This window comes from Carya illinoinensis, chromosome 8 (genome assembly GCF_018687715.1).
Source record: "Carya illinoinensis cultivar Pawnee chromosome 8, C.illinoinensisPawnee_v1, whole genome shotgun sequence".
Lineage (NCBI taxonomy): Eukaryota > Viridiplantae > Streptophyta > Magnoliopsida > Fagales > Juglandaceae > Carya > Carya illinoinensis.
The window spans coordinates 33633995-33704296 of record NC_056759.1 but is presented as its reverse complement, the minus strand read 5'-3'; the positions used below and the strand labels follow the sequence as shown (position 1 = coordinate 33704296).

The 70302-nt window shown below is 35.8% G+C and overlaps 5 protein-coding genes, 1 non-coding gene and 1 pseudogene across 11 annotated transcripts; 2 read left to right on the top strand and 5 right to left on the bottom strand.

The window, feature by feature from the left end:
- Positions 1–17848: 17848 nt before the first annotated feature.
- On the bottom strand, positions 17849–20934 carry LOC122317758 (GTP-binding protein SAR1A-like). Its single transcript, XM_043134753.1, has 3 exons — positions 20621–20934; positions 19711–19842; positions 17849–18369 (listed from the first exon to the last, which is right to left on the bottom strand). Exons 1-3 carry the CDS (start codon positions 20747–20749, stop codon positions 18049–18051), a joined length of 582 nt encoding a protein of 193 aa, XP_042990687.1. The 5' UTR covers positions 20750–20934; the 3' UTR covers positions 17849–18048.
- Positions 19191–19312, bottom strand: LOC122274887. Its single transcript, XR_006228425.1, has one exon. It is a non-coding gene; the product is annotated as a small nucleolar RNA snoR83 (small nucleolar RNA).
- Positions 20935–22513: 1579 nt separating the features above from the next.
- On the bottom strand, positions 22514–26839 carry LOC122319009 (calreticulin). Its single transcript, XM_043136861.1, has 14 exons — positions 26679–26839; positions 25349–25456; positions 25035–25227; positions 24671–24929; positions 24516–24572; positions 24369–24416; positions 24164–24250; positions 24024–24081; positions 23816–23883; positions 23634–23729; positions 23475–23522; positions 23058–23087; positions 22861–22977; positions 22514–22771 (listed from the first exon to the last, which is right to left on the bottom strand). The coding sequence occupies exons 1-14, from the start codon at positions 26776–26778 to the stop codon at positions 22760–22762; spliced, it is 1281 nt and encodes a 426-aa protein (XP_042992795.1). The 5' UTR covers positions 26779–26839; the 3' UTR covers positions 22514–22759.
- Positions 26840–29871: 3032 nt separating this feature from the next.
- On the bottom strand, positions 29872–36317 carry LOC122318441 (pyrophosphate-energized vacuolar membrane proton pump 1-like). Its single transcript, XM_043135788.1, has 8 exons — positions 35814–36317; positions 33435–34009; positions 32841–33220; positions 32655–32741; positions 31774–32104; positions 30851–31261; positions 30475–30534; positions 29872–30316 (listed from the first exon to the last, which is right to left on the bottom strand). Exons 1-8 carry the CDS (start codon positions 36043–36045, stop codon positions 30110–30112), a joined length of 2283 nt encoding a protein of 760 aa, XP_042991722.1. The 5' UTR covers positions 36046–36317; the 3' UTR covers positions 29872–30109.
- Positions 36318–48374: 12057 nt separating this feature from the next.
- On the bottom strand, positions 48375–51915 carry LOC122319143 (uncharacterized N-acetyltransferase ycf52-like). Of its 6 annotated transcripts, none has more exons than XM_043137076.1 (5): positions 51103–51913; positions 50289–50933; positions 50022–50080; positions 49682–49738; positions 48375–48859 (listed from the first exon to the last, which is right to left on the bottom strand). In XM_043137076.1, exons 2-5 carry the CDS (start codon positions 50856–50858, stop codon positions 48703–48705), a joined length of 843 nt encoding a protein of 280 aa, XP_042993010.1. In that variant the 5' UTR covers positions 50859–50933; positions 51103–51913; the 3' UTR covers positions 48375–48702. The 6 variants fall into 6 exon arrangements, with proteins under 6 accessions (XP_042993010.1, XP_042993009.1, XP_042993011.1 ...); XM_043137075.1 differs by having other exon boundaries at positions 50289–51237; positions 51676–51913; XM_043137077.1 differs by having other exon boundaries at positions 50289–51232; positions 51676–51913.
- A 2637-nt stretch (positions 51916–54552) lies between these two features.
- On the top strand, positions 54553–65310 carry LOC122274644 (annotated as a pseudogene).
- Positions 65311–66611: 1301 nt separating this feature from the next.
- LOC122319141 (pentatricopeptide repeat-containing protein At4g21065-like) lies at positions 66612–68536 on the top strand. The gene has a single exon (XM_043137068.1). The coding sequence runs from the start codon at positions 66702–66704 to the stop codon at positions 68376–68378; it is 1677 nt and encodes a 558-aa protein (XP_042993002.1). The 5' UTR covers positions 66612–66701; the 3' UTR covers positions 68379–68536.
- The last annotated feature ends 1766 nt before the right edge of the window (positions 68537–70302 follow it).

Below are 70302 nucleotides of genomic sequence, written 5' to 3'. Positions count from 1 at the left end.
CGCCATTTGCCGCCGAGAGCCACTCTAAGCTGCACGATTTTTGTGCATTTCCGCCGTCGTCGTTCCACCTCCGACCACCATCTCTTCACCACTTTATCACCTACCTCTTGCCATCTTAAACCACCCATTTCCAGTCTCGATCCGTTGCCGGAGCAGCTCCCAAGAGCTCAACTCCGATTTGTCGTTTTTTCGCTTCCACCGCTATTTCCACCGCCACCCACGGCCAAAACTCACTTCCATTAGCTTCATAAACATCTCTAGGTCATTTCCTATTAATTTCGAGTCTTGGTTTGTCCCCGTTTGAAAGTGGGTATTTTACAACCCACGGCCACAGTGTATTTTACACTATTACGTTGTTTTTTCTTCGTCGTTTGCAACGTCGTGATCCTTTGAAAATTATCATATAGCGCTGTAAGTATTTTTCAAACTCTATTTTAGATTTAAATATATTATTACTTTTACAATAAATTCATTGACTGGTTGGTTGATTCCGGACTGAGTCCGAGTAGTCGAGGGTCGGATGGATTGAGGACGGAGTTGTTTGTAATTGTTGATTTTGTTATTTATTGGATGGATTGTGTCTTGAGGTGTGCATTGCATGGTGCATTCATGTGCATTTATTAAATTGAGAAAAACTGATTTTATTTGTGTAAATGGGTTTTCGGGTGCGTGTGTGTCGAGATGGGGTATTATCTCGATGGAGCTCCTCTGGTTACTCGGGAGTGGATAATACTGAGTGACATCCCCTAGGTTGTCGCTGGGCGACGACCGGATCGTACGATACGGTAACGCTGTCGTGTCGACTCTGTAGTTCCTAGGCTAGTAGGGACTAGAGGATGGCCTGGTCCAGGTACGTGCTGGGCGAGAGATTGTGCATTACTCGTTTAGATGTCACATGCGTAGTCGTTACCTGCGGTGTGGCACAGGAGCCAGAGTGTGCGGATGATCTCCAGGGGAGATCATGGTGCATGCGATAATTGGAATGGGTTTTGGATTTTTGATACGAGTCATTTTCTGAAAAAATGGCGAGGTTATGTTTGAGACTTTGTGATCCATTTTCTGGGAAAATGGTAGTTTCTTGATTTGGGTCATTATCTGGGATAATGACAATGACTGATTTTAAAGGATATCTTTTGGGCCAAAATGGGATTTTGGCGTGCGTGGAAAACATGTGGATTTATGGGATATGTGCATTTGGTATTCTTTCATGCATATTGTTGAGTTTAATATGTTTTTATCTTGTAGCGTTTGGATCTTTACTTACCTGCGGCACTATTTTGGTACCGTAGATTTTGATGCAGAGGTCGAGGAGGAGGAGGAGACTGAGCCCGAGAAGGCGGCTCCGCCGGAGTATTGATTTGGAGTTTTACGCCTTGTAGTTTCATTTGAAACGATACTTGAGACTTGTAATATTTTATTATGTATGTTTTAAACGGGTTTGTATTAAATAAAAATTATGGTACTTAGTTATAAGACTTTCATTATCCGCTGCGTGTTTTTATTTGCACACTTGTTGCATGTACACACACTTGACACTTGGTGATAGGGTGGTGACCTGTGTTGTCATCATCCAGACGACTCGATTTCCACGTGTCCGTACGTGAGATTTGGGTGCGTCACATCATCCCACTATGATGAGGCGGCATTGCCCATCAACCTTGATATTTATTCTTTAAAAAAATAAAAAATTATCTAAATGTGATAAAAGTGTCACATTTTATATAGTGGATGAAAGTATGATAAAAGTGTGATGTATAGTATTTTTTTTTTTTGTGGTAATTGTAATCTAGGATAATTAATTTTGACATGACCCATGTACTTGATATGAACCCAGTACATAATAATAAGATTAGTGTTAGATATAAATTGAATTCGAGTAAATTTGGGTCCACTCGAATTTGACCTGATTAATAATGAGATCAATCTGCAGGTTTAAGGGTTAACTCAAGTGACCCGATTAGCCAAAAGGAAAAAATATGAAAAATATTATTTGTGTTAGTTCGGGTCAACACGTGAGTCACCACAAGTTTTAGATAGAAATACTCTTATTTTAAAAACTCTATGTATAGTTATTTTTATGTATTCTTTGTGTAATTTACTAATGTGATTGGTTACGTCATTTTTTTAAAATTAAAATAACTACTTTGATCAATTACATCAGTAGAGTGCGTAATGAGTACACAAAATGGATTGTATGTAACATAATTCTTTTAACAGTCTCTCTTCGGACAAGATAGTCCGATACAAAGAGTTAAACAGACACCTACACACGCCATAACATATATCGGATTCAGAAAATGCAGTTCACCCTCCCTTCAGAAGCAACCCATTCGACAAGCCCTCTCTCCCTTCAACTTAAAATAAGCCCCAATAGCCGCACGTCGCATGCCACCAATGGAGAAGATCCATCCTAGACTGGCGTGAAATCTCTTCAAAAAATCAGTACTCCCTCCCTTCAACGGAATGCAAAATCCTAGAGAAAAAAATCACCTAAGATGAGACCCAACATGAAGGTAAATGTTAATCCACTACTTCATTTGCGGTGCTTATTTTGGTGCTTGCGTATTTTTTATTTGGAGTAAATTTGATACTATTTTTGGATCACTTCAAAATTTTTGGAAGGTGTGGCCCTGCAACGTTAGTGAATTTTTGCAACCTTAGTGGGCGTCTAGTTCTTTTAGGAAAACTCTCATACTAATTACCATATTGCTTTACATTTAGTTTTACAAATTAGGAATTGATATTTGATAAACTCAAGGAATGTGTGAATTTGTACTGCAAAATTGTGACCAAAAGTCTAAAACATTTATCTTATTTGATTGAGTATGAGATAATGTGAAATATTGTAAACATTTGAGAGATTTCATATTTTCCATCTGATGGGAAAAGATTGAACTTCTAAGACATTTTACATGGAGATTTGTTGAACATGGAGATCTATTGAACTTGCTTTGCATGGAGCTCTTTTGAACTTGAACTTCTAAGACGTTTCACACATTTTACATGGAGACATATAGCTATGTTATTTTTTATTTTTTTCATTATTTTATGTTGGGATGAAGGATCTTATGTAGAGTTTGGATAGTGATGAAGTTGAGATACTAACGAGTAAAAATTATTCACAAGTTGAAAATGAAAGTATTGAGGTTGAACTCGTGGAAAAGCAATGTGATATGAATGTGGGAGATGGATTGAATGTAGAAGATAGAGATGGAGTCAATGTGATTCCCACTTCCAGTAGTGGAGTTTATGAACCATTCATCAGAAAGGAATTTGATGAGATTGAAGATGTCCAAGTATTTTACAAGGTGTATGCAAGAAAGATCTTACAATGAGGACCAACCATACGAAATTATCAAAAGATGACAGAAAATTAATTGGAGTAGTCTATGTTTATACAAGAGAAGAATTTAGGCGTGAAAGTCTCAAACAAAAAGAAAGAAAAACTCCTGAAACTGCTGAAACGAAGGTTGGGTGTAAAGCAACGATGTGTATAAAAAAAATGGTAAAAGGTGGATAGTATGCAAGTTCATGCCTAAACACAACCATGTGCTACTCACACCAAGAAGTACCAACTTGCTCTTGGACATAGAGGAGTGACACATGTAAAAAAAAAAAAAACACATTCTCACTTTGAATGAGTACGTTGTACTGACAAGGAAGATAATGTCGGTGTTTAGCAAAGAATCAGGTGGTGATTTTAACATTAGCTGTATTAGTAAAGACGTTGAAATTATTTAGGAAATAAAATAGAAAAAATGTTTGAAGAGGGAGATACACAAAAGTTGTATGCATACTTTCTTAATCGACAATGTAAAGAACCTGGGTTTGTATACTCAATGCAGGTTGATGAGAATGAGTATATGAGAAATTGTTTTTAGACAGGTGCAAAATCAAGGTCAGCATATCAATATTTTAGGAACGTTGTCACATTTGATGCAATGTACCTCACAAATATTTATAAGATGTTATTTGTGCCATTTTCGGGAGTTAATCATCATTACCAAACTATAATGTTTGGTTGTGCATTGTTAGTTAATGAAACAGTTAAATCCTATTTTGACCCTAATTTTCTGCCATACGTACGCAAGATCGATGATCTATTAATTCATTTAGACCTGAAGACGATCGAGCTATATATATGTCCTTCTCTATTTTTGTCATGAAAGTGTTGTTATTATTCTTTTTTCCCCTAAGATGAAAGTGTTGTTTCTTGTCTTTTCAATCATTCTCATTTTGAATAATATTGTTTGTTCGTCTTTTTTTTCTTCTTTTAATATTACTTAGTGTGAAGAACAGAAAATGTATGATATGGTCCGTCAATCCAATTCTGACCTTTCATGATGCAATAATATCATTATTCTAAAATGGCGATAGGAGGACATGCGGCTTCTCTATTGAAAGTCAAGAAAGTAAGAAAAGAAAAGTAATAAGAATGTACTGTTGTTCATGTTAAGAATATTTGTGGCTCAATGTATGTGTTCTTATAAGAAAAGAAAAGGAATTTATTTTTAGGAAAGTCAATCTTGCCACTACCATAGTAGGAGTCTCCTGATCAAATTCTTGTATCAAATCTTATATAAGAAATAATTTTCCTATCAGCATTCATGAACACATATTTAATTATAAACTGTAACAATCGTGAAACACATGACTTTCACCAAGACCATTTGCTTTTGCTCAAGCAGTTAAAGTGAAAGCACACAAAGATGAAAGTAGAAGCATGATAAGGCAAATGATAAGACTACAATAGCATAAATCAAAGAACATTATTTTTTCTTCATGCCCTAAACTGTAATACCCATCTAACAATACCCAAAAATCACATCTCTTACTACACAAGAAGAACATATTAGTATGGAATGAAAAATGGTACAACATTTACCTACGAAGTTGAGCAAGGGTGGCGGCAAAATAGAGCTCCACTGGGGCAGTGTCGAGGGTTTAGTCCGTTAAATGAGCTCACGAGAAGAGGCGGCACTAGGCAGATGGATGAGCTTCACTGGGTGGTGCTGAACAGATGGATGACGTCACTGGGTGGCGCTAGGCAGAGGGAGGACATTGCGGGTTGCTTGGCGAGGGAGGAGGGTCGTTGGAGAGGATATAATAACCGGTTATTCCCAACTAGGCTTGGGCCATTAGCCAAGCCTGTAGCCCACCTCATCTACTTAAAGCCTAGCGTGGTTTGGACAGAGTTCAACCCATCTCCAACATCGATCGGGTAACTTTTCGAAGGTGGCATGGGATCAAAACAATTATCCTTTGAATTAAACATGAGATAAACCCCATATCTCTAACTTTGAGTTTCAAATAACATATATGTTAGTCATCTCCTAATAACAGAACGTCTCAAAGGCTCTATATAAAGGAAGAACCCAAGTACGTAAAGAGGATCTAATTTATTAGCATTCAAGAGATTTACTTGATCACTAACTTAGGTATCAGAAGCATTCCCTCGAACCTCTCTAGCCGTCTTACTCTTTAATTGCAGGTGATCATGAGTCACTAGCTGTGAAACACATCCATAACAGGCGTCTCAAGAGATGCAACCTAGTTTGCTCCGTTCAACTAGCTTGCGGGGAGTGGTAGATGGAGGAGAGTCACGAGGTGCCTCTGAACAAAAAGACGTTGTCCCGGGATGGCGCTAGGAAGAGGAAGCTGACATGAGTCCTGGCAAGGGAAGAATGTGGGTTTCATGGGATATGAATCAAAATTCGAATGGCTTCATAAATGTAAAACCCATGATGCAAAAAGTGCATTTTGCTTGAAAAAAAAAATTAAATCCACGTAAGGTGTGCAACGGATGATAAGCTACAGTTGCTGATCTAGTTTTACTTTAGGTAGAGTCCTTTTAGTTACTCTCGCCATTTCGCATTTGCATGTGTTGTTAGATGCCTCCCATGTAACTATTCGTACATCCATCACTTCACAACCGTCACATCTTTCATCATTACGCCTTGACGCTTGGTCTTCTTCCTTTTTGATAAATCTCCTCGCATAAATTCAATTTTCTCTTCTTTACTTGAACGAACCTTTACTAAGAAAAGCTCATCTCCGTTTGTGTACAGAGTTCTCACCCTCTGTTCATTTTGCTCTCTTTTTATTTACTCCGCATTGTGTTTTCTGTGTTAATGGCTTCCAGAGGTTCAAATCCTGCCCGTGGCTCTTCGCGTCCTTGCAGCTCCCCCACTGGTTGAGGTAGTAATACGACCAATGCTACTATTGAGGAAAGGCCTCACTGGTCTATTTTTAGGGTCACCACTGGGTTTCTAATGTGACTTGCCATGAGTGGACACAGCAAGAGACAACTTCAACACTCCCGACTCCGTGGGAATGTCGTTACCTGGGCAACGCTGTAGGGCTGTCGATGTAAGAGGTATGGCGGTCTTTGTTGCCATTTATTTATCTATGTTTACAATGGGCATTTGCTTGCCCTTCGTGCCCCCAGTTCATGATGTATTGGGCCCCACGCTGGCCCAACTGGTGCCAAATTCTTGGCGCCTTTTGATGGCTTGCTACATCTTGTGGTGGTGCATTCTGGAGCTCATTAGTGATGACTACCTCAACCCCACCACTTGGGAATTTTTATGGCTTCATAGATTTTGATGCGTGGAAGGGAATGTCTATAGTTTTAGGGCCCATAGCAAGTTGGTCCAATTGGAGCGAAAGTACTCCCATGCTAAGGATTATGAGAGGAAAATTTTCTTTCTATCTGGTAGAGGTTGGGAATTTCTTGCTGACGAGGTCTCGTCGAAGGAATTCCCAATCTGAGTTTGTTGATCTCCCGTTCTTGATGAGCAGGAGTTTGAGATTGTGTTGTCTCCACTAGAGGATGCCCAAATTCGTATAGTGCAGAATTGGGTTAACAACAATGGAAGTTCTACTTGGTTTGACACCCTGCTAACCCCAACCAACATAGAGATATATGTGATGGTGCCCAGCCGGGCTCATGTTCTCATTCGGAAACTATTAGGTGTCCCTGCCTTGGCTGGTAATTTGAAAAGGGTTGCCTTCCCGACTAGGTGGGAGAAGAAAGAAGGCTCGTTGGGAAGTTAGAGCCACTGATGCTTCTAGTTCCTCGAGAGGCCCTTCTTTGCCTCCTAAAGACTATGTCGGGTAGAGTTTAGGTGACCTTGAAGTAGATAGGTCTGATTCTTTTGAAAAAATTATGGCTGAGGTTGATAGGAAGCTGGATTTTATTCTCAAGGTTGAGGCTGCTGGAGCTACTATTAGGTTGCGAAACTGTCTACTGGTGGAACAATGCAGACTCCCAATCTTGACAACTATCCTGAGAGTGATCCGCATGTAGAGGCAGCTGATCTCAACGTTATCTTCAACACCGAGGCATTTGACACACCCCCTTCAAGCGATCAATTACCTTCGCTAGAAGGCTTTGGCGACTCTTTTAATGTCGAAGATGCCAAGGAAGAGTCTCCCATTGGGTCGACAGCTACTTCAGGTCAAGAAACCCCTAAGTTACCTTGGGTCTTTCCCCACCTTACTATTGCTAGTGACGGTCAGGTTTCAATTCCTTCCTCCCCTTTCAATATTTCTCTTAAAAGGGAAGGGGAGCCTTCACCCACTTTCCTTGGTGGTAATTTGCTTTTTATTTTGTCTCAACCAGGTGACTAAGGGGCTGGTGTTGTTAGGGGCTCCCTTATGTGGGAAAAAGTCGTGGCTCCCAAAGGCGAACAGGTTGTCGAGACCACGCTCCTAATCATTAAGGTGACTCCGCTTGTCGGCTCTTGGGAGACTTTCAAGGGGGGGCATGTTGGAGGATTGTTTTTCCAAACTCCTCGTGATAGCCACAGTGCCTCCTTATCACGTCAGAATGATGTTGTCCAGTCTACAGTCCTTTATCTAATTCTATTGACATGGTCGCATCTATTGAGTTTAACATCATCTTTGGATAGGGTGTCGACAAATTTTCTGCTTCGCTAGTGGACGACCGCTTGAAACTTAAGGAAGAGAATGCCTCCATGCGGGCAATTATAGGCAAAGCTCATGGGGAAGTTGTTTCCTCTCTGGAAGAGAAAGATCAGTTGGTCAGGAAACTTTTTCAAGGGAAAAGGGATATTGGTAGTCAAGTTGTTACCTTGAGGACCGAACTGGAACAAGACTGTGAGAAAGTCGCCAAGTGCCGAGCTGATTTGGCAAGCAAAGGAGCTAAGTGCAAGGACATGTTTGATAGCTTTAAGCACATTATGACGGAGATCAAGGAGTTGCATGAAGCGAAAGCTGGCTACCTTACGCGTATAGATGCTTCTGAGCAGGACTGGTTGGCAAAGATTGTCCAGCTCAGCGAAGTGGAGGGGGCCCAGGTACAAGTCGAGTAGGAGTTGGCTGAAGCAAAGGCTGCAGTGCAAGACTTCGATCGCCATATTTTGAAATTCAATCAAACCATCAAGCTAAACACAAAACATCTCAATAATGTTGAGGCTCAAGTCTAGGAGTTAAATCGAGAGCTGGGCATTTCACAGGAGCATCTTAGTTGCCTTCTCCCTCAAATAAAGGTTACTCAAGCAATCAGGGACTATACTTTTCGGATTGGTTTCAAATTGGGAGTCAAGTCTTTGTGTGAACTTTTAATCACTAAACCCAATACGAACCTCCAAAGACTTCGATGGCAAGATATAAAGGCCAACCCTATTGCTTATCATTATTTTGATTATATCGAGCGTGCTGAGATGCCTGATTCTTGTCCCCCTCCTGCCTCCTCTTCATGCCTTCCACCCTGCACTTGAAGCTTTTTACGTTTTTAATTTTGATGACTTTTGGGCCTTTGAGCCTATGAATATTGAGTATGAATGCACTTTGTTTCCTTTACAATTTTTGCTTGCCAGTTAGATGTCAATAGGTGTCATTCACTTGTTTCTCTTACATTTGTGGTTGCCGAAGCAACCTTGACTACTAACATACTAATTTTAAGTTGATGTTGTGGTTCTGCCATTAAGGCTTCTTTAATTTGGAATTTGGCGCCCTTGCAGTTATCTCATAGTTTTCTTAACTTAGAGTATAAGTGTTCAAACTTTAAATATTGCATGATTAGGAGAGTTTCACTTGATTGCTAGACTTGGTGATTTTCTCAATCATTCACTTTGGTGATTAGTCCACCGTTGAATGCTTCCCATGTGACCTTTATTGGAGATACGACTACTGGAGAATGTATCCCGAGTAGCAATTTAGGTGGCTATTGGGGGATGTATCTCATGTAGTTCAATTAGGCGACTACCGAGGGATGTATCCCCTGTCGTTCAATTAGGCGACTACATGATGTAGTTCAATTAGGTGACTATTAGTGGATATATCCCGTGCAGTTCAATTAGACAACTACTAGGGATGTATCTCGTGTGGTCTTGTAAGACTGATAATTTAAGCGATAACCTAGTAAGGAAATTGCCATCGGTTTATTGAATGTGAAAATTTTTCCCAACAATGAATTGTACAATGGAAGTACTAAAGCAAATCAAGTTGAAATGAAATAAACAAAGCATAAAATTTTCTCAAATGCTCAGTGTGCCATGGGTGAGGTAGCTCGTGTCCTTTAGCATTCTTCAGGCAATAAGTTCCCTAGCAACTGCTACCTATGACAATGTACAGTCCTACCCACTTTGGGCCCATCTTTCCTTCTTCTATATTAGTGACTCAGATTTCTTTTAGGACCAGGTCACCTGCCTTGAAGGATTTCGGCCTTATCCTTTTGTTGAAGTACTGCTTTGTCTTCTTCTTGTAGGCTGTCACCTTATCTCGGCGTCCACTCACCTTTCTTCTAGCAAATCCAAATTTTCTTCCTTTTCTTTTTTCTTTTTGCAATCTCATCAACTTCAAAATGTTTTCGTCTAAGGGTAGAAATCCTTACTTCCACTGGGATCATAGCTTCTGCTCCATAGGCAAAGGAGAACGGAGTTTCTCCTATTAATGTTTTTGCGGTTGTCCTGTATGCCCACAGGATTTCAAGCAAGTCGTTCGCCCACATCCCCTTCTTCTTACCCACCTTCTTTTTTAGGATCCCTACAATTGTCTTCTTAGTCACCTCGACTTGTCCGTTCGCCTATGGATGCTCAGGAAAAGAGTATTTAACTTTTATTCTAAGCTCTGGGCACTATTTATGGTAGTGATCTGAGTCGAATTGCTTGCCATTGTCAGAGATGATGCTTTGATGTATCCCAAACCGACACACGATGGTCTTCCAAATGAATCTTGTTATTTTTTTCATTGTTGTTGTTGCTAGTGCCTCCACATCTGCCCACTTGGTGAAATAGTTTACAGCAACTACAATGAACTTCGTTCCTCCTTTGCTCGGCATAAGCCCGACTAGGTCTATCCCCCATTGAGCAAACAACCATGGGAAGGTTATTGACTTCAGCTCCTCGGGTGGCATAGTGAGCACTGAGGCATGTAGTTGGTGTTGGACACATCATCGTGTCAACTCCTTTGCGTCCTATATCACATTGGGCCAATAGTATTCTACTAGCACAATTTTGGCTGCTAGGGACTTTCCTCCTGAATGGTTCCCACATAAACCTTTGTGTGTCTCCCTCATTACGTACTCAGCTTCCTCTTTCGTTATGCACCTAATCAATAGAGCTGCGTACCCTTTTCTACATAGGACCCTGTCAACTATAGTGTACCGGGCTACTCTGCTTCTGAGTTTTCTCACTTCTTCCCGATAAGCTGGTAGTTCACATGTTTTCAGGTAGTGTGAGAAAAGTACATTCATTATGTATAGGGGACGTCATACTTGTGTTCTGTTTTTCAGAATTAGAACAAGAACTAGAACATGGGGGGAAGCTGTATTTTAGAATTTATTTTTTGGAGGAGTCAAGGGAGGGAGGGAGGGTTAGGGATAGGGTTAGGATTTTATGGGTGTCGGTTTGGAGGAGGGAGGGAGGGTTAGGGTTAGGGTCTTATGAGTGTCGGTTTCATGGAGGAAGGAGAGAGAGAGAGAGAGAGAGAGAGAGAGAGAGGCATTGCACGACGTATGTAGAGAATCGGTGGGCAGCTAAGTTCGGTGGCCTGAACTAGTCTTGGTGGATAAACTTCAAAGCGGAGAGACAGGGAGATGGAGGAGGGCTCGAGGGAGAGAACTTTTCTTTTATTTGGAGGAGGGCTCAAGGGAGAAGGGTAGAACAACTTTTCTCATGTTTCTCTATATTACGGTGTATCTCTTTAAGTTTGTGGGCTCTACGTGGCAATGGGTTATTGGCGTTTATTAGGTGGGGTTTAATGGATAGACCTGTGTGAAGATAAACTCTTCTTTAAATATATTCTTAAAATTTTTTACATAGCCTCTGTCTTATTATCCAGTAGTAGGCCTGGGCTCCGACTCCGACGGAGTCGGAATCGCCAATTCCGACCTCCGACTCCGACTTGAGTCAGAACCGGAAGTTCACTCCGACCTCCGCCCGATTCTGATTCCGAGTTTTTATTTTTATTTTTTTAAATGATATATATATAATACATATTACATTTTTAAGAAACTCTTATACAATTGTCCAAAACATTGATAATAGTTTAAATGCTATTCCGAATATCTTCCAATACCAAAATAAAAACATCTTCCAATACATCTTCCAATACAGAGGTGCTCCAAAACATCTTTCAATACATCGTGGTTTGTCGTTGGTGATACCTGAAATTAAAATAAAAAGTCACAATAAATAAAAAGAAAAAAAAAATGATTCAGAAAAAAAAAATGATTTAGAAAAAAATGATTATCATTTCTCACCAATATTTTTTAATCGCGAGTTTATCAACTTAGCTACACTCCAAGAATCAGTCATCGGCAAGTATGCTAGGGTTCACAATTATATCTATGAAATCATAAAAAATATAAGGTTAATATATTTATGAAATCATAAAAAGAATTAAATAAATCAATTGAAATACTCAAACAAAGTTACCCGATTCAAGCTTATAGCTATCAGCATCAAAGCCAATGGTATCTAGTCCAATGGGCGTATCACTCAACCAATTCTATGTGCAAACGAGGGCCTCCACAGTTGATGGTGACAATAACTCCGGTAAGAATCCAATACTCGACCTCCAGTGCTAAATGCTGACTCAGAGGCAATCGTAGTGATTAGAATGACCATCACATCTAGGGCAATACGAGAAAGGATCTGATACTCGGTGGAATTAACCTTCCACCAAGTTAAAAGCTGAAATGACTCGCTAGGTGCCTCGACCTCTTCCATAAAATACCGTTCAATCTCAAAAGTACACTGCATAATATTCCTCGTTGCAACGAGCTGATGATACTAATTCACAATATTATAACCTCGACGAGGTGGATTTAATGAGTCATCTGAGCTACGGTCATTGAATAGAGGTGTCGGCCTCGAGTGTGAGGTGCCCGCTGCAGATGAAGGTTGACCACTATTGTTGTAGTGAGAATATAAGTCATCAAGATCCCTTTTAAGTACTGTAATAAAGGCCAACTTATATCGGGGGTCAAGGATCACAGCCACAAGAAGTAATCTATTTATTTTTCTCAACATCCCCCCAATATTTATCATATTTGGCATGCATCCTCATAGCCATACCAGATAATAATCCACATGAACCCGTACAACCTTCTTGCAAGTGGTAGTGAAGCTCTGAGAGCTCGTTGAAGAATAAGTTTGCAGTTGTATATGCGGATCCAGATATTCGCAAAGTCATATCATAAAAAACTTGTAAAAATCTCACAAAGTGCCCCACACTAGTCCAATCATGTGTGTCTGGCGCACCAAGCCCCTTTCTTGCAGGCTCCAGCAAAGCATACTTAAGTGCCCCATCCTCGACCTCCATCCGCTCGAATGCTCTTTGGTACTTTTGTGCCACATCCAACATAAGGTATGTTGAGTTCCATCGAGTCGGAACATCCAAACACAATGTCTTAGAACATGAAATTCCAAGCTGGCTTGCTATTGCCTTGAACTTTGACAGCCTTTGAGGGGAAGCCCTCACATACCGCACAATATTGTGGACTCTGGTAATGGAATCATCAACCTCTTTTAACCCCTCACTGACAATCAGGTTGAGGATATGAGCACAACATCGAACATGAATAAATTCGTGGTTGCGGATGACATCAGCTTTCATACTCGTATTCCTCTTGAACCATTCAATTGCGGTGTCGTTGGCACTGGCATTGTCAACTGCAATACATAAAATCTTTTGAATTATCCAATCCTTTAAACAATCATCCATCAGTGCCCCAATTGATGCTCCCTTATGATCAATAATTTCTTTGAACCCAATAATTCGTTGTCTCAAATTCCATCCACTATCAATGTAGTGCGCTATGATACACATGTAGGAAATGTGCTGTATAGAAGTCCATGTGCCAGTCGTAAATGACACTTTCTGGCTAGTGGTAGTGAACATCTTCTTCATCTCCGCCTTCTCTTTTGCATGCTTCTTCGTACAATCCCGCATCACCGTATACCGTGATGGCAATGGAAATCGTGGCTCAATAGTCTTGACAAACTTTCGAAAGCCTCTTTTATCGACTATGGTAAAAGGCATCTCATCTTCAATTATCATCTCTGCAAGCATATCCCTCACCAATTTCTCACTGTATTGAGGGATGACCATTTTCTTAATCTGTGTACCATCAGTGGCCGTAGAAGCTTCGTAACTGAGCTTGGTCTGATCAGTGGCTGCCTCTCCCTTCGACATTTTATATCGCTGGCAACCTCCAAAATGAGCTATTAAGACAGCGGTGCCTTACTTCTTTGAATGACATTTGCAGAGTTGCCCACAGTGGTGGCATCTCGCCTGTGGGTTCTCAGGATTACCAGGAATCCTGGTAAAATGCTCCCATGTCCAAGACCTTTTTCTAGTATTTCGTGGTTGAGATGGAGTTGTAGATGGAGGTGGTAGATCCCCAATACCTATCTCCTCATCCTCATTAAACTCATCCTCATTTTCTATGTCTACTGGCATTGGGAATCGGCTACTTGCACAAGAAGTAGCTGCTCTAGAAGTGGGTCTAGATCTCGGTGTCAGTGACGGGATTGTGGGGCTTGGATTCCCTTCTGACCTTCCACTAGGTGAAGCCTCCATATCTATCAAAAATAAAATAAAATAAATAGTTAATATAAATAGAAAAATAAAAAACTTGAAGGCACAAGCATACAATAGATCTAGAGCACTCAGTCGATTTTGTGAAGGTTGCAAGAGGTCTCAAATCTCAATCAACTATAACTTAGAAGTTCAAGTACTTTTCAAAGTTAAACTCAAAGATTATATCATATCCGTACTTATCAATAGTTTGTTTAAATTCCTATGTTAATTAGAAATTCAAATAAAACTATCATGATCTGAACTATTAGCGTTTCAAGCCAATATATGAGAACTTAATCTGGGCTCTTAGATGGTTACAACTTGAGTTATTGCATGGGGTTCAGAATGTATAAGGTTCACTTTTGATAGTAAGAGCCAAACTTTTTCCAATTTCAGAACATGTATGACAGTTCATTTAATGTATTTGCATGCCTTACTAACTTTTACTGATATTGATCTTTTGAAGCAATACATTCTTCTGTTAAAATGTATACAGCACGTGGTATGCTACTATAAAGCAACTTGAAATTGACAACTAAATTCCATTTATTTATCAGTGACATCTCAGGGGGATACTTAATGCTCAAATATCACTTTTTTTAAGCAAAGATACCAAATTTTATTATAGAACGGTAGTAGCACAACCCAAATCCATTGAGAGTATAAGAAGGATAACACCTATGAAGGAAATGAAAGAGAATGAATATTCAGAAGATCTACAAAAGAAGAAAAGGGAATGTTGTTGTGGGCATTTGTCCAATCATACAGAAATTTGAGCATATTTAGCCCCAACAAAGTTGCGAGCATTACATTTATATTGCTAACAACTACTCCACATTAAGCACAGAGGAGCTATCCTGCGTACCTCTATACTAAAGCTACTTGCCAGCTTAGCACACCAAGCTAACAATAACTCCACCACTCGTTGTAACATCACTCATTTAGCTAGTATATTGTCATCATTTTTGGTACCAATCACGTTCATTATACAAGATGCTTAGAGATTACGAACCATATCATCTATAAGTTGTTCGATTTTTTATAATACACTGAACCCGGGAACCAATTGATAAGAAATTTGATGTGATCTGTAAATGGGTAGAGTGATCTAATAATAGGATGAACAAAATATTGATCTAATGCAAAGGGGATGTAATTTTAAAAAAATTGGGCCCAGCGTGGCTTGGCCTCATGCGTATTTTTGTATGTGCATGCGTGCTTGTGCAGTTGTGTGAAGACCATCACAACAGTGCCTCCAATATCAAACTTACAGAAGTTACAAACTCATGCCTCACAAGTCACAACCAAGCAACCAGCTGCAGAAAAATGGGAGGGAAAAAAAAGAGAAAATCATTGTCGAAGCCTAATCCGCAGAGCCTATACAAATCATTGACAAGATTACAGCAATTTTAAAATGTAACGGCTATATCCCAAAATTAAGTAATCAAATGATAGATCGATAGATAGATAGATAGATGGATACGAAACTAGAGCTGATCATAAAGATTGTCCTTGTCAGTCGTGATGGCTGTATGATGATTAATTCCAAGTTTGCCAAACACTCTCTCCTACTACCAAGGTAAGTACAAGTCTAAGTGCTACCACTGGCCAAATACAACAGGCAAGATTTACAAGCAATCTATTGGCTAATTCATGGCAATGCAAATAAGATTAAAAGCCAAACCACCCGTAAGCACTCTTAACCAAGAACTTCCCATCTATAGTTCATCTTCAAGCCAATCTATCTTTACTATCAAATATGCTTATTGGTATTTTGTACTGAGGAGTGACTCGAGTGAGGCGTGGCGCCATGGGGTGTGGGCAGCGGCACAGTGATTCTGTGAAGACGGCGCCTTGGGCAGTGGCAGCAACACAGATTCGATTCTTTCGAAGGTAGCACGAAGAACAAATTAAGGGAAATTAGGAATTGGAAGACGAAATGAAGAAGAATGGAGAAGAAGAAAGGGGCGGCCGGCGGCTGAGTCGCTGAGCAAGGGATTGGGGATTGGGGATTCGGGATAGATGAAATGAAGAAGAAAGGGATGGCCGCAGCATAGGTTTAAAATTAGGAACCAAACGACGTCGTTCCTATTTCAAGGAACGTCGTCGTTTAAGTTGGGGGGGGGAACAAAGATTCAAAACGACGTCGTTTTGAATCTTTGTTTTTTTATTTTTTTAAAGTCAGAGTTCGGAGTCGGATTTCGGAGTAAACATGGGCTCCGACTCCGACTCCGACCCCATTTTCGGAGTGCCTCCGATTCCGACTCCGTTTTTCGAAAATTCTGACTCCATCGGAGTCGGCATCGGAACGGAATTCGGTCGGAGTCGAAATTTTCGAAAATTTGCACACCCCTATCCAGATAATCAAATATTTGTGATTTTTTGTATGTTTTAATTTCAAAGTGGATCAAATGGGTCATGTTGAGTCAATCTATAAAATATGCATGTTGAGTTCAAATAGAGGTATTTGATACATTTAATTATTCGTATTGAACTCAGGTTGACTAAAAAATGACCCAACACAATCTCAACAAGATTCATAGCCCTATCTAAATGCATGTTTGGAATTGCGGTTAAAAATATAACTTATAGTTTTAGAACTTATAACTTATAGTTTAAGCAATAAATTTTACTATTAAACATTATTTACTATTTGATAATCATATATTTAAAGCATTTTAAAAAATGTTAAATTGTTTGAAAATAAATTTTAAAAGTATTTTTTGAGGTAAAAATGACAATTATTTGATTTTTTTAAAATTATTACCAATATTTTTAGAAGTTTAAAAGTTGTAATTATCTGAAAGTAGTAAAAGTATTTTCGCTCATTGACAATCTTTTTAAAATTTAAACTACATTCTAAATTATCTGAAAAAACACATTTGCTTCTTAACTTATTGAGATTAAAAAAATATTTCAATGCCTAACATTCAAAGAATTTATTTATTTTCATTAAAAGACTTTTAAAACTATTTAAACATTTTTTAAGACTCATAGCCCTAAACAGTCCTAGGTGCAATCCGTTTCTCTCCCAATGACAATACCAAGATTGCATTGTCATAGCTAAAAATGATAAACATACGAAGCTAACCTGCTTAAGGGTTAAATATGCATGCGAAAACGTAAATATACAAAGCTACACTACCCATTGAAGAGTTAAATGTGAAACACTGTTGGTGAGTAACTCAGCTTTTATGTTATTCTTTGGACTATTATCCTCTCATCATCCCTCTCTCTTTCACTGTCTCTCTCCTTGAACCACATGTTGACTAGACCCCATCACAATGATGCTTTGTTCTGAATTTGATTATAGTTGCCGCAGTAACGATGCTTTGCTCGATCCGCATGACAAAACAAACAATCAAATACTACTAGCTGCATGCTATTGGTCGACGAGCTGCTAATTTAGGCCCCCGAAACCTCTAGCGAGGTATACAATTTTTCCACGCTTTTGGGCTCGTGAGCAATCCACAATCCACTCATTTAATAGGAACAAAACAGAACACAAGTTACCGCATTGAGTTGACTTGGCATTGTCATGCAGCAGCTAACGAGTGAGTATTGGCTCTTGAAAGAGCAGCAAAAATGGTGAAACTCATCCCAAGGAGCAAAACGACACAACCCAAAAAGGAAATCTGCAACTGCATATCCTTTCTGATGGCAACTTTATAGCAACCAAATGAATCGATTGGGATTCTCGCATAAACGAGATTGGGTAGAATCTTGAAGTCATCCTTCAATTACCAAAGCCCAAAAATGGGTTTCACTCGTCTTTAAAATGCCCCCCTCTTCTCTCTAGCACAAATCATGAATTTCTTCTTTGTTAAGAATATAGTATGGTGAGCTATCTCTGTGGATTCACCATAAACAACAAACAAAACACGGAACAAGTGAAATATATCCAACAGTAACTTTGGAACTGACAAGAAGTCCAGCTCCATTTTGTACGAAATAACATATAGAAATGAGATGGCTAATCCTCACTTTTAGGGCCTACTAGTTAATGTACTGAGAAAGCCATTTGAAACCATCTCCATAACCCATTTTCCGGACAATACTACACATGAAAACCTCAAGGGGGCGGACATTCGAGTCTGCCAGGTTCACCTTACCCTTGCCTGTGGTGAAGTTGGTTAGGCCAAGATGAAAACGCAACTCATCCTCTGAGGCAGCGTATGGAATATCAATCTTATTGCCCAGAATAAGGAATGGAACATTTGCCAAGGCCTCATCAGAGAGGAGAGCATCCAGCTCTTTCTTAGACTCAAAAAATCTTTCCTTGTCATAAGCATCCACCAAGTAGACAACTGCATCCACCTTCACAACAAAGATGAAATGTATTTAGCAAAAGAGCATTCAATTAACAAGGAAGATAGACAAAATCCTGCGGCACAGAGGAGCAACATACAAGAAGCACATAACTGAAACATATTCATATTCTCAACTACAACGACCCAAGGGAGGCCCAAACCACATTTGAACCCATACTCCAAAAGGACTAGTTAATGTTACAATTAAAGCCCCTTGGAATCATTATAAAGTTCTCCTAACAGATAATGTGGAATCTCATTCACCGCCTTCCTATACACAATCACACATTTGGGATATTACACCCACCAAGAATCTAAGAGATTTATTTATTTATGAATAGAAAAATTCTATTCATCATCCCCACACACCACACTTTTTTTTATTATTTTTATTATTTTTCTCTCACCAAATGTTTAGTATATGGATGAGTAGAATAATTCAATTAGTTTAAAAAGAATAAAACCAACAAAGAAAAATTAAAAAATTAAAAAAAGTGTGGTGTGCGGTATATGAGGATGAGTAGCAAAGCTCATTAAAAAAAAATTATTATTATTTTTTTCATGTAGGTCTCATATTTACTCATTTTTTTCAAAGAGATTGCACGACACTTACACACTTCACGACAGCAAATATCATTTCTCTTTATTTATATACTAAATAATTTTTCATAGGCACCTGGCATTTCATGCTCAGCACCTAAGATGTTCATGATTAACATGTAAGAAGACACTGAATACTCATAATTACAAACTTTCTTATTCTGATGCAAGAGATCTGCATGTACTGTTTGACCTCGATAAATTTGGTAAAATGGCAATGAAAATGCATCATTTATGGTGAGATACTATTAGCACACATTTTAAAGATAAAAGGTGCTATCAGCGACCTCCCACAATCAATTTCTGCCTCCCATGAATCAGATAAAACATAAAAAGGGTTTGTCTGGGATTATGAAGGCAGAAGTACCTTATGATTTAAGGCTTTTATAGGCAATAAGCCCAAAAACAATAGCACAGGCTGCTGGTGTTCAATTGAGACATCAAAGCACATGGATATGGGCCAGATTTTCAATAAGCTGGAGAGAGAGAGAGAGAGAGAGAGAGAGAGAGAGAGAGAGATTACATGCATGTGGATACAAGCACCAAAATTCTCATTTGCCTATTATTTCATAAAATAGTTAAAACTACTACAAAAGTCATAATTTTTCGATACTAAAAAAAGTTATTCAAATTTCCAACTTTATGAGCTATAAATAAAATCACAATCGTATCAACACTTCATACAATGCTCCCTAGTGTAAATGCAAAACAGCTAATATTCTCATAAGAGATAGACTGAGAAATCTACCTTGGCATAGTAATCTTTCCAAACTCTACGAGCTATCTGATGTCCCCCCAAATCAAAAGCCTTGAACTTGATTTTGCCAATACTCAGCTCCTCTGATGTTGGGTACTGCGTTGGCTGGTGTTGAACTAATCTCTGCAATATCCCATTACAAAGAACCAAAAAAAAAAATATCAAGTAAGTGGAAGCATTTTTCAATAGAACCCTGCCCGGCATTTGTTTGCCCAGAAACAATATGATTGAAAAAAAATTGCCCTCTCAGACTCTCAGTCCAAGTTTCATATTGATGCGACTTCCGAAATTTAAAATTTCATGTAAACACTAACAAGTATAACTTTTTTTTTTTTTTGATAAGTATTAACAAGTATAACTTTTTTGAGCGAGTAGGTTCAAAACTCTCTCTCTCTCTCTCTCTCTCTCTCTCTCTCTGCAGCCCAAGAGAATTTTCAACGAAAATGAAATAAAATTAGATTAAAAACCACAAAAAAATAAAAATAAAAAATAAAAAATTGAGGACTTAACTCAAAATCAGCTTCCAGTCAAATCGACCATGCTGCACTTAGCACGTAATTATGGTATACCCGTTAACGATCTCATGCCAAGTCACTTTCTAAGTGGTAGACATTCTCTCATCAACAAAATACACGATTTGATATACAAGACCCACCATTTAGAGCAAAGAACAAATAAAATAGAAATCCGATTCTTTTTCTTCTCTTTCATTCCATTAGACCATAATTCTTCTTTTTTTAAGAAGCCCAATTTTCAATCAAAATACCCATATTAATTTTTCGAAAAATGATCATAATACCAACAGATGAAAATGAACAAAAAACAATTTCGAAACATCCTAAACTTCTCTCGGCAACCAAACAGAAGAATTTAAGGCTACAAAAGATTCCAAAAAAAGTACCTCATCTTTAAGCATATGAAGCAACGTCGTTTTGCCGGCATTATCGAGACCTAAGAATAAGATCTTGGCCTCCTTTTGCCACAACCCAAGCGACGCAAGAACGCCGTAGAACCAGTCGATCAAAAACATGGTTTTTACGAGAACGACACTCCGAAACACCCAGCTATTACCACGACTGCCGCCCAACCGACACCAAAACGGTCAGAAAGAGAGAGAGGGGTTGGCTCTGTGGAAAATGGAAATGAATGTGTTCAATGGCCAAAAGCTACGTGGGGTTGATCGCTGTAGGTGGTCACCGGTGACAGGCTGGACCGGTTGGAGATTGGGGGTAGGTGCCTAGGATGTGAAGTGTGGGTGGACCGGGTTACCGGGTGAAAGTACTGGGACAGCCCTACGATTGTAGCTTCTGTGATTTTATTACTGGAGAACTGCTAAAAATGTATATATATATATATATATACATACGCATAAAATTATAGATTTATTTTATAATAAAAATTACATATAATTTCATGTTTATTATAATTTAAATGTATCAGTTGTCTAATTTACGGAAGTATAATATTAAATTTGAATATTTTCTGTAATATCAGAATGGATGATCTAGAATAGCAAGGGCTAATGGGCGAGTCCATCAAACCCATCTGCCCATTAACCTTCGTTCGTTTTTATAAAATTTTTTATCTTATTTTATTTAATCATATTATAATTTTTTAAAATTTTTATATAAAATAAAATAAATAAAATTCAATTTTTTCAACTTTTAATTTTAATCTTAATTCATTTAATCTCATTTTTAAAAATAAATAAAATCGAGCCTCGTTTATTTTAAAAAATGAGATAAGTTGAGATTAAAGTTGAAGAAAGTTCAATAAAATGTTATTAGAATATATTATTTTAATATTATTTTTATATTGAGATTTAAAAAAATTGAATTATTTATTTTATTTTAGATGAAAATTTAAAAAAATTATAATAATAAAATAAGATGAGATGATATATTTTATAGAAGTGAATAAAGAATGAAGGTGTCTGAGAGGATGGTGTTTAAATCTATGTATTTGGAGTTGCATATGTGGACTTGGAGGTGGGGTTTGGGGATTTGGTATTCGACATGTTATATGGGTTTTAGGTTGGTTGGACCAATACTAGACAATGAGCTTGAAAATATGGCTGCCCGCCGAGGCAAGGGCTGGCAGGGGTCACGTAGGTAACATCCCTCCTAACTAAATTAAACATAAAATTATTATTTCTCAATTAGTGTGTGGGTATTGTCTCTCTCTCAACTGATAACGTCGCCAAAATGTTGACGTTCTTTGTCCAAGAAAATTCTTAAACTGTATCATGAAGATATTTTTAAATTTGTAGGATAAAGACTATTTTTTAATCATTGCTTTGAAATTCCAAAATAAGAATTTTGTTGCGTCACATGTTAATTGGTATTCGGGATAAAAATCGGAGATAGCGAGCACTCCCAATAATTGAACGAATAGTAAAAAGAATGTTGATTTTGACAGGATACATGACTAGAACCTATGCAGATACTGTTGGTTGAGCTACATTAAATTGACGTCTCTTCAATAATTTTTTTGAAGGAAAAGTTTGCTCAAAACATATACTGGGCTTTCACTTCCCAACATCTGTGCATCACAATTAAGTGAAGCAGAAGCCAATTTCACTCCCATATGAGAGACTCCCTTTGTTTTCTAAACGAGAGGTCCCCTTACCCTACAGTACTGTATCTTAATTAGTTTGCCATATTACCCTAAATCATGATAATAGCTACGACACGACACTTGTGGTTTCATCAACCTTGGCAGGCTGGTTGGTTGGTTCATTCATCTAAAGCAAAAAACAAACAAAAGAGTGATAAATTAAAAATGCCAGTCGACAAGAAGCCAAAATCCAAGCTACTTCAGCGAGTTTTGACTATATAAATCGGACAATATTCTCTTTGTTCGAAAATGGTTCAAACAGTTTTGACTTAAAAAGGGATTAAAGCAAATCAGCCTCGCAGTTTTTGCATGCAGCCTACAACCGTTTCTGACAAAAACCCCCCCTACACCACTAAAAGCTTTCTTTAAAAATTTTGGACCATCTCATGCCCAAGCTAATCTCCAGAACTGCAAGTTCTCTTCCTCACAGTTCATCCTGCAAACATAAAGCACAAGAAAGAAAGATTCATCACAAGTTCACAGACAAACATGATATTGTTTAATTAAAGAAAAAAGAAGACATACATGTTTCTCCTCTTCCTTTGTTTCAGCACTGTCTGTGCTTTCTTCTAGTTTGGTGTCGGCATCGGAATCTTCTCCTGCATCATCATCAGCATCAGCATCATCATCTCCATCCTCGGCCTGAAAAACAGGTTACCAATGTTAGGATCACAGTAAGTGATGCCAAGTCATAATCTCCGGAAATCAGCTTGTGGGCTTACATCAGAATCAATTGGGTCATCCTTTGCTTCCTGGTAAATAATCAAATTCAGGAGTTAGGAACGAGCAAATAAATATTAATCATAAACTCTGAATAGAACCACCAAATACTTTCAGCATTCAAAACTCCTATGCACACACATCCTTTCTTGGGTAGTGCTACCATACCACCCAAGTTTGACCACTTGGTGTTCACCTAATACATTTTTGCTTTGTTTCATATTTAAACATTATTAAAAAATAAAAATAAAAAATAAAAATCTTAGTCACTTCTTTATCCAATAAGTAAAAAAAAATTTATAAAATAAAATAAATGAGCCATCATATTCAACGGAGAAACTAAGGATGCATAGTATCATTTTCCTTTTTGCTTAACTTTCTTATCGAAGAGAAACAGAATATGTGAACAAATAGAGTACCTCTTCTTCTCTCTTCTTCTCTGCCTCGTCAAATGCTGCCTTCTCAACCTGTAAAGTCGTTTAATCAATCAGATCATATCTCCAACTAGTAAGAACTGAGGGCTTCTTATAAAAGACGAACTTGAATAAATTAAAAAAGCACACAAAACTGCCACTTACATCCTTGTGCTTGCCCCATGTTTCCTCAGCTAACTGCTTGGCATATTCCGGATCATCAGTGATCAAAACATTGTCAAACAAGGTACCGGATTTCACCTAGAAAATCACACATCTTGCTTGTCAGAATTAAGCTGCATGGAACATAATAGTACCAGAAAGAAACAAAGTTGAAGCATACAAACCTGCCACAGTTCAATGCCGACATATTTCAAATTGGGGTATACATAGAGATCTGGGTCATCCTTGAACTCTGTTTAATATTGAAACTAAGGAGTGTTATTGAATACACTTAACAAGTTAAACCAAACCGTGATCAAGATTCTTGGTGTGTCGCCACACAAAGAATTGTTGATATTATATCCTATGCTTATCATGTGATAGGCAACAAACCTGGGTTGTCAATCATTGGTGCCTTCCACTTCCCCTTGTAGTTGGGGTTCTTGATTTTCTGCATAGAGGTGGAGTAAAGTGTGAAAAAGGGGATTCTAAACCAAACTATACACCATACCTTGGAGTAGTATACTACAAACCTTTGGCTTCCATGGGCCCTTGTACTCAGGGTTTGCAATGGTTGGGGCTGTCCACTCACCATCCTCCTCGTCATCCCAGTCCTCAGGCTGAAATAACAAACCATCTTGTCAGGAACTACACTATTTTTTCTTCAAGATGCATCCATTAACCACATACATCCCAGAGACGTGCAATATTTTCAAGAACAGGAAATTCAGTAGCTACCTTCTTGGCGTCAGTATCAGGAATTTCCTTTGGGATGTCATCATAGCCCTGTACACATATTGAAAGTCATATTCCATGTACTTTAAAAAAAAATTATATAGAAGACAAAGGTTTTATGAACTAGGGAAAGTTCAAGGGATCCACTACCTCTGGCTTTTTGTCCTCAGGATCTGGAATGTACTCTTTGTCATCCCAATCTTCAGGCTGCCAACATCAATAAAGTTGGGACAGCATCAATATTCAGAATCAGAAAAGAGAAGCTAAAATAAAACTCGTCAGACTGTGCATGGATAAGTATTTACTTTCTTAGCCTCAGGATCCTTGATTTTCTTTGGAGGAAGGATACTCCAGTCGCTGTATACACTCCCAGATTGTTTCTCCACATTGTCAATTAGAATGCTGTAGGTTGCATCCGGTTTGAGGATAAAAGTATAAACATGACTGAGCTGGTCAGTCTCACACGGGACATCCTTCTTGATCAAGTGGTTCGTTTCTTTGTAATGAAGAATAGCATGGACTTTCTTGGTGCTATAGCCACAGATATCTGGCCCAAACATGATACTGCACAACAAACAATTTTTCAATACAAGATCAGAAATTTTCAACAAGAAATAAATGCAGAGTGAAAGTTGAAATTTTCAAATCGTAAGTGAATAGGGTATTGACCTGTAAGGGGTATCTCCACCAAATTTCTTCTGATCAATTCCTGCACTTAGCAATTTCATGTAGCCACCCCCACAGTCAAGCTTTTGTTCATGCTTGACAGAAAATTGGAAGACTAGAACCTTATCCTTGTTGCTGAATTCAGGGAACTCAGCTGAAATGGCATAAAATCGGTAATCTTCACTTGTCTGGATACCTGTTGAGAAATCATACACCAACGTCAAAACCTTCAGCCTGAAGAAAGCAGCATTACATTGAAAATGCTAACATATTGTAACAGTACATATACACAAACATTATGCAGTTTAGAAGGGTACCTTTGTCATTAGGATCTCCATGCCATTTACCCGCAGTGTAGTTCCATTCCCCAGCCACATCTTCATCTTTCTTCCAATCAGATTTAACCCAGCGACTTTCCCATCCATCTTTAGTATTCATCCAACAATACAGGCACAAAGAACCCAAGGAAATCATCAGTGAGCATAAAGTGCTAAAGGAAAAGAAAGAAACAGCAAACAGTAAAGCAACATTCAGCAATGAACCATGCATAAGAATCCAGCTTATTTGCAACAAACGAGTACATATCCATGCCCCTCATTTAAAAGCAGTGGACAACCCATGGACCCCAGATGTACATGAGCGGGCAGGATCTACATTCGCACACGTGTACCTTCCCCAGTTCAACAGGAGGCTATTGTTTTATTAAACGTCACGGATTGGAATATGTAAGATTCTGACAGTTCTTATAAGTATTTTTCTTCCTTTATCTATCTATCTTTGGGATTATTCGAAATGAAGTTAATTATAAAGAAAGGCTATGAATTGATCCCCATAAAAACAGATGCACCTTGAGGAAATCCTGCCAAAATATGATCACCTAAACTTTCTTCTGGCAAGCCTTCCTTATTCATTCAAAGTGTACAAACCAACACATCATAAAAATACAGACTTCTTATTCCAATCATTTTTGTAGTTTTTCCATCTAATTCCACGGCCGAATACGTTACTGCATACCCACACACAACCAACAGACATCTGTTAGTCCGCTATATGTGTGTGTGTATCACCAACGCATATAAGAAGCAGCCCTTGTGTATCTTGGCTTCAGTCTTGACAACTAAAAGCAAGCTTAACCCTAACACACTTATAACCACATTTCATTTCATAATAACTAACCATCCCCTTCGACGCTACGCCATCACACGTATTTTCACGATTTAGTACTCAAAATACAAAAGTAAGAAATCAGTTCAGCACACAAGATGGAAAATTATAAAACAGAATTAATCATATCCAATCCCAAATGTTTGACATTACAATCCCGATCGTGAGCGAAGCCACTATATCACCATTTCGACCACGAAAAAATGGAAAGTGTCAAGGTTCTCTCAGATCTAATTCAAAACATGGAAATTATGACATTCGCACAATTTCAAAATCCAAAGCCATTAGATCGAACCCAAATACACACAAAAATCCGATCCTTTACGAATCATATAGCCATTTAAGTGAACCAACCCTCGAAGACTCAAATAAGCTAAAATGCGAGCGGATTGCAATGCTATAAAGCGTGATCGAAAGAAAAAGAAAAACGCACGCACGAACACCCAACATATATTTTATACATAAAGCGAAAGAGAGAGTTACCGTCGAAGCGTTCTTCGAAGTAGACTTTGGCGGAGGCGATTGCGAGGAGAGAGAGAAGGAAAAGAGAGAGGAGGTTAGGGTCACGAGCCCCAAATGCCATGGCTGAGATAGAGATAGACAGAGTAGGAGCCTACGTGACCAAGTGTGAGCGCCGGGGGCACTATATAAGGCGTGGCGTACCTGGGTTCGTTTACGGGGGTAAGGGCTAGAACCGGTAAGCTGAGAGTGGTTAAAAGCTTTTGACGTGTCAAGTAGTAGACTGCCAGGTAAGCTCAGAGTGTCACTCTTTTGACGTGGCCCTTTTTGATTGGTCTTGGTTCCAGCTTGGGAGGTTCTAATTGGATGTGCCACGTGGGTGATACGTTTCGATTTTCAGGTTTCCGGAACTACCCTCGAGTACAAGGGATGCCGTAAAAGGTAGCTGTCGTTTAAAAATTGATGTTCAACCTTATCGCTTTCAATTACATATCTACCTTTTATTTATTTTTCCCTTTTTATGGGCAATATGAAGAGTGATGGGCCCCTAACAAATACTCTAAAAGAAAAATTATAATGCTTAAAATACAATTAGGTATAATAACAATCAAGAATTTGAATTTAATTTGATATTATTTTAAATAATTGATTTAATTTTTATAATTATTAAATTAATATATTTATTTTTATCTTATTTCTATGTAATTTTTTTTTATAAATATTTTAGATATCAATTTTGGATTAAATCGCAACTTAAAATAAGGAAGATATACTTTTAAAATCTCTACCTCATTTTCCTGTCTTTTTCACCTTACCATTTCAATTTCGGTTATATTTTAAAATCTCTTTTTAATAATAAAGGTGAAATAATTATTATAAAAAAAATCGGTATTTATGATTATTTTTTTATAAAAATAATCTCATTTTAATTAAAAATAATTAATCGTAAATAAGTAATTTCCTTATAATTAGTGAAACAGGAGGTGACATTGAAGGGAAGTAGTATGATAGGCACCCTTTACATGTTTGACATGTAGGGGAAACCATGTCTAATATTTTTAGAAGTGTGGCAAATGACACGTGAAATCCATGTGCATGGTTAGATTGATTTATGCAACTATTTAAAATATGTCATCTTAATTATATAGAATTTTTATTTAAGTGATTCATTTATAAAACTATTTAAAATGTGTCACATTTATCAATAGAATAAGATTATAAATCAAGAAAGAAAATGTTGTATGATATATTCTCATTCTATTTTAAAGATATAACATTATCTATCAATTCTTGAATTACTAATTTTAAAAAACAAGAATTGATCTAATAGTTGATAAATACTACCGTATCAACAAAACATAATGAGAAAAGAATATGAGTATAATTTATATCATAACTTAATCGAGAATAAAGAGTAGTATTGTTGGAAAGAAAAAAGAGTTAGCAATTGTATCATTTTCCATCGAATAAATGACAACATTAGAATATACACTAAGTTCTGCTTGGTCACTGAGAATTCTCAAATGAGAATTTTGAGTTTTAAGATTAAATATTAAAATATTATATTTTAATATTATTATTATTTTAGGATTTGAAAAAGTAGGAAAAAAATTAAATTTTTTATTATATTTTGTATAAAAATTTGAGAAAGTTATAATGATAAGATGAGAATTTTATGTTTGAAATGAAAATTTTGTGTGGATAAACAGTACCTAAATGCACACTTCAAACAAGCACAACAGTGCAAATAATTCTTTTTTTAAATACTTTTTAAATATTGTTATATATTAAAAATTTAAAAATTATAAATTTATTAATAGTTAATTTTTAATCATTAAAAAATTTAAAAAAATAAAAATCATACTAATATTTTTCATAGATTGAACTTGCATTATTTTATCATTACTTATTATTATTTTATACTACTATTTATTATTATTTAATACTTTTTATTACTTTTTTATTACTATTTATAAAATATTAAAGATCATTTCATCATCCAAATACAACTGTACCATTGCGAGATATTAACAAAAATATATCTTATAAAAGAGTAATAATTTATACAAGTCTCAAAAATATAAGTTTTGCACAAATTTTCTATTATAATAGTGGATTTCAGCATAAAAATATACATATATATATATATATATATTTTTTTTTTCTAGAAGTAAGATAAATATAATAATAGGGTGAATTGTATTTATTAAGGTGTGGATAAGGAAGTAACCTTGTGCTGCAATGAGTGCTTGACAAAAATTAAGTGAAAACAATTAATGGAATCTTGCTTGGCAACAATAGCATGGTATATAAAATAATATAAAATAAATAAATAATAAAAACCTCAGGAGGGCTATCTGCAAAAATCATCGAGGTGGGCCGGCACTCATCTTTCTCTTCTCACCTTCTGTAGATGGCAAGATGCTTGGATTATAAGCTACTCCTGCCTTCGATAATAAAAAGGGGCAAAGGTTGGACCTTTTACAAGTCTACAAACTTTTGTCTTGAAAGATACCTTTTGATTAGCTTTTTAAGTTTTTATCTACTGTATTTTTCATCAATTTTTTTAATAAAATATTAAATAATTAGAGTAATACTATTTATTATTTTAATTTTTATCATCATTTCATCGTCTTATAATGTGATATTAGATTATTAGAGATTTTATTATATTTCACTTATGAACTTATAATATAATCCCACGTCATGAAATGATGAGAAAATAAATGATAAATATACTTTTTCATTGACTGCGTTTGGTTAAGACTGCCCATGAATTAGTTGGTTAAGACTGCGTTTGGATGTCGAGCTGAGTTGAATTAAACGGAGTTCTTTATAAATAATAGCGAGTGAAGTAGGTAGAGTAAGTTATATGAGACCCATCTAAAATGAATTTCGATGTGTTTGAATGTTAAGATGAATTTAATACTATTCATAAGAAATTGAAAAAGATTGTGTCTCACAAATAAAGATGTGTTGAGTTAAAAAATATTATAAGTCACATATATAAAAAGGATTTGAGTTGAAATAAATTTAATAATTTGAGAATTTGATATTTAGATATCAGACTTAGGTTAAAATTAGATTGAATTAAATTAATTTCAACTGAGTCTTGCAATCAAACGGAGCTAAGACTTCAACTCCGATTAAGCAAACCAAAATAGAGTGAAACTGAAGAATATTTCAATGTTGGAAACCAAAATCAAGAATATTTCGATGTTCGAAAGATGACACTGAAGATTGAAACTGAAGTTAATACAGAGGTACATGATATGATAACAGCTTAGAAAGTGAAGCAAAAATAAGTACAAGACATGCACAATAATTGTTTATAAAGTAAAGCCGCATTATTTTTTCTTTACATCTAGGAGCAACTCGTGAGGATGAGAACTCCATCAAGTTTGCTGCTCCAGTCTCCACACCAGAGTTACATGACCATATTACAGCTCCAATTTTTAAAGCCATTTGAAGATTATGCCACCATGAGTGGCAAAGAAAGGAGCAAACACCAAGGATTCGACTGCCATGAGCTTGATAAGGATGTTGAGTGAAGGACCAGAGGTGTCCTTGAGAGGATCTCCAATCGTGTCGCCTATGACGGCTGCCTTATGAGCGTCTGAACCCTTAGGACCAAGTGCTTTAGCATGTTCATTAACACCGGCCTGCGAGTGTTGCATTGAATTAGTCAATCAAAATCCTAAAATTTGTTGCCAAGAGATCTCAGCTCCTTACAAAGATTAGTGCAGAATGACATCTGATCATGAAGTATTATAGACTAGAAAGAAATATCAAACAATAATTAGAAGAGCAAAGAACTTACCTCTATGTATTTCTTTGCATTATCCCATGCACCGCCTGTGTTGGAAGCTGAGATGGCAACCTATAAAGAAAAACATAAAATAGAATACTCACTGAAATACTGAGGATTCATTTGATGGTGATTGAAAATGACAACATATTCAATACATACTCGGGGATGGATTGACCATCATGACAAACTCAATTACCAGACAAAAACAAGAGTGTGTGAAGTAAACAAATTCGTTAACTTGAAAATTATGAGCAATCAGAATAGAAATTGACATATTTCTGTGGTAGCCAAAGTAAGAGCAGTTGCAAAACTATACCTAAAGATAAACATGTATTGTTCTACAAACAAATGCCACTCTTGTGAAGAACCAAATAATATGGTATACCTGCACACCAGAAACAAGAGAACCGGCAAGAACCCCAGCAAGAGTCTCCACTCCAAAGAAGGTGCCAGCAATTAGTGGCGTGAGCATCACCAAAGCGCCAGGTGGGATCATTTCCCTTAGTGAAGCATCAGTTGAGATCTTGACACAAGTTGCGTAGTCTGGTTTTGCTGTTCCTTCCATGAGGCCAGGAATAGTATTGAACTGCCGGCGGACCTCTTCAACCATTTTAAGAGCTGCACTTCCCACACTCTTCATTGTCATGGCTGAAAACCAGTATGGGAGCATGGCTCCCACAATCAACCCAATGAAGACTTTTGGAGTTAACACGTCCACGGTCTTAATGCCTGCCCTGCTCACGAAGGCACCAAACAAAGCTAGGGAAACAAGAGCAGCCGATCCAATTGCAAAACCCTGAAACATAAGGATGATTAACTTTATTAGTAGTGGAAATACAATTTCTTAGACACATTTCATTACCTTTTCTTAAAGAAAAGAAAATGATAAAGATGAACAGAGTGTCAATGTAAACTCCTTTGCTCCTAGTTATGGGAAATATTTCCAAAGACCGATGGAAAGAAACAGTGTTATTTTATTCATCAACTTTTCCATTGCCACTAAACAGTTTAAGCCATCACTTTCCCCAGGATTAACTTTGTAATATATCCTCACCATTCTATCGGTTATCTTTAATTGGTTTTAAAAAAAATTAACAGAAGTTTTTCAAAATAAGCTAGTTCTCGGGATAATGTGATTCAAGTTACTCTTCTTGGTCACCACTGTAGCAAGGTAACAATAACCTCATACAGAGTTCATTAACTAATTATGTATAGCATCATCTTCAATATTGTGCTTAAGTATTATTAGTTATGAAATGCTCCTCTAACTAAATCAGAAAGTATAAAACCGGAAAAAGGATAAAACACCTTGCCAATTGCGGCAGTAGTATTGCCAGCAGCATCTAAAGCATCTGTTCTTTCACGTATCTCATGGCTCATGCCCGCCATTTCTGCAATTCCACCAGCATTGTCACTTATGGGGCCGTAAGCATCAATTGCTAGACCAGTGGCGATAGTGCTGAGCATTCCTAAAGCAGCCACAGAAACTCCATACATTGCAGCCAAGCTAAAGCTCACATAAATGGCAATGGCAATTGAGAAGATGGGAATGATGACAGATTTGTATCCAAGAGCCAATCCAAAAATCACATTTGTAGCAGCACCTGTCCTGCAAGAATCTGCCACATCCCGCACTGGACTGTTGAACATGGTAATAAACATCACATTCGTAAGTTGATGGGTACATTGCATTCAAATATAATCAAAATCATTTATTTTGGAGATGTTATAAGTGTGCAGTGGCAAATTCCTTAAATTGAAAGAATTCATTTGAAATTGTTAAATGCTCTGTTTTGCAGAAGTAGGAATCAGAATTGTTATAAAATCCTTTTCTAATAGAAAGCTTCCCTACAAATTTAACACTTTAGACATTTCATTTCGATTCTGAGCCTCTCTATTGGTTAACCCTCTAACCATGTGCAAATTCTATGGACTGCAATGCCATTTTAGTTAGGTCTTAAGAATCAAAATGTATGATATCTTTTCTGGAACCAAAATTTGTAAGGTTTGGATAACTTAAAAGTTTGAAGGTGGGGGCAAGTAGCGAATGCCACATGTTTGCAGCAGAGGCAGGAAGACTTGATCCAATTATCACTACAGGGCAATGACTTAATTTAAGTTCACAACAAGCAGTGCAGAAGACAAGACGAAACCAAGCACTAAATTATAATCTGAAGAAGATTACTCACCTGTAGGCATTGCTAGTATAATATTCTGTAGTGTACCCAATGGCAAGTCCAGCCCACAAGCCAATGGCAACACAGAAGAAAAGGTGCCTGAAGTCACATATAATTTAACAAATCAAAAAAATATGTTGAGGTACAAACCAATCATGCCTAAGTACAGAAGAAGAGGTGCAGATTGGGGAGCCATACCAGTTCTTTACAACCTTGTCAGTCCCAAAATTAAAAAGAGTAAATTCTGATGGCAAAGCAAAGAAGTTGACCGTGGCAATACCAGCGGTCATCAAGACAGTTGAGATAAGAAGTTGCCTCTTCAAGGATGGTTCAATCTCACTCACATTCTTAACCTCAAATATATCAGTTGCAAAAAGTGTTGTCAGTAAGCAAACCACAATCCCCATTGAGCTTATAATCAGAGGGTAAGACATGGCCGTGTAGTCATGACTGACACCGAATGATGATATTGAAGCAACAAAGAGTGCTGCACAAGATGATTCGGCATAAGATCCGAACAGGTCAGAACCCATTCCAGCAATGTCTCCGACATTGTCACCCACATTGTCCGCAATAACCTAAAAGAAGCAACATAACATTCATTCAAACTAACCAATATTGCATTATTGACTATACTGAGTACGTCTGAATTTTGAAATTGGATGGCAAACAAAAAACCATGCGTTTACAAATCACATGATATGCATTCAGAAATATATGAAGAAATTCATATAGATCTAGAATCTGGTCATTTTCAGTCAAACTATATGACGAGAAAAAATAGAAAATTACAGCTGGGTTACGTGGATCATCTTCAGGGATATTCTTCTCAACTTTTCCAACAAGGTCAGCACCAACATCAGCTGCTTTTGTATATATACCTCCACCAACTCTTCCGAAAAGTGCCATTGAAGAACCTCCAAGTCCATAACCAGTGATAGATTCATAAAGTCCCTCCCAGTCATCCCCATAATACAACTTGAATAGATTGATCGTGACCCACAGCACCAAAAGGCCATTGGCAGCAAGAAGAAAACCCATCACAGCACCAGATCGAAAAGCTGTAATGAATGCCTTACCAACACCATACCTTGCTTGTAGAGTGGTTCTAGCATTGGCATAGGTAGCAATCTTCATCCCAAGGAAACCAGAAAGAACGGAGGTAAGAGCCCCAAGCAAGAATGCAATGGTGCTAAAGAGGGCATTAGCCAAAGCTGGTTTACAAATATTCCCCGTGTTGTAAGTGCAAGGCTCACTTTTGGTGCTGAAACCCTTAACTGAACCAAGGAAGAGGAAAATGATGACACCGAATACTCCCGTGAAGATACCAAGATATCTATACTCTGTAAACAGGAATGAGGTCGCCCCTGGGAACATGAAATAGATCAAATTGAGGTCAGACAATATTTGTATATGGTGACATTATCCCTGTCCAACAAAATGCAGCCAAATTCCATTCTTTTACAACAAATGGAAAATTCAAGATTTCTACCACATTCTAGATTTTTTATTATACTGGCATGTTGCTCAAGCTTCAAGTGGATTAACATAAAAGGGGTCCAAACTCCACAGTACAGTATAATGTTAGGGAGAAAATTACAATTGCGAAATATGTCTCATATAATGAAATTACAGAACTTCCATGCGCCTGTTTATCTTTTTAGGTTTACTCAAACATACAACTATTCAGTTAGCCCATAAAGCAGCCACAGATAGAAGACCTTATTAAGAAGACCCATCTAGCAGCCCTGAATAAAGGAGTAAAAATATCATAATCATACAAGTTGAAAACACTGAATGACGGATTCAACCCAGAACAGCAGTGAGAAATGGATCATGAGCACACTAATGGTAGAGTACCACGAAAAAAAAAGGACAAACACTACGTTTGGAAGTTGTCTTCGAACTCTCTTTGATTGAATGTTTGATTCATCCAAAAATGAAGAGGAGAAGAAAGTTTTAGAGAGCTGCCAGCCTGCCAGAAAACAATGTTATCATAATTCTGGTATTTACATCAATAGACCTCAATAATCAAAGATCTGCTTTAATTCTAGTTCCCAAATTTTCCTTCTTTGCTTCCTGTTGGCTGTAATGGTTGCATGTATTTGTTTGATGAATTCACTTAAAAGCACTCGTTTATTTTCACAACCATTTTCATCTCATCTCATCATTCAACTTTTTCAAATTCTAAAAAAAAATAAATAAATAATTCAATTCTTTCAAATCTCGAAACAAAAATAATATTAAAAATATATATTCTAATAATATTTTATTTAACTTTCAACTTTTATTTCAACACATGTCATATTATCTCATTTGCAAAAACAAACGACCCAAAGATAAGCCGACAAGAGTCTCAAATATATATGTGATGGAAGGTATAAAAATTGGTTACTAGCTCTTGAATCTTGAATGAACCACTGAAAAATCCCAGAAGCTATAAGCTGGAAGAAGTAAGAACACATTTGTGTACAGGCAAAAAAAAAAAGGTAAATCTATTTATACAAAATTCAGACAGCTATCTGGAAAGGGGAAGGAAGAAGAAGAACGGAGTAGAGGGCTATGAACGGAGAGTGAAAAGATAAAATTACTGCGAGCGATTTAAAGAACAAGAAGAAAATTTTTTGAATATAAAGAGAACTGACGCAAAGAAATTATACAGACTAATCACACAAACTGTTGACTTCACGAAATTTATTAGATCTATTTTACAGTCATATCAATTTGTGAGTTTAATTTTAAGTAATTTTTTTGTAACTAAAACATTTTCCATAAAATTAATATCTCAATCACAAGGGAAAGAATAAAACCATTAAAAAAAAAAAAGGCAAAAAACCATATCCTGAGAACAGCCAAAAAGTGAAAACAGAGATGACGAACAAGAAGAGAATAAAAAAAAAAAAAAACAAGGATTTCACAGATTTAACAATCTATGAAATCTCTCTCCTATTTTGGTCCCGTCTGACATAATGAAACTCATCATCCCAAATTAAATAACAAAATGACACCAAAAAAAAATTACAACACGAGGATATCCTTGATCCATAGAATATAGCACAAAGGATAACAAGCAAAAAACAACCAGAGATCTCAATCATCAGGAGCTAATATGGCGCAAATACATCCAGGAAAAAGTAAATACATACTTAGAGAGAGAGAGAGAGAGCTCACCAACAGATATGGCATTCTGAATTTCAGCACATTTAGCGGAAACCTCAAGACTGTCAACACCCTCCTCAAAATCTCCTTCAATCAGGCTGTCCTTATAGCTTTTATGACCACCAGAGTGACCAGAGACCCTGACCTTTGAGACCAAGTACCACTGAAGCAAAGCAAACCCAAGCCCGATCAAGGCAGCCACAGGTATCAGAACCTGTGTAAGGCCCTCGCTCAGCACACCCATGACCAAAAAATCAACCCTTTCTAAATGATTCCTGAGTTGCCTATGCAAATGCAGCAAAAACCAGTTCTGGGTTCTGAAATACAGGCTCTAAAGCTCCAACCTACAAATCCAGAAATAACATTATCCAAACAATATCCTAGTGGCCTGCTTTTCTCTGAGCATATCCCATTGTCCTTGCATGGCCTTCAGAATGTATGAACCATATGGCTTGGAATGACAGTTGGGAATCATGCAAAGCTTGGATTTTGTAAACTGGTTGTTTTGATCAACCGGTACGGGTTCTGTCACTGCAATCTTTATCCGGGGAGGATATTTATTTTGTCAAAGATGGATACAGTCTAACAGTTGGATGGGTCAGCATTCAAGATACGAGATAAAGACAACGTAAATAATTGCTTCTCCATTAAGGATGGGACACGTTATCACGAATTGCAATATTGTACTGAATTTTCCAAACGAATAAGGTACCACTTGGTGTTATCAATTAGGGAGGTGCTGCTTTTGGGATTAGGTGAAATGTCTATATTTTATACCTTTTAATCCTAACGCCCCATTTTAATATTTTGATAATTATATCGAATTAACTCTTTTTTCTTTTTTTTTAAATCTAAAACTATAAAATATAATTTAGATCCCAAGACTCATTATTTTCAAGACAATTAGGAGACATCATTTCGGCCACCATCTTTAAAAACGGCCTAACTAATTATAAAACAAATTAATTAAATCCACCTTCGGTACCCTAAGTGGTACGGGCGAATTTGTCTGCATGAGTCTTATATCAAAGGTTCAATTTTTCATGAGATCAAATGCCATTTAAATGAAAGGTCATAGCATAGGGTTACTATACTGGTCTTCCCAATGATTTAGATTCCATGAGTGAGTACTAAGAAGTTTGCCATGGGATGGTTTCTAGTAGAGGTGTAAATTTTAACAAAAAAATCGGCTCAGACCGGACCGGTTCTACCGGTTTTTGACCGGACCGGTCCGGAACCGGTTTCAAAAAAGGGAAAACCGGTCGTAACCGGTCCAATTTCTGTTCCGGTCACTTTTAGACCGGACTGGTATTGTTTAATATATTTTTATTTATTTATTTATTAATATTATATATAATTTATTATAATATATATAATAATATAAATTATAATTATATATAAGATAATGTTATTATAATTTATAAAATAAAAGTTTAATCTTAAACACGAAAATTTAATTGATCATATGCTTTAAATATATAATATTATAAATATATATTATTTATTAATAACATTTTATCATAGATTCACAAGAAGTAAGAATAAAAAAAGAAAGAAAATCACTCAAATATTATTACTAAATTTTGATGGCTTAATAAACTTAAAACTTTCTATATTTGTTTTGATAAGTACATAAGAATTATATATATTAGTATATAATTTATATTAATACAATTTATATTTTATGACCTAATACTAAATACTAATAGTCTAATACTATATTACTATTAGTATTATACTTTAAGTCTATGTAGAAATTAGTATATAAATCATTATACTAAATAATCACATATAAAATAATGATATAGTAATGCTAATACTAAATTACTATACTAATATTATCGAGTATCAATATAGTCTATCAATAATATAGTTATAATAAACTAAAGTCACTATAATAATTAACAAATAGTACTATATAATCACTATATTATAATATATATTAAATATACTCAGAAAACGACCTCGTTTTAGTGCACTTACTTTTAGTATAAAACAACAAACATATAATTTTTTTAATCACTATATTATAATCATTATATTATAATATATATTAAAAAAGAGTCTCATTTTAGACTTTTAGTCAGTGTTTTAAATACCGTACCGTACAGGCCGGTATGGCCGGTATATGCCGTGCAGGCCATTGGTCTGGTACAGGTATCATACCTATTTGTACCGATCCAAATACTAACCGTACCGACCGATATTTCGGCCTATACTAGCTGGTATTTTAGAATTTATTTATTTTTTCATTTCTTCAAATTATAAATTTATTTTTTGATTCCTAATTCAGATCAGATTATTTATAATTTATATATATATTAAGTATAATTTATTCATATATTAACTATCTTAAAACAGTATACGAAATGATATCAATATCGAAATATTTCGTTTTGGTGCCTTAAGCTTAATGGTATTTAAAACATTGCTTTTAATGCATTTTCCCTTTACAAACTTTGGGTAAAAGTTAAAAACATGTAGCCGCCACTCTCCTTTCTCAGATTCTTAATTTCTCCCGCCTCCCCTCCCAGGCTCCCACGTAGAAACTATCACTCATCTTTCTCAATTTCTCCCACGCAGCCCCTCCCCTACACGCAGGCCACAACCCTCTCACACTCTCAGATGCTCGTCACTCATCTCTGTCCGTTTATGGTATACTGGTTTAGGCCGCAGCCCCTCCCCTGCACTCGAGGTCCAATTTATGGAATACTAGTTAGTGGTTTCTATTTTTAACTTTTGAAAATATAAAATATTAAAGATGTTCTCCTGTTTCAACTTTAAGAAAACAAACAACTGAAATGTGTTACGACTTTTACACGTTTTAATTTATTAGAAATCCATGAAATCTCAAGGGCTACGTTGGGGTATTGCAGGATTTTTTTTAATTTTTATTTATTTGTTTTTTGAGGAAAAGCTCACTTCTAACTGTAGGAGCATCTTCTTTGCTGGCATGTATCTTTTATTTTGTTTTATTTATTTTTTGTGAAGTCGTTTTGACGTTTTTGTTAATGATTATTTGATTGTAAATAATGAAATAAAATTTAGCACAGCAGTTGCTTGAAATAATGATATAATAATACTAATATTAAATTAATATACTAATACTATCAATAATATAATTATAATAAACCAAACTCACTATAACAATTAACAAATACTAATATACAGTTATTATAATTATTATAATTAATACTAATATTCATAATGATACTAATAGTATAATACTATATTACTATTGGTAATATACTTTAAGTCTATATAAATTAGTATATAAATTATGGGTAATGCTACAGATACCGCTCTCTCATCCCGTTTCTCCTTCCCGCTTGAGGTGGCTTGCCACGTGACACGCCACGTGTTAAAAAAAAATAAAAAATAAGCCAAAACTCATCTCCCTCCCAACATCTTCCCCCTTTCCTCTTCAGCAGTCGAAATCCCCATTTCCTCTTAGTCACTTAGCCGTTGCGTCGTACGCACGGGTTGCTTCCTTCGCGGCAGTGTCGTACGTGCGTGTTTGGTCACTGAGAAACTCGTCTCCCGCCCAACAGTCGCGTATCTCAGGGTCGCATTCCTTAGGGTCGCGTTCCTCTGTCAGACCTCCATCGCACGCTGCAGTCGAAGCTATTTCATTTGCATATGAGAATCTTTTGTTTTTGTGCAATTGAAAGGGTTGAAAATGAGATTTAAGTTGGTTTTCTAGGGCTTTTTATGCTTGTTTGGTTACTGAGAAACCATGGAAGGCGCCAAAGTATTTTTTTTCTTTCTATTTCTTCTGTGTTGCAGAATTAAATGGGCCAAAGCATGGATTTGTGATACGAACTCCATAAAAATCTCTTTCACCCAAAACAATGCTACGAAGTGGAGAGATTATTTAGGAGAGAAGAAATGCTTCAGTTGGCATAAAATTAAAAAGGAAAAAGAGAGAAGAAATGCTACAAAGTGGATGTCTACACACCCTCTGTTTCAGCCTTAAATCTCTCCAACGATATCAATTCAAGAAGTCAACTACCGTAGTTCAAGGCTTCAATCTTTCTATTAATGTTTTCCCTTTCTGTTGTTGTACATATCCCACAAATCATGAGATTACATTCCAAGTTTGATGTATTATTATATTGCCTCGTACTGTAAAACATTCATTGGGAAATATACTCTGCTTCAAAAATGGCAAGGCAAAATGTAACCCGATTCGAAGATGAGGAAAGAAGAAGAAAAGCAACTTATTCAAAAAAATTTTATGAGCCATAAAGGAATATTTATGAGGCTGAGGTTCGCCCAGTGCAGTCCAAAATGCTACGAAAAAGAGAGGAGTTAGGGTTTGTTTCGGGAGAGAAGAACAAAATAAAAGAAAGCGGAGTAATTCAGATTTTTTTTTTTAATATTAAATTGATGCCACAGGAGCATGCCACATCAAGCGGGATGAGGGAGCGGGAGCATTAAGCGGTGCGAGTAGCATTTTCCATAAATTATTATACTAAATAATCATATATAAAATAATCACTATAATCTATCAATAATATAATTATAATAAAATAAACTCATTATAACAATTAACAAATGCTACTATATAGTTATTATAATCACTATATTATAATATATATTAACTATACTCAAAAAATGGACTCGTTTTAGTGTGCTTACTTTCAGTATAAGACAAATGATATTTGCAGTCGTGATTGTGCAAGCAGCGTGCAGTCCTTTTAAAAAAAATGAATTAATATGAGACCCACAAGAAAAGAAAAAAATTAACTTTTTAATCGTGAACCCTACTCTTTTTCAAAGCGATTGCGCGGCGTTTGCAATTCCACGACTGTATATAACATTGCTCTTAGTATAAAACTACAAACATGTAATTTCTTTAATCACTATATTATAATCACTATATTATAATATATACTAAAAAAAGATCCTCGTTTTAGAATTTTAGTCAGTGTTTTAAATACCATACCGTATAGACTGGTACAGTCGATATATATTGTATTGGCCACTAGTCTGGTACATGTATTATACCTGTTTTATACCGGTCCAAATACCGACCGTTATTTCAGCTTGTGCAGGCTGGTATTTTGAAATTTATTTATTTATTTTTTCATTTCTTCAAACTATAAGCTCATTTTTTGACCTCCAATTTAGACCAGACTATTTATAATTTATATATATATATTTAAATATAATTTATTTATATATAGACTATTATTTTAAAATATAATTTATATATATATTTATATATAATATATTTATATATTAACTATCCTGAAACAATATTGATATTGAAATATTTACCTTGATAGATACGGTATTCAAAACATTACTTTTACACTATAATGACTTTGGGTAAAAGTTGAAAACATGTAGCCGCCCCTCTCCTCTCTAAGATTCTCAATTTCTCCCGCCTCCCCTCCCTGGCTCCCACGTAGAAAGTAGAAACTATCACTCACCTCTCTCAATTTCTCCGACACAGCCACTCCCTTGCACGCAGGCCACATCCTCTCTCACTCTCAGATGCTCGTCGCTCATCTCTGTCCGTTTATGGTATATTGGTTCAGGCCGCAGCCACTCCCTTGTACTCAAGGTCCAATTTATGGTATACTAGTTAGTGGTTTCTATTTTTAACTTTTGAAAACATAAAATATTAAAGATGTTCTCCTGTTTCAACTTTAGGAAAACAAACAATTGAAATGTGTTACGAGTTTTACACGTTTTAATTTATTAGAAATCCATGAAATCTCAAGGGCTACGTTGGGGTATTGCAGGATTTTTTTATTTTTATTTTTATTTTTCTTAGGAAAAGCTCACTTCTAACAATAAGAGGATTTTCTTTGCTGGCATGTATTTTTTATTTTGTTTTATTTATTTTTTGTGAAGTCTTTTTGACGTTTTTGTTAATGATTATTTGATAGTAAATAATGAAATAAAGTTTAGCATAGCAGGTGCTCGAAAGAATGCCTCAAAAAGCTTAGTATTTCTGAATGTATTGTTTTCACATGCACTATTACAATGGCCTGAGGCCATATTTATAGAACCCAATTATGGTAAACCAACAATGCATTTGTAGTAAATTTCATTCTAATTTGGTAACAAACTGGGACCACCCTATTTGGTTAGGCAGAGGCACATCTAGTGGTACCTCCAGTGCCTTCTGGAATGTTTTCCTTGGGTATTTCCTGTGGCTGCTCAGCTGTGGCCTTAATAGTAAATATCATATAGGAAAAATCAATTTGAGATTTCTTGTGTTGAAGTAAATGCAAATGGTCTGCTTCGAGATTTCTTGTAAATTGAATTAGTAAAATCCCATCCTCCCCTGTTCTAACACACACGTACACATGGATTTTTGTCGTACAATTGTTCAAAATTTGATTTACAAACTCTGTAGATCACTAATATAAAAAAATCTTAGCATATATTAGATATTATTTGGTTGTGTAGGTAAAACCGGAAAACCGGATCAAATTAGACCGAAAATTGGTAAAATTGGAGTACCGGTTTAGGAGAATAACCAGTGCGTAATCGATTGTAAAAAATGTAAAACCGATGACTACTAGTTTGGTTCTAGGTTTTGTTCAAAACCGGACTGGACCAAACCGAACTGGTTACACCCCTAATTTCTAGTAAATAAAAAAAATTAATCTAGCTACTATTATGGATGGGGAGATGATATTTATAGTCTTAAAGTACGTAAATGTCGCGTAATTTTTTTGAAAAAAGTGAATAAATACATGATTTATATGAAAAAAAATTAATTTTTTAATAATATACCTTATTCTTTTTCAAAACGATTGTGTAGCGCTTGTGTACTTTACGCTTGTATATAGTATTATTTTTTTATTTTATTTTAATTTAATTATTCAAAATTAATAAGCTTTTAATCCTATAGAAATTAATCTATTTTACTATACCATGAAAAATTAGTGTGTTAAGTTGCTAATTGGGGATATAAATTATAAAGGACTTCATTTAAACCAAATCCTTTTTTTTAAATTAATCCTTATTTTAAATTTTGTCATTCCCTTATCCTCCTCTTTGAGAGTTCATTTGAAGATGAGTGGCTCAACAGCCACGCAAAGGAGGTCGATCTCTAAAATAAAAAAAAAAAGAGAGAGAGAGAGGTCGATCTCTGACCAATTCTTGCGTGGCACGTGGAAATACGTTTTCCTTCCATAGGACATATCCTCCCTCGAGTTTAAAAAGAATTTTGCTACATATAAATACAGTCGCGCATTAATATATGTATTAATACTGATTTATTTATATTTAAAATTTAAATCAATACTGTTTTCAATAAAATTTATTTTTTAACCAATTACATCATATTGGTGTATAAATTAGTACACAATTATGCTTGTAATTATATTTTTCCTTCCAAAAATATAAGAGAAATCAATTACGGGTCAACGCTTGTTTGTCATTGCCTCATTGTTAATATTTCTGCTGTAACGTACGACTCCTTTTGCTTTTGAAAAATGCTAGATCCCCCCCGGGGCTTGCTTTTTTTTTTTTCCTTAGTCATTAAGAAAATATTATTTAATATTATTGTGAATTTTTTATTTTTTAAAAATATTAAAAAATAATGTAAAAATATATATTTTAAGTCCAACGAGAGCTCCCAACAGTGACTTTAGCAGTCTTCTGTGCCTTTTATTCTATAGGAAATTAATCTTTTTTAAAATTTTCTTAAAAAGAAATTGGACTTAAAATTTAATGTACGCACAATTCATAAGGCATATAAAATTATAAATAATATTAAATAAAGTCTTAACTTATGTAAGTCCTGCACATTAATTATAAAAAAGTGAGGTATATTGTTAAAAAAATAATTTTTTAATATAAATTTTATATTTATCTATTTTTTTAAAAGAAATACACGAGACTTACACATCTTAAAACTGTAAATATTATTTATCTCAAACTATTTAAAATAAGTCATATTAAATTGTGAGAGGAAATGGAAAAATCTAAGATTTATTTATTTTCTTTAATGTGTTACCTTATAGCTTTGTTGACAAGTCCTCAAATTTAGGGTAAATTTATGACTTGTTCTTAGGGAATAAATCTAAGATCTAAGACTAGAGAGAGAACCTTATAATATATATATATATATATATATATGCGTGTGTGTGGGTGGAGTGAGTTAATAGCACTAGCACACACGTTTTCATGGGATAAATATAATAAATCCTATAGAAAGGTACCTTGTTGAATTTATTTAAAAGGGCAATTGGCTCTTTTATAAGTTATTAGGAGACGACTTTTCTTTTACAAGTTATTAGGGTTGAGTGGTCCTTAGGCTTATCTCACTTTACTTCGTCCTTAAATTCTTAATTATGTTATTCGATTAATTAAATTCTAGTCGAGAGCTCTTTTTATAATAGAGAAAAATATTCTTTACAATAATACTAGTTCCACCGCTATCAGATACCTCTAGCTTTTTTTAATTTTTTTTACTTCGTAATTAAAGAAATATTTTTTTAATGATGTTGTGAGTTTTTTTAAAGAACAAATATTTAAAAGTATTAAAAAATACATGTAAAAACAGCCAAAAAACAAAACACACCAAAATAACTAATAGTCGCAGGAGCTACCAACGGAGCGGTGGTTGTAGTGCCATCCTATTCTTTATCATCTTCTTAGTTATCATTCTTTTGTCATCTTTTTATATAATATTAAATAAGTGAAAAATGCTAGTTCCACCGTTCTCAGATACCTCTGGCTTTTTTTAATTTTTTTTTACTTTGTAATTAAAGAAATATTTTTTTAATAATGTTGTGAGTTTTTTTTTTTTTAATATTTAAAAGTATTAAAAAATACATGTAAAAAAAACCAAAAAACAAAACACACCAAAATAACTAGTGGTCGCGGAAGCTACCCGCGGAGCGGTGGTTGTAGTGCCATCCTATTCTTTATCATCTTTTTAGTTATCATTCTTTTGTCATCTTTTTATATAATATTAAATAAGTGAAAAATGCTAGTTCCACCGTTCGCAAATACCTTTGGCTTTTTTTAAATTTTTTTTTACTTCATAATTAAAGAAATATTTTTTTAATGATGTTGTGAGTTAAAAAAAAAATATTTAAAAGTATTAAAAAATACATGTAAAAAAAGCCAAAAAAACAAAACACATCAAAATAACTAGTGGTCGCGGGAGCTAGCAGCGGAGCGTTGGTTGTAGTGCCATCCTATTCTTTATCATCTTCTTAGTTATCATTCTTTTGTCATCTTTTTATTTAATATTAAATAAGTGAAAAATCGTTTGGATTGGGAAGTGATCTCATTTAATCTCATCTTATCTGATCATTATAACTTTTCTAAATTTTCACATAAAATATAATAAACAATTCAAAATTTTCAAATTTCAGTTCAATTTTTTTAAATTTCAAAACAACAACAACAACAATAATAATAATATTTTATTTAATTTTTATCTTTAATCTAAAACGATTTCATATCATCTCTGAATCTAAACGAGACACACCGTTTAGATTGAATCCATTTCATTTCATCGTTATAATTTTTTTAAATTCTTATACAAAATATAATAAATTGTTCAATTTGTTCAAATCATAATTCAATATTTTCAAATCACAAAATAATAATAATATTAAAAAATAATATTTTAACAATATTTTATTCAACTTTTATCTAAAATCATCTCATCTCATTATCTAAACAAAGTGTTAATATCAAGAATAATGCTAGATTTTTTGGAGTGCCCAAGCATTGCATTTTTCTTTCAAAGAGTGAGGTCTTTTATTAAAAAATTAATTTTTTTATATAGATTCCGTATTTACTTATTTTTTTTAAAAGAATTACCTGATACTTACACATTCCACAACTATAAATATCATACCTCCGTTAGCAATCTCGCTATCTCCTTAATGGTGACATTAAATGCTCGATAAAAAAAACTCTTTCCTTCTTTTCCAACCAAGAAAATAAATAAATTAGGACAGCCTGATTTTATTTTCTATTTGTTTTTTTCATTCTATACCAATGAGGATTTGACTAGCTTAATTAATTAAAGTGCTTTCTTTTTTCCTTCATAGCTTCCAAGATAGTCAAGGAAACGCAAATTGGGTAAGATTGAATCAATGCATGAAGCTCTCATCAATCTTGTCCACTTTGAATATTTCAACCTGCCAGAAAAATAAAATAAAAAGAGTATTTGATATATTAACAACAAAATGTCTTCTATTGTGTATTATTAATTGATACATAAAAAAATGTTCATTCAAACTCAATTTTCAAAACCATCACGTTAATTTACTGCATTTTATTATTCTGGTATAAGCTCATGATCTAACCACGTCAAAGTCCTTGCTCAATTTCAGTATCTTTTTCTCCAAGCATTATATTGAGACAAACAAAAAACAAAAAGGAATATTATTAAATAGAGAAATACTAAACCCATCGGGAGGTGGGTTCGATAACGTGTCCCAAATATTTTAATTTCTACTTAATGATTAAGAAAATATTTTTTAATTATATTATGATTTTTTAAAAAAAAAAATAAAAAATATAAAAAAAAATAAAAAAATTTGCTCTTTCTCACGACCGAGCTCGAGCTCGAGCTCGTGCACTACTCTATAAAATGTGTCACCAAGATGAGCATGCCACGGCATTCATTTCCCACCTACACGCCTACGCTTTTTCTAGGAGGAATAGTTCAAACTTCAACCTCCACAATCGAGTCTTATTCACAACTATTTATAATTTAAATTTTATGACTAATATGCATGCTTTTACAGTGATTGATGTACTCGCGTGCTGACTTGTAAACAGTATGACTAATATGAATATGGTAACCTTCATTGGAGCTAGATCGTAAGTCGGATATTAATAACCACGTCACGTACATATCCGATGTGTTTATAATAAAGACACGTAATTTCTCCAAAGAATAGTTTATATATCTACATTTCTTTTCATAGAATCGAATTGAATTTCTCGCAAATCCATCTATCTATCTTTAATTAATTAAAGTCATCTTCTCCCTCCAAAAAGTTTAATTAATTAAATGCTCTTAAAAATTGTAGCAAAGTCATGATAGGGGTTTAGTGTTTATTAAGTAAAACTCTCTTTGCTTGGTCACCAATCAATTATGTTGCAAAGCCTACTGAAAAGGTTCAAACACACGTCTTGACATCATGAGGGGTATTTTTGTAAAACATCTTATAAAATTAATATTATTTTATAAAAATATCCTCAACTTACAACATTGTTGTGAAATGTATTGTGTGTGTATAATTACTTGAATTTATTATTAAAAAATAATTTTTTTATATAGATTTCAGATTTATCTTTTTTTTTTTTAAGAAAAACGTGAGATTTGTACACCCTAGAAGGCTAGAATTGTAAATTCCATTTCTCTTTGTGATATGAGTACCACATCGGGGATTGTTGTGAAACATCTACTGAAAAATGATCAAACCTTATAAACCACTACAGTAATTTTCCATCAAAATTAAGTCCCCCATCTTCACTCAGCAAGCTTCACCATTCAATATGCCACAAACCCACAGTGCTCAAAGTTGTTTATAGATAGATATCCTCAACGACGGATAAAAAATAAAATGGATGAGTCTCCTCCACTTTTTACATAACAGAGCTAGAAAATCTTTGCCCATCTCAGAAGATGCAACTTAAGGTTCGGTTTGCTAATAAAAAATTTTCATTTCAAATTCAAAATTTTCATCTGATCATTATAACTTTTTCAAATTTCCATACAAAATATAATAAATAATTCAACTTTTTTTTAACTTTTTCAAATCCCAAAACAATAATAATATTAAAATATAATATTTTAATATTTCATCTTCAACTCAATATTTCAGCTCACCCATATCAAACTACTTCAAACAATTTTCCAACCGATCTTTCAAATGAGAAAAGTGACTTCACGATGTCGAGAATCTCATCATGAACTCTTTATGCAAATGAATGAAGTCCTTAAACATTAGTGAATCACAACCTCTTCCAAAGCCATTATTGGGAAACTGAAGATATAAAATGAAGATGTTTTGCATCCCTTTCTGTTATGGCTAACATGGGGGGAGTGAGGATGAGGAAACAGGATAACTGCAATCGGCTTGACAACTAGCTTTTTGCAAATAGCAACAGACCTTTTACACCAAAACCAATCTGGCACTAACCCCATAAGTATGAATTGGACATCCATGCACAGAATTTTGGGTTTGCACCTCAGAAAAGTAAAATGTCTAGAGATAGTATCATCTCACCATAATTTTGGAAGAATTTTCATTTTGATATCATTACAAACTATTCATTGAAAATAGAAGTAGAAATGATATCAATCCAAGATGTGGAGTTAAACACCTATATTACATGGTTGTTAAAAAGGAATACATACGGAAAGTAACAATTTGAACGAAGCAGTAGATAGACTGAGGGACAATGTCTATATATTGCTTCAATACAAATTAGACAGAATCCAAAAATTAAGGTGACTGATTTTCTGGAGATGGAGAATCTGAAAAATATGGCGACTGTCAATAATGGATGATGCAGAAGCATCTAAAGTACTTTCAAAAATCAAGAAAAATGCATATGCAAGAATTATTTAGCATATGGTCATACAAGCTTAAATGAAATTGATATAAAAGAGATTCAAAGGCCACAATAAATCTTGAAATTTACATGATACAAGTAAACAGTCAGGAGAATGAATACCGACTACTCAATTAAATCCCTTAAGCCATGCCATACTCATCCCAGACAGCAACAAGAATGACTTCCACAAATCTGTGTTAGCTAACATGTCCTGATTCCTATAATTTCATACATGAATTTCTAATAAAGCAGAAAAACTCTTTATCATTTTTGCCTTGTAATGCATCAGCTGAGGGTACAGTGCACATCAACTTAATGATTCAATAGCCTTCAGAGATTAAGGGGCTTCTCTATGTGGAGGAGCTAACAAGAGCTTTCGACCTGCACGTATAACTATTTGATTGCCTTGGTGATGAGTGGAAGCATTCCTCGAATATATCATTGTGGTGGATCCCAAAATGTCATCTCCAAATCCGCATGCTTTGAAAAACAATCTGACAAAACATTTAGGGAGATCAACAAGACAGGAAATACAAACTCAAGCTTTTAGCTCATCTGTCACACTGGGAAAATATCTGGCCATGCAATACAGAATATGGACATGTATGGTTATGTTGCTTGTTAACTTCAAGATGGCCAATCTCCAGTGGTAATACAGGAGAGACCTACAGCCTTGACAAGGGAACTTTAAGTTTGGCCTGTCATGACATTCTCACAATTTTTTTATGTCAATTTCGAGTTTTTCAATTTTCTAACAACTTATCTGTACAGATTGCATCACAACCGATTTGTTTGCAGAGATCATGGTTTCAATCAATGTCAGAATATGTGGATTAAGGATGGGGACCTTCAAACTCAGGTCTGTTAGATTGTTTTTTTTTTTTTTTCCTCCACCCTCTTCTGGATGAATAGAGGGGCATAGAAGAGGGTGGAGACTAGACCCCACGCAATTTATTTTTGATGAATAAAAATATTATATATATCGATAGGAGTACCGATATAACATATATAATTTTTTATTCAATAGTTTAGGAAATATTGCTCAATAACGTGCAATTGTCAAGAAAATAAAATTTTCTAGTACTAAAAGAATGTTCATAAAAACAATGCCACTCCATCTTTGACGAGAATTGTTGATATCAATTATCAACCTCTTCCATTTGTGTATGTGTGGATAGGCCGTAGTTTGTTAGAGGTAAAGACTGATCTGGTTTAGTGAATGAAACCAATCCTGGATAGTGGCAATTTTTACAAAAGAAAAGAAAGTTAGACCACAGAATTGATATTTTAAAGTTCAAGCAAATCAGTAAAATTACCTCTCATTCTCTGAGCAAACTGCTGATATGTCATTAATGTCACTGCTTGCAAGCATTCTGAAGGAAGTCAAATGTTAGAGAGAGAGAGAGAGAGTATGAACGATACGGAATAATCATGTTTTAAAGATCATATGATTATATGAGTTGATTCCTCCAACAGTTGCCAGTATTCAGAGCAGCAGAAGTGGAAGAACAATATCGATGTCCAAGAACAAGTTAGATGAACTGGATAAAAGTAACTTGAGCAGAATAAAAAAAGTTTAAATTTACCAATACTAGAGAAAATGAAAAGTACTCATAAGAGCTCAAGTTACATTTTTATAACAAAGTACCGACTTACCTTACAATTCTTTTAACAATAATCCTGCCGATTCCCATTCCCCGTAATGAAGGGATAACCTGGGAGCCACTGAAGCATGATTATAAATATATGTAAATGTTAATATCTAGTTGAAAGTAAAAATGGATGGGCCCATTTTAATCTTGTAAACTAGTATAGAATCTGAAGTAGAAAGCAACCCTTTATTCACCTATAAGATTGGTGCAAGTAAGAACGGAATCCGACCCTTTAATCGTCATGATGAAAATAGTAGTAGTCGGGACATACCATGATATCATAAATGGAAGCAGTCAATCCAAAATCAGAAACAGCACGGCCAAAGCCCACCAGCTGACCATTGGATGGTGTTACCGGCAGCAGTTTTTGGAACAAATCTCCCAGACCCAATGTCTTTCTTGGTTTTATCAAGTCTTCTAGAGGAGCAGAAGAAGAAGCTGACGACGAGGACCACGTTTCAGTAGCACATAAAACATCAGTTGGTTTGCAGAAGACAGAGACGACAACAGAGCTGTGGGAGAGAGCTACGCTGAGCTTGTGAATGTCCACCGGTTCAACTCTGACTGCGCCCTCAGAGTCCACATAGCTGGGGAATCGGTGGCAGGAGTGATTGGAGGCACTATAGAGGTCTTTCAGCTCCTCAGGATTTACGTGCGACGGGATTGTGGATACATATATTGGGACTAATGCCGGTGGTATTAATGGTTTCTTTGGCAGCAGTGCTCTCTTTTCCTTGTCAATTATTCTTTTCCTTCTGCTGCTAACCCATCTTAGTTCCATGCACCTGGACGGATAAGCTTGTTGTGCTTGTTGCACGCAACCTCCAAACACAAAATCCATATCCCTCTCTTTCTCTCACTCTATAGAGAGTCAATCACAGCCCATTTGCATTTGTAACAATCCAAGGAAGGTCATCTACGTACATAACAATTCAAAAATTATGTATAGATGCTCTATTGACAAAAGCAAAATTATTGGGCATGGAAATTTTTACTCCACATGAATGTGGATAACAGCCAAATCTGATATCAACATTCACCGAAAAAGACCAAAATGAACCAAATTTAGCATATAAATAACATACATATAGATTAGAGATCCAAAATATAATTGGAAAGAAAAAAATGGCAACCACATCCACGACCAAACTGGCTAAACGCATGCAACTCATCCTCAGAAGATACATGGGTGAAACGAAGATAGACGCGAGTGACCTGCACTGGAAACGTCAGAACCCCGACAATGAGAGAGACGCAAGTTCGCAAAACCCAGAAAGAGACTATTTTTCAGAATCGAAAAACCAATTCGAATTTAAAGAGGGAAAAAGGAAAAGACTTACCCCATTCCCAAGTAAAGTTCTTTTTTTTTGGTAGTTTCAAGTATTCCCAAGGAAATTATTCACATTTTAAACAGACACGAATTAAGCTATTAAAAATAAACTCGACATTGGTTTGTAGTTGATTCAGGTGCTTCAAACAGTAGGAAATTTTAGAAAAACGAAAAAAAAATACAATAACCCAACACTAGCTTGTTGTGTTACGATGAGAATTTCATCAAACTTGTGGTGTGCTAGACTTCTCTTAAAATCCAAACAATTTTACCACACCTGTCGGCCAGACAACCACATGGACGTGTTACATAGCAGGGTTAATCTAACCTGGACGAACGGCTGCGGTAAGTTGCTGTCAGTGTGATCCTCGATGATCCACTGCCTCCATATTATCGAATGACGTTCAGGTCACAGTCCTGAATCCACCGGAGAGATAAGGGAAACCAGAGATAAACGTCTCTCTCTCACAGCTTCGAAGAAGGTTACTTTGGTCGAGGATATGATTGAGAGAGAGATAATTCTCTGCTGTTGAGAAAGAGCACTTTTCTTTTGTTGAGAAAGAGCACTTTTAAATGCATTACTCATTCTCTTCTTCAAAATATATTATCAATTTTTTTCTGCTCATACTAATTTTTATAATATACATACATTAATTTATCTATTTTTTTCATATCATTTAAATAATATTTTATTTTATTTTTTTAAACAATTCATTTTCACCAAAATATTTGTAATATCTATATGTTTTTTAATTTACAAAATATTATTATATACAATGTAATATAATTCAGTTCTATACCCACAAAATAAAATTAAGTAAGCTAAATAAAAATTAAATATATAATCAAATATGAGAAAATTCGATAAATAATATTTCCAATATATTTTTTAGAAAAAAATAAAATAGATGTGTTTTAAATGATGAATAATAAAAAGAATTTGTATTAAAATATAAAGAAAAGTAAAAGGAAATAAGGGAGTAAATGAAATATAAATAATAATAATAATAAATTATTTGAAGGATAAACAGTACCCACTACATATAGAGGGTACTGTAGCAATTTGTATTTTATAAATTCTTTTACATAATCGGATGGAAGTTATTTCTGTGACCAATTCTTCTAATATTTTATATTTTTTGTATTATGCATGAGCCATTGAATTACATAACCAAAATGCATGAGCCATCCTATTATTTAAAATACATCATCAAAATTTACTTTTATTTTATTTTATTTTACATACTGACTTTTACAATAGACCATATATCAGCTTATCTATTTTTTCTTCATATCATTTAAATAATATTTTTTTAAACATTTCCGTTCTACTAATAAATTTGTAATATCCATATTTTTTTTATATTTACAATATATTATTATATATAATGTAATATAATTCAGTCCTATAAACACAAAACAAAATTATATAAGTTAAATAAAAATAAAAAATAAAATCAAATATGAAAAAAATTGGACAAATAATATTTCCAAGATTTTTTTAGAAAAAAAATAAAATAGAGGTGTTTTAAATGATGAACAACAAAAAGAATTTGTATTGAAATGTAAAAAAAGTAAAAAGAAATGGGGGAGTAAATAAAGTATAAATAATAAAAAAATTATTTGAAGAATGAACAGTACTTGCAACATGTAGCAGGTTACTATAGCAACTTGTATTTTACAAAATCTTTTACCTAATCGGATGGAGCTCATTTTATAAACATTCCTTCAAATATTTTATATTTTTTTGTATTATACATGAGCCACTGAGAGTGCTCTTAGCTTTTGGGATTTTCTGACTCTTTCAATACTCCAACTTGGAAAGAAATCCACCAGTCGAACTCGTTTGGTTATACCAAACCAAACTAGGCTTAGAGATATGAAAAATAATTATGTATTCCAATCCTACTGTAGGTACCCGGTGTTTCGTACATTGGGGAATCGGCTAATGTGGCATGTTAGTCGATATATTTAATTAAAAAAAAAAACAAATCAAACTCAGCTGAAGAAGAGAAATGAGGGATAAGAACTCGAAAAAATGAAATGAAACCTAGCCCTAGAGCCTTCTTCATCTCTCTTATCTCACCTCTAAGAGAGATGAAGAAGAAGATGAGAAGAACCTAACCTGTGTTCGTGTATGTAGATAGACAAAGAAGATGAGAAGAAGACCCAACCTTTGCTCTGTTTGTGGGTAGACGAAGAAGGTGAACCTTGCTCTGTTCGTGAATATTGGCATTTCATCATTTGGGTTAAACATAAAATGCACCGTTTCAATTTTTTCACGTGGAGGGACGGGTACGTGGGGGTTCCCCACACTGGGTGGAAATAGACTTTTTGTATTCCGTATTTGTCCTTTGAAAGATATGGATGTCTAACCACATTTTACACTCAAATTAGTCAACCTACTATTCTATTATACTAGTGGTCGTAAAAGGCAAATGAAGGTGGCCGCCATTAATGTCGCCTCTGAAGAACTTTCCTTACAGAGTGTTTTGAGTTTCAACTCTGTTAGAACCCTCATTGACCAATGACAATACAAATGAGCCATTGATACAGTATTGTTGGTTGAGTTTATAACCTTAAATCCTTGGATAAATATGCCCATACATATCTGTATACAACTATCTGTATATATTCTCTATAAATCTATATTTATTATGACTATTTATTGCATTTAATTCTTTCTCTCAGTAAATTTTCACGTGTTGGTTGGATCTCCTTTAATGTTTTCCATGACTCTTTGGATCCAAAATGCAGGCTAACTGTCTCGAGAATATCGACTTCTTAATTCCATCACTTCTGATCTTTAATATTTAGATATGAAAAAAATTAATTATTTAAATATAGCCTCTTCTTGCATGCAGATCAAGTCAGTGAAGACTAAATACTGAAAAGTGAAGCTAATATACCTCGGCCTCAGTTCCATCCTAAGCCTAATATATATGTGCCTTGTGTAGCTTACTTCCTTGTAAATGATAGGTCTATTTTCTTTACGTTGCTTGCCCTAAGAGGTCAGGCAATCATGAAAGAAAGCGTGCACTTTCTTATGCTTTAGCCTTCTTTTTGAAATGCTTGATCACCTTCTGGGTTAGATTGGACCAATATTCTTATTTGATTTCTTATATAGTAAGGTATGTTTATGGTGGTTGGTGTGTATAACATCTGAAATCTGTTATGGTTGATTGGCTTTGCAGGAAGTTAAGGAATGGCTACCGAAGAAATTAAGGGTGTGTTTGGGTGTTGAGGTATCCTCAACACTTCTCACTACTATTTATTATTTTATTATTACTTTTCATCTATTTTTACTACTATTCTTTACTTTTTATCTACTTTTTATTACTATTCATTACTTTATTATTACTTTTTACGTACTTTTTACTACTATTCACAACTCTACTTTTTACCTACTTTTTACTTTTTACCTTAACTTGGGATTGACAGTCACACACCAACTACTTTGGATGGAAATTCTGACTCTGTTCCGAGAAAGAAACTTGGAATCTACTTCACTGAATCCAATGATAGTCGGACGAAATTTGGGCGAGTTTACACTGGAGGAACTACACCGGTTAATATTTATGGAAAACCTATTGCCGATCTTTCAAAAACCGGTGGCTGGATTGCCGCCTTCTTCATATTCGGTATGCAAGTTCCTTTTTCAATATTATTTGAAAATGATAGTTCTCACATTTGTTGTTAACTTGTTGTTCATGGAAAATGACGAGTTCCTTTACAAATCTCTAGTTTGTAAGCAAATGAAGGATCAATCCACTCTGGTTTTAATTCAAGTAGATGCATAAAGCATATCTTTATTGGCTAAAGAATTATCAGAAATGATCAAAAATGAAAGTGAACTTGAGTCTTTATTTGTCCAGGGAATGAGATGGTAGAGAGAATGGCTTATTTTGGCCTTTCGGTTAAGATGGTGGCCTTCATGTTCTATGTTATGTATAGACCCTTTTCCAGTTCATCAAAAGTGGTAAACATTTTCCTAGGGATATCACAAGCATCCTCTATCCTTGGTGGTTTCCTAGCTGATGCATATCTCGTTTGACATTGGACCATAACAATCTTCACGACAGTCTATCTTGCAGTAGGATAAGTATATAGACACGTCTATAAAATCTATCTTTTTCCAGTCATTTGCGAGGGCTACATAGTTATTATGTTTTCATGTACTGAAATTATATGTCTTTCTAACAGCTAATTTACTTTCAAAGTTTAAGGGTATCATGCTGATTATAATTATCAAAATTTTCTCTTCTTTTTTGTGGACGGTTTGATAGGAATAACTTGTAAGGAATCAAAAAAAGAAGAAGAAATGCACAAACGTGCATAGAGGTTTTCACACAGGAGCGGCTGTGAATCAGTGAAGAATCATTTCATTACCTTAGGGAAGTACAATGCTAAGGTCCTCATATACATGTTTATCTTAATAAACTTACAGAAGAATATTTCTAGAATAGATTACAGCTCATTATAAAAGGAAAGTATTTACAATAAATGAAAATAACACTAAAGGTGTAGAAGAAGGAACAAATAGTTAAGTCAATCATCCTTTTTCATCCTTCTGTGTTATGGTTGAGCAGTCCGTATTTGATGCTCCTTCATGCTGGGCTTGAATGATTTGCTTGTGGGCTTTGACATTGTGAACTTGGCTGGATGCATACTATGTAATAGCCCCTCACAAGATGGAGAATAGAGATTCACTATTCCCATCTTGGACCAATGTAAGTTGAGAAGATATGCAGGCAGTGACTTGGTGAAAATGTTAGCTACTTGAGATTGAGAAGCAATGTGAGAGGTGATGATGCTACATTCTTGAATCTTATCTCGGATGAGGTGACAATCAAGCTCAATGTGCTTAGGGCTGCTTGATTATCACAAAAAAGTAAGACAGCTTGTAGGACCTCTAGGATCAAACTTTTTCCTACCATGAGCAAGTGCAGATACAAAATATAAGGAACCAAAGATTTTCAGGTGGGCATAATTTGGAGGTGAGTTAAATAAGAGCTCATATGAGGTTTTGTTTTGAAGAAGTGGGCTGGGTGTCCTACTTATGAGGTAAGTGGCTCTGAGAACACAATCATTCCAATATTGGAGTGGAAGACCAGCCAGAAACCTTAGAGCTCCAGCAACATTCAACAAATGCTGATGTTTTCTTTCTACAACGCCTTTTTTTTTAGGGGTGGCAACACAAATTTTCTGGTGAATAATACCTTTGGTATTGAAAAAATCAGTCATGTGAAATTCACTCCCATTATCACTTCTTAAGATTTTGATTTTAAGGTTAAATTGGGTCTCAATCAGATTGGTGAATGATACAATGCATTTTCTGGTTTCAGATTTATGTTTAAGGAGATACAACCATGTGGTACGGGTAAGTCATCAACTATAGTTAAAAAGAATTTTGATCCATCATATGCAATGGTGGAAAAGGGACCCTAGAGATCACAATGTATAATTTCAAAAGAATGAGAAGTTTTATGGTGACTAGTAGGAAAATGAAGACGGTGCAATTTAGCTAAAGGATAAATGCAACAAGGCTTTCTATTTAGAGATGAAATATTTTTCTTTACAATGGGATCATGTATTAAACTGAGATATTAAAATGAAAGATGACCTAGGCAACCATGCCAAAGGTCATTAGCAATAACATCACTCAAAATGGAAGCTGAAATTTTAAAAGATTTATGTGAAGACTGTGAAACTATGTTAGCTAGGCTGGAAGAGAAAACTGTAGCATGTAAGAGGTGATATAGGCCATTTCTCACTTCACCATTCCCAGTCGTTATCCAAGAGACAAGATCCTGAATGAAACAAATATCAGAGAAAAAAACAAGGCAGCAAGTAAGTGAGATAGCAAGTTTCTTGGCTAAAATCAGGTTAAAGATAAAAGATGGAACATATAAATGTATAATACCTCAGTGAGACAAATGGAAGGAGTGATTTGGACATTGCCCATTTTTGTGACTGAAACATCAGTTACATTGGGTAATTTTACAGAGAGAGAAATAGTATGGGTGGTAGAAGTAGGGGTAGCAGACCATGTGGTCTGTTGCACCCGTGTCTATTATCCAAGGGAAATCAGTGGAAATTCGTGGGTTGTGTGTGTGAGTGGATAAGCACAGAGAAATACTAGAAAAGGTGGAAATGGAGGGAAGGTTGAACTAAATCTGGTTGGTCGAATGCTGAGCAGCAATGGGAGCATCCATTGGTTGAAGTAGAGCCATAAGTTGCTGAAACTGAGCCTTAGTCAAACCCACTTTATCATCACTGAGTGCCTTGAGGTTAAGAGAGGGTGAAATGGTGGATTGGGTAGCAAACATAGCAGGAGATTGGGATTTGGTGAAAAATTTGTGGCTAGGTGGATAGCCATATAGTTTGTAACACTTTTCAGCTATGTGTCCAATCAAGTGGCAGTGGGAACACACAGGAGCTTCAACATTGCCAATTTTGAAGCAAGTTTCAAGGGTATAACTCGTGATTTTGCAGTGAGTGCAATAGGGTCTGTTGGTTTTCTAGTTGAGTCGTGATTGGGGTGAAAATTTAGAGGTAGTGAATGGTTTCTTGATGGCTAAAGCCATTGAGTTAGGGGATGGGCTATGGTTAACAAGGTGGTGTTGTCTTTCTTGTTGTTGAATTAAGGAAAATACCTTAGTAACATATGGCATAGGTTCTAAAAGCATGATTTGGTCACGAATGTTAGAGTAAACATCATACAATCCCATTAAGAATTGAAACACACAATCTCGCTAATATCAATCTATAAGAGTTTTCATGGAGCCACAGTTGCAAATAGGAATATGGTCGTAGATGTAAAGCTCATCCCATAGGGTTTTGAGTTGCCCATAATAAACACTTATAGAGTTATTGTCTTGGAGAATGCTGGTGAGAGACCTCTTGAGCTGAAAAATACGGGGTTCATTCTATTGAGAGAATCGATCCTAAAGATCGAGCCAAAGCTCATGAGCATCATCCACAAATGCAACACTTGACTTAATGGATGGGCTAATCGAATTCTGAATCCACGACACCACCACGTCGTTGCAACAGTCCCAGAGTTTAGCGAGAGGATCGGCTGGTCCAGTGGGGCATTGGATGTGGCTGGTGATAAAACCCAGCTTATTTTTGGCACGAAGGGCACGACTCATTGCTCAAGACCAAGTGGTGCAGTTATCGGTAGTGAGAAGGTCGATGATGAGAATCATGGCAGGGTTGTTGCCATTGTCCGGTCTAAAGGGGTTGCTATGGTTTGTGAGATTTAGATAACGTGCCATGGGATTGGCACAGAAGGTGTTTGATGTTGGGTTTGTATGAAGAGAGGAGGAGTCAGAATGGGTGGGAGAAGAACTAGCCGAATTTTCATGGTGATCATCCATGGAAATTAGCTCTCAAGCTCTAGTACCATGTAAGGAACCATAAAAGGAAGAAGAAATGCACAAACGTGTAGAGAGGTTTTCACATGGGTCCCAGGAGCAGCTATGAATCAGTGAAGAATCATTTCATTACCTCAGGGATTTATAGTGCTAAGGTCCTCATATACACGTTTATCTTAACAAACTAATAGAAGAATATTCCTAGAATAGATTACAACTCATTATAAAAGGAAAGTATTTACAATAAATGAAAATAACAATTAAAGGTGCAGAAGAAGGAACAAATAGTTATGTCAATCATCCTTTTTCATCCTTCTGTGTTGTGGCTGAGCAGTCCGTATTTGATGTTACTTCATGCTGGGTTTGAATGATTTGCTTGTGAGCTCTGACATTGTGAACTTGGGCTGGATGCATACTATGTAATATAACCTTATGCCTAACCATGAGCATCTTTGTGCCAAACCAAGATAAATCTGATCAGTTGTCCCTCCTATTATGGAATTGTGAGCCAGTAAAAAGATGACAGATGATTTACCTCAACACTGTCCTTTACATGACCGGATTTGGAGCTGCAGGTATAAGGCCATGTGTTTCTTCTTTTGGGCCTGATCAGTTTGATGAAAGAAGTAAAGATTACAAATCTCACCTTGATAGATTTTTCAACCTTTTCTACCTCTCTGTTACAATTGGAGCAATTGTGGCCTTCACTGTATTAAGTTGAACAAAAGAGAAATGAAATGCAAGAAAGAACAGAGAGTAGAAGAATCTTGGAGAGAAAATGTATTGAATCGTATTGAATGAACTTCACATTTTTACATGTGTCTGAGGTCTATTTATACACATGGAAGAATAACTAACATAACTAACTACTATACACGTGTAATAATTTTGACTCAACTTATATGATCTAATACTCCCCCTCAAGATGGATGGGATGTAAAATGTTAATAACACCCATCTTGGAGAGAATATTAGAGAAAAGATTGAAACCAAGAGGCTTAGTCAAAATGTCTGCTACTTGATGAATTGAAGAAACATGCAATGTTTTCAGAGTTCCTGCCAGTAATTTTTCTCGAACAATATGTCAATGTGTTTTGTTCGTTCATGGAAAACTGGGTTTGCAGCTACATGAATAGCAGCCTCATTGTCACAAAAAAGCACTGCTGGTTTGAGCTAAGGCGTAGACAGGTCCTTTAGTAAGTGTTGCAGCCAAGTGATCTCACATGTAGTTGTTGTCATAGCATGATAGAGAGCCTCTGCTGTAGATCTAGATACTGTGTTTTGTTTCTTGGATTTCCATGAGACAAGTGATTGTCCAAGAAAAATACAAAAACCAGTTATTGATTTTCTAGTGTCCCTGCATGCAGCCCAGTCTACATCACAAAAAGTTTTGAGTTGCAAATCACTAGATGAAGGGAAGAATACCCTTGGCCATGATTACTTTTGATATATCTTAGGACACGATGAACAGCTTCCAGATGAACATCAGTGGGACTTGCAACATACTGACTTAGAATTTGAACAACAAATGACAAGTCATGTCTTGTAATTGTTAGATAAAGGAGTCGACCCACTAATCTTCTATAACAGAGTGGATCTGGAAGAGTTGTTCCTTCTATCTTGGAGAGTCTCAGATTTTAATCCATAGGGAATGAAGCAGGCTTGCATGCTAAATAGCCTGAATTAGAAAGTATCTCAAGTGCATACTTTCTCTGTGAGACAGTAATTCCTTTGGTGGATCGAACAATCTCAAGACCAAGAAAATACTTCAAAGGTCCAAGGTCTTTGAGCTTGAATTGAGAGTGAAAAAATTGTTTTAAATCAGCTACAGCAGCATCCTCATTACTGGTGATGATGATATCATCTACATAAACCAATAATGCAATGAATGAACTATTTTTATGTCGAGTAGACAAGGTTGGATCAGCTAAAGATTGAACAAAATCATGACTCATCAATGCAGAGGAGAACTTTGAGAAACACTGTCTTGATGTCTGCTTGAGTCCATATAAGGACTTATTCAGTTTACACACAAACTGATGATTATTTGAATTAGCTTTAACACATGGCAAAAACTCCCCTGAGCAAGAGATCCACTTGAATGGCAATGAAAATCAGGATGAAGAGACATGTAGACTTCTTCATCTAAGTCTCCATGTAAGAATTCATTGTTGACATCTAATTGGTCTAAAGACCAATTTTTAGATGTATCAATGGCTAAGAGTAATCTCACAGTAACTAGCTTCGCAACTGGGGAAAAAAGTTTCCAAATAATCTAGCCTTTCTTGCTATGTATAGCCCTTAGCAACTAATCGGGCTTTATATATTTCAACAAAACCATTTGATTTGTATTTTATTTTGTAAACCCACTTACATCCAACAACTTGCTTGTTGGGAGGCAAGTGAGTTAGTGTCCAAGTTTGATTATCTTCCAAAGTTTTGATTTCAGCAGCCATAGCATCACACTACTGACTATGTTGTATGGCTTCTCTGAAGGATGTTGGTTCTTTGTGAGAAGAAATAGAAAATGTGAAGGCTTTATGAGAAAAAGAAAGGTTAGAATATGATATGAAGGAGGAAAGTGGATATTTAGTACCTGAGATTGAACCTTTGCTCAAGGAGTTAGATGATGAAGTGGCCTCTGCAGAGTTGGCTAAGTTGCAATGATAATCTGCAAGATATGATGGAGGCTTATGTACTCTAGTGGATTTTCTAGTAGGAAGTTGTGAGGAAACATAATCAGAATTGGACTGAAAATCAGTTGGAGGTAAGTTGTTTATGTGATCATTTATGGGGTTTGAAATCTGGGTTGTGGGAGTGATCTGGGTTGGAGGTTATCTGAGTGTATAATAAAAAACAAGATCATCTGTTTGTGGTACTGGTATGACTACTGATTTAGTGGAAAAATCATAACCAGTTTTGAAAAGAAAAACAAAATCTCGAAATATAACATCTCTGGACAAATAAATGGTATTAGTTTCTAAATCATAGAGTTTGTAACCCTTGCTACCATATGGATATCCAAGACAGATACAAGGATGAGCTCTAGATGCAAACTTAGAACGATTATGAGCTAGAGTGGATGCAAAACATAGACAACCAAAGACTCAAATATTAGAATAATTTGGTGGTTTAGAAAAAAGAATTTCATATAGTGTTTTATCAGATAGCAAAGGGGAGGGAGTTCTATTTATTAAGTGAGCTGATGTGAGAACATACTCACTCCAGAAAATGAGAGGCAAGTTTGCATGGAATCTAAGAGCTCGTGTCACATTTAAAAGATGTTGATGTTTGCGCTCAACTACACCATTTTGTTGAGGTGTAGCTACACAAGTTTGTTGATGTATGACCCATTTAGAAGAATAAAAATCTGGGATATCAAACTCAGCTCCTCTATCAGTCCTTATTGTTTTGATATTAATACCAAATTATGTCTTAATGAGTGTAAAAAATTATTGAAGTAGAGGTCAAGTGTCAGATTTATTTTTCATTAAATACACCCAAGTACAACATGAATGATCATTTACAATTGAGAGAAAATATCTAAAACCAGTAATGGATTCAACAGAGAAAGGACGCCAAATATCACAATGTATCAAATCAAAAACTTTATTACTGGTAGAATCACTAACATTGAATGACAATCTTTAATGTTTTGCTATTGGACAAATATTACAAGTGAAATTGGAAGGAGTAGTAATATCAAGTATTGACTTATGAATTGTTTGAATCTTTTTGAAGGAATGATATCCTAACCTAAAATGCCAAAGATCAAAGGAGGAAATGTTTACAGTAGAATTAACAACAGCAAATGCACTAGAATTGTTAATAGATGCTTGCAACAGACATAACCCAACCACTTGCTTAGCCACTCCAATCATCTTCCAAGAGTGTAGGTCCTGTATGAAACAGAAATCAGAAAGAAAAAGAAAACAACATGAGTTTTCAGTGAGTTTCTTGACTGAAATGAGATTAAAAGAAAAAGAAGGAACATATAGAACATTATGAAGAATCAAAGATTCTGTTAGTTGAACAGTTCCAATATGTGTCACAGGAACACATGTTCCATTTGGCAATTTTACAGAATTATTTGCGATAGAAATAATTGTAGTGAGATGCGAAAGAGAACTGACCATATGGTCAGTAGCACCACTATCAATTATCCAGAAATTTGACTGTGTAAAGATAGGTTCAGGTGAATTAACCATACCTGATAAACTCAAAGAATTAGAGGCTGAATTTGTCATAGCATTCATTGCTGTTGGTTGAGGAAGTGCTTGTGAAGAGGTTTGAAGGAATGAAAGAAGTTGTTTACATTGTTCTTGGGTAAATGGGAATTGAGGAGTGGATGAATTTGTGGATGCCTCATCAGAAACATTGGAAGATAATGAAACTTGATGCACATAAGATGTTCTTGTTCTTAGGTTCTGACAATATCCAGGAGGATATCCATGCAACTTGTAGCATCTATCAATCGTATGACCAGTGAGACCACAATGAGTGCAAATTGGCTTAGATCTTGATTTTTGATAGTTCTTGAAATTTGTTGTAGGAACAGCCACATTCTTGCTAAACAAGGTAGCAGATTCAGATAACACAGAACATCTCACAACTTTTCTTTGCTCTTCTTCTTGTAAAGTAAGAAATAAAACTCTGTCAATGGATGACAGTGAGTCCATTAATAAAATTTGACCCCAAATGTGTGCAAAAGAATCATTGAGACCCATTAAAAACTGAACAACATATTCATTTTGATATTGATCAATTACTTTCTTCAAAGCTCCACGAGAGTAGCCTAGATTGCAAGAACAACTTGGAATTGGTTTTACAGTGGAAAATTCATCCCATAGAGCTTTCAATCTCGTGTAAGAGAGTTAAGAATCCGCAAAAGGACCATGTTATTACATCGAAACCATTGAATATACAATGGATCAGTCTGACTGGTAGGGCAAGAAAAGGTTGCATCTACGAAACCCGTCTTGTTCTTGGCATTGAGAGCTGTCAACATTGATCTGCTCCATGTATAATAATTCTCACCGTTCAAAGGTTGAGACACCAAGATAGATCTAGGGCTTTCTCCATGATGGAGAAAATATGGATTGGAGAAATCCTCGTGCACAGAATTCGAATGACGAGCAAAATTGAATAAAGGAATATTCGAATTCATATCAGAATCTTCTTCGAATTCTTCTGATACCATATCAAGTTGAACAAAAGAGAAATGAAATGCTAGAAAGAACAGAGAGCAAAAGAATCTTGGAGAGAAAATGTATTGAATCGTATTGAATGAACTTCACATTTTTACATGCATCTGAGGTCTATTTATACACATATGGAAGAATAACTAACATAACTAACTACTATACACGTGTAATAATTTTGACTCAACTTATATGATCTAATACATTGCTATAGTATACAGTCAAACGAAACATGGATGGGGAAATGTCTCTCTATAACTTGTTTACCAATACATTAGTTTCAGTTCATGACATATGTAGCTCTTTTGTCAGATGGTTGGACAAGGCCACCTTGCAGCTGAAAGAAGATGGAGCTGATCCGAGTCATTGGAGGCTTTGTGCTATGACTCAAGTAAAGGAGGTCAAGATCTTTTTAAAGCTTATCCCCCTACCAGCTTGCATTATAATGCTTAACTTAATCTTAACAGAGTATTTGACCCTTTCAGTGCAGCAAGCCTATACTCTAAACACCCACATGGGGCCTTTGAAACTCCCGGTAACATGCATGCTAGTATTTCCTGGGCTCAGCATATTTTTTATATTGTCTCTCTATTACTCGATACTTGTCCCATTATCGAGATGCATAACTGGTCAACCTCATGGACCTTTTCAGCTTCAAAGAATAGGCATTGGTCTGGCAGTTTCAATCCTTTCCGTTGCATGGGTTGGGATTTTTGAAAGGTACTGAAGAAACTATGCAATAAAACATGGGTATGAGTTTAAGTTCTTGACTCTAATGCCCAACCTAACTGCGTACTGGTTGTTGATTCAATATTGCCTGATTGGCATAGCTGAAGTATTTTGCATAGTGGGATTACTAGAATTTCTCTACGAGGAAGCCCCCGATGCCATGAAGAGCATAGGATCTGCTTATGCTGCTCTTGTTGGGGGTTTAGGTTGCTTTGCAGCAACTTTATTGAACACCATTATCAAATATGTCCCTGGGAATGAAGCAAAAGGGCAGCCATCATGGTTGTCCCAAAATATAAAGGAAAAATATAGTTGCAAGTATAGTTGTGTACTAATCTGTGTATCAATATGATGTGATTGGTCAAAAAGTAGATTTTATTGAAAACAGTATTAATTTAAATTTTAAATATGAATAAATTAGTATTGGTACACAGATTAGTGCACAACTATGCTTGTATGTAGCAAAAATCAAATATAAATACTGGCATATTCGATTACTTCTATTTCCTGCTTACAATTTTGAGTTTAATCAATATGTGTGCTTTTCTGTATGCAACACATAGGTACAGGTATAGGGCAGCCCCTAAATTTGACATTGTTAAGCAAAATCTAGCCAACAACAAAAGGAACACTCCCTCTACAGTAGTTATATAGAAAATGGGAACATTAGTTGGATAAGCTCCATGTATTCCCATGTAAAACATTCATCTTTCGTACTTCTTTGAAAAAAGTGATCTTTGCTATTAAACATATTTTTTTTTAACATTGGGAGTAATTTCTGTTGCCTCCTCTCATCTCAAGTCCAGGATTTTTTTTTTCTCTCTCTCTCTTTTGAATTGCCCTATGCACAGCGTGTTGAAAACCATAACAGCATGGTATGGTGCATCTTTAATTTTACTAAATAACACCCTAAGTTATAGAATGTAAACTGATATGTATGTCCAAATAGCCGTTCACCTTTTCATGGTTTTTTTCTTTTTATTTGATGGTTCCTTGTAACTTGGACTAGTTAGGTTCTTCAAAACGATATCGATCTACTCAATCCTCCCGGTGAGCTCGAGAAGAGGAAGCACAAGCACAAACATCTTGTGCAGTCTCCAAACTCATTCTTCACGGTAATTATTCAGATCTTTTTTTTTTTTTTTTTGTATGACTTTAAGAATATGTTGGTTGGGAAATTCTTTTTTTTTTCTTAGAAAGTAGAACATTTATATATAAACTAACAGAAACAAGATACAAGTTCGATGGAGTGGGAGTTCCCTACAGTCTTCCCAAAGCCAACACACATTACAACATAAAAAGAAAAAACAAAGGGAGTGATCAGAACCAAACAAATGGCTCCCACCCAATTCCCACAAGGGGAAAATCACTTGGTGACGGTCTTTACATAGTCTGATAAACAAACTATAAAATTGCGGCTGGAAGTCGCAGTACAGAAGGTTGTGCTGCAACTTGCAGGCCACGAGCCACACCTGGACAGAGAAGACTGGTCAGATCTGAAAGATCCGATGCCGCAGACCCTGAAACTACCGCACGCGGTGGCAGAAAGCCCACCGAGGCGTGGCGGCTTGTGATTCTCACCCGCAGTGTAAGCCTCGTGTGAGACAAATGTGCCGCTTGAATGGGCGGATATCTTCTGCCAGTTTGACGATCGGCACCTGGAGAAGCTGAAAAGGGGGCACGTGTCTGCCCTAGGTCGCCAGAAAGCAATAGATCGATAAAGTTGAACGGAGCAACCGGAAATAAGCTAAAAAATGAGGAAAAAATTAAAGAAAAATAAAAATGAAGGCCGTGGCCGGCGAGAAGGGGAGGTGGGTGGTGGAGCCGAATCACCAATCCCACTCCCCCCGGTGAATTAAAATTTTTCCTAGATTGGATGATACGTGACGCTGGAGAGAGAAACTACTTGTCCATTCAATCTCGTATGGTTGGGAAATTCGATATTGATACCTTTTTTTTGGTTCGATATTTATTCAGGACGTTAAATGCCAAGGTTGCTTTAACACGTAAGTTCCCAATCAATTTTTAAAAGCTGGTGAGAATCCATGAATAATGTGTACAGGCTGCACGCTCGGCTCCTAAAGACCGGTCTTCACGACGACCCTCTCTGTCACCGACGCCTCTTCCTATTTTGTGTCGCCTCTGCCCCTCAAAGCTTAGCCTATGCCCGCTCCCTCTTCCCCCACATATCCTCTCCAGACACCTTTACCTACAATACCCTTATTAGAGCCCATGCCCACTTCTCTCCTTCCCATGCCCTTTCGTTCTTCTCTCAGATGCGCCAGGCTGGCGTCTCGCCCGACGGCTTCACTTTCCCATTTGTTCTTAAGGCATGCGCTTGGTTCCAAGTTGGTCAGGGCCTTCACTCGCTCGTTGTTAAACTCGGTTTTGATTCTGACATTTATGTTCAGAACTCGTTAATAAGCTTCTACGGCTCCTGTGGGTCCGTTGAGCTTGCGTCAAAGCTGTTCCAAGAAATGCTCCATAGAGATTTGGTCTCTTGGTCGTCCATGATCGCTTGCTTTGCGAACAATGGCTTTGGGTTTGAGGCTTTGGAACTGTTTCGGCAAATGCAGGTCTTGGAGGATATAATACCCGACGAAGTTACTATGCTCAGCGTGATATCCGCAGTTTCAAGCTTAGGGGCGTTGGAATTGGGTCAGTGGGTTTATACTTTTATCCGCAGAAGTGGGCTGGAGCTTTCAGTTTCAATGGGTACCGCCCTCATTGATATGTATTCGAGATGTGGGTCCGTGGATGAATCCATTCGGGTGTTTGATGAAATGCGTGTTAGGAATCTGTTGACGTGGACAGCGTTGATTACCGGTCTTGCGGTGCATGGCCGCAGTAGAGAAGCTTTGAGAGTTTTCCACGAGATGAAGAAATGCGGCTTACGCCCGGATTCTGTTACTATCACTGGGGTTTTAGTTGCTTGTAGTCATGGTGGTCTTGTTGAAGAGGGTTGGCGACTTTTTGAAAGCATTAAAAATGAGTATGGCATGGAACCGCTGCTTGAGCATTATGGTTGCATGGTCGATCTCCTTGGCCGTGCAGGCTTGGTCTATAAAGCCTATGACTTTTTGGAAAGAATGCCAATGAAGCCAAACTCTGTCGTTTGGAGAACTCTACTTGGAGCATGTGTAAATCATAATCATCTTAAGTTGACAGAGAAAGTGAAGCAGAGGATCGTTGAGCTTGACCCTTATCACGATGGAGATTATGTGCTTCTATCAAATGCATATGGTGGAGTTGGCAGATGGGTTGAGAAGGAAGGTGTGAGGAATTTGATGAGGGAAAAGAGAATTAGCAAAACACCTGGCTATAGTTTAATTAACATGGACCAAGTGATTCACAAATTTGTTTCTGGGGATAGTTCTAATCCCCAATCGGCTGAGATCAAAACATTCTTAACATCCATAATAAAAGCTTTAAGAGATGAAGGTTACACAACCAATACATCTAATGTATTACATGACATTGAAGAAGAGGACAAGGAGCATAGTCTTGGTTATCATAGTGAGAAGCTAGCCGTTGCTTTTGCACTGCTTAGATTCAAGGATAGCAGCACCATAAGGGTCATGAAGAATATTCGAATCTGTCATGATTGTCATAGTTTCATGAAGCATGTTTCGAATCAATTCAATCGAGAAATCATCATCCGGGATCGTAACCGGTTCCATCATTTTATTAAGGGATCATGTTCTTGCCAAGATTACTGGTGAATGATGCTCTGTTGTTGTCGTTGAGATTATTTGATTATGCTTTGAATGGAAGGTTATCGGTGAGTTAATCAATATTGCTTTAGGCTGTGTTTGAGAATATAATTGTTCTCAGATATTTTTAAATTATTTTATTATTATTTACAACATTTTTACTATTATATACTGCACAACGAATATCAGATGCAAAGCCCTGCACCTCCTCTGCAACTCCTGTAGCCGGTTGATCATCGTGCTTTTCCTCTTCTGTTCTAAACTATTTTACAATTATTTATGAATTATTTGAGATACTCTTAACATTTAAATAGAGCCTTAATTTCTTTCAATGCCGATGAATGAGTTCGCTCATGGATAGATATTATTGAAGTAAGTTGGATTCAAACAATACATATATTCATCATCCGGTTCTCTCATTGCACACCACGCAATAATGATTTATTTTTTGAGATGATATGAGATAAGTTGAAATTAGGCGAGATGAAAGTTAGAAATTGAATACAGTATTGTTAGAATATATTTTTTTAATATTATTTTTGTTTTTTAATTTGAAAAAATTGAATTGTTTATTTTATTTTATATGAAAATTTAGAAAATTTGTAAGAATTATATGAAATGATATGAGATGAGTTGAGATAAACTGTGAAAACAAACGAGGCCAGGAGATATGTCACAGATCCACTAAGCAAAACCTCCTCCCCATGCTTCTCTCTTCTCTCTCTTCTACCCCATCTTCTTCATTTTTGCTTAATTATAATGAAATCAGATCCAAATTTCTTCTTTTTGGAAGACGCCCAAACATATCATTAGGAATCCATTGCACAATAATATCAACAACAAAACATGTTGGGCGTTCTTTGAAGAGCATTGGGAGAAGAAGTCCGAGAGGACTATTTCCAGCAATAAGATGAAGTGGAAGACAACTCTTAGGCATTAGTATTTTCCGGAAAGATGAAGGCCTTTAGGAGACCCAAGTATCCTTTTTGATATGAGAAATCTTGTTGGTGAGTCGTGACTGTGAAATAGCAGAAATACTTGTGTCTAAAGCTAGTTTAGGTAGTTTATTATTTTATTATTACTTTTTACTTAATTTTCATAATTATTTATTACTATTCATTATTATTTAATATTTTATTAATATTTATTACTTTGTTACTATTATTTACAAAGTATATGAGATACCTCACTACTCAAACTCCAATCTAAAGTATGGAGGTGAGCCAGCAGTTTTTGATCGTTTCAACTTCTCCCTGGGGACCTCGACTTTCCTTCTCTTTAACGGACTACAAATACCAAAAAGGGAAGAAAGGCCATATTAAGGAAACTCTTAAAGCAAGTCATCAGAACATATCAAAATGACAAAAGCAAACGACAAGGCTGGCTGGTTGTAAGGGACAGCTTGGCTATTTATGGAACCTTGACCCGTGATTTTTGTACAACTTTGATTTTGTCCATATCTTTACGGCTCTGTATAGTGTTGTACCTTTTATCTATATAAACTCTGCATGGCTACGAGTGCAGAACATTTTCCAACATTGTGTTAATCTTTACATGGTATCAGAGCCATAGTGTTTTTCCTGTGGCTTTAGCAACTTCTTACTTCACGCCCATTAATATGCAGAACCTTGTCACTATCAAATTGACCAAAGACAATTACCTGCTATGGGCCGCTCAAGTTGTCCCTTACCTTCGCGGATAGAGAATTTATGGTTATGTTGATGGTACCACCATTTCTCCTCCATATATACCTAATCCTATGCTTCTTGGTATGACCAAGACCAAACTGTGTTGAGCATGCTAGTGTCCTCGTTGTCTGGAGGAATACGGGCACAAATGGTGGGCATCACCACCCACCTCCAGAGAAGTATGGCTGGCTTTGGAGAAAATGTTTTCCTCTCACTCACAGGCAAGAGCCATGCAAACGAGGCAA

What these genes read in the sequence shown, in the direction of transcription:
- LOC122319009 (XM_043136861.1), bottom strand. Translation starts at nt 26,778, where the DNA reads ATGGCATTTGGGGCTCGTGACCCTAACCTCCTCTCTCTTTTCCTTCTC. An exon ending in CTGATACTGACGCCAAGAAG is followed by an intron (nt 24,251 to 24,368) that starts GTAGCTACTGAA and finishes TTGTTATTTCAG; the next exon opens with CCTGAGGACTGGGATGACGA. An exon ending in AGAAGAAGAGAGAAGAAGAG is followed by an intron (nt 23,088 to 23,474) that starts GTACTCTATTTG and finishes ATTATTTACCAG; the next exon opens with GAAGCAAAGGATGACCCAAT.
- LOC122318441 (XM_043135788.1), bottom strand. Translation starts at nt 36,045, where the DNA reads ATGGGTGTGCTGAGCGAGGGCCTTACACAGGTTCTGATACCTGTGGCT. An exon ending in ATGATCCACGTAACCCAGCT is followed by an intron (nt 33,221 to 33,434) that starts GTAATTTTCTAT and finishes TGCTTCTTTTAG; the next exon opens with GTTATTGCGGACAATGTGGG. An exon ending in CTACTGCCGCAATTGGCAAG is followed by an intron (nt 31,262 to 31,773) that starts GTGTTTTATCCT and finishes CTTATGTTTCAG; the next exon opens with GGTTTTGCAATTGGATCGGC.
- LOC122319143 (XM_043137073.1), bottom strand. Translation starts at nt 50,858, where the DNA reads ATGGATTTTGTGTTTGGAGGTTGCGTGCAACAAGCACAACAAGCTTAT. An exon ending in ATTGTTAAAAGAATTGTAAG is followed by an intron (nt 49,739 to 50,021) that starts GTAAGTCGGTAC and finishes GACTTCCTTCAG; the next exon opens with AATGCTTGCAAGCAGTGACA. An exon ending in GTTTGCTCAGAGAATGAGAG is followed by an intron (nt 48,860 to 49,681) that starts GTAATTTTACTG and finishes ATGTTTTGTCAG; the next exon opens with ATTGTTTTTCAAAGCATGCG.
- LOC122319141 (XM_043137068.1), top strand. Translation starts at nt 66,702, where the DNA reads ATGAATAATGTGTACAGGCTGCACGCTCGGCTCCTAAAGACCGGTCTT.
- LOC122317758 (XM_043134753.1), bottom strand. Translation starts at nt 20,749, where the DNA reads ATGTTTTTGATCGACTGGTTCTACGGCGTTCTTGCGTCGCTTGGGTTG. An exon ending in TTCATATGCTTAAAGATGAG is followed by an intron (nt 19,843 to 20,620) that starts GTACTTTTTTTG and finishes GGGATATTGCAG; the next exon opens with AGATTAGTTCAACACCAGCC. An exon ending in GGAAAGATTACTATGCCAAG is followed by an intron (nt 18,370 to 19,710) that starts GTAGATTTCTCA and finishes TTTGTTGTGAAG; the next exon opens with GTGGATGCAGTTGTCTACTT.